Source organism: Mercenaria mercenaria, chromosome 15, assembly GCF_021730395.1.
Source record: "Mercenaria mercenaria strain notata chromosome 15, MADL_Memer_1, whole genome shotgun sequence".
Classification (NCBI taxonomy): Eukaryota; Metazoa; Mollusca; class Bivalvia; order Venerida; family Veneridae; genus Mercenaria; species Mercenaria mercenaria.
In genome coordinates this window covers 41,252,246-41,324,334 of record NC_069375.1, presented here as the reverse complement: position 1 = coordinate 41,324,334, position 72,089 = coordinate 41,252,246, and the positions used below count along the sequence as shown (strand labels likewise).

The window sequence follows — 72,089 nt, the reverse complement described above, 5'->3', positions numbered from 1 at the left end:
TATGTTATTTATTAAGTCGTAATTTCGAGTTACTAACTCGAAATTTCGAGTTACTTATCTCGAAATTTTGAGTTACGTATCTCGAAATTTCGAGTTACGTATCTTGAAATTTTGAGTTACTAACTCGAAATTTCGAGTTACTAACTACAATAGTTTACGTTGATGTATAGGTCCTAGCCAAGATTAGGTACCTGGTGTATCCATTGGGTAGCCCTACAGGGTTTGCTCATAGAAAATATCACTTTTTAAACCAGGTTATTTATTGATTGATTTTGTTGGGTTTAACGTCGCACCGACACAGTTATAGGTCATATGGCGACTTCCCAGCTTTTACGTTGGAGGAAGACCTCAGATGCCTAAACCATGTTTAAGTTTGGAAGGTTTTCGACCTAGTTTGAGCCCATATGTCAATGAAATATAGAGATACCCTAAATGAAAGTAAAGTTATGACCAAGATTGGGTACCTGGACAAATATAGATTTTGAGGAGAGGTCATAGAAGGAGACCGGGAAGTATTCAAACTTAGAATATTTCACTATTTTGACCATATCTGGAAGGTTTTCGACCTTGTTCGAGCCCCTACCACATGAACATACTATACATGCAAATGGGGGTATATATCCTGGATACAGTTTGAATTCTAGAGTAGCTCTAAAGGCTATGGTAGGTCATACATTGATGTACGGTAATATATGTTCAAGTCCCTACATGTTCGGTACAATATATGGATGTGTAGATAAATGATTCCACTTCGAAGAGTCAAAAGTCGACCATTACATTTTTGGCTTTTGACAGACGGACAGACGTTCAAATCTTGTGGATAAAAGGGCAAGATAGTAACTCGAAATTTCGAGTAACGTAAGTCGAAAATTCGAGTTACTAACTCGAAATTTCGACTTATTAACTCGAAATTTCGGGTTACTAACTCGAAAATTCGAGTTACGTAAGTCAAAATTTCGAGTTAGTAACTCGAAATTTCGAGTTAATAAAAAAACGCAAATGACACTTATGCTCTTCCGTACCCTATATACCCATTGACATTTTTTCAGCCTCGAATGGTTACCCGAGTGGAACCACCGATCTTCCGTAAGCGAGCTGGAAGGTTTCCTCGCATGGAAGAATTCTACACCTCAAACGAGATTTCGCACCCGCAAATTTGAAGGGGAAGTGATTCGGAGCGATTGACCCTAACCATTGGACCAAGGAGGCCGCTAATAAAAGTATATGTTAAATTTTATAACATAGAACGAGTTGTACACAATATTTGCATAAAGTTCTCAGGAGATATGTAGTTAGAAAGTTAGATAATTATTGTAACTTGCAAAATCTTGTAACCAAGCAACGAAACCAATTATACTAACTTTTAAAAAAAGTATGGCTACTTTTCCTCTACATTCAATGTGGGTCTCTTTTCCTGAACGTTACTACAATTAAAACAATGAAAAATTATATTTTAGAAACTATTACGACAAGAAACGAACGCAATTATCCTGCCGTAAGAGTCTTACGATAAAAAGAAAATTGCAAAGAAATATTATGGCAGGAGTTTTTTAAATACGCATTTTCAAACTGGTAAAAAAGAAAAAAATCAACTGACTATCCGCAAGATACCTGACCAATCAATACAGTTGAATGCAATTCTTTTGATGCTAATTTACGGCACATTTATGTTGACATTAAGATAACTCCTTTGTGAATGAACATTAACATGTCATTTAGTTTTTAAAAAATCTAATGGTTTTTTACAATTTATATCAAATCTTTAGTGATTAACTATCGATCTTTGAATGAACAGGGCCTTCTAAAACAATTCTATAATAATTATTTCAGTTCGACATTGTTGGATGGAATTTCCTTCTCCAATAACTAAAGACCATCAGGAAAAAGTCAAAATCATTTGGATCAAATATCTATCGCATAAAAATTCAAAACTGAATACGAGTATAACATTAAAGAACTATAATCCATGTCCCGTATCATTCTGATCAGTAAAATATTATGTTTCGACCGAGTTACTTATTAATTTTTTGTTTCAAGAGACCAGTTTGAGCTGATCTGTAGATGCTGTCAACAGGAAATCGGCAAACCGTGAGTTAGAATCATTAGTTATAATCATCACGTAACACCTGCAATTCGATACTGGTTATTAGAGTCTGAGAAAAAAGAATACTTTGGTGTCTTTATTGTAATGAGGAAGGGTCCGAGGTTTTTTCTATATCATCTAATCATCAGAAAAAAGCACCAGGAAGTTGATGAAAGTATGACTTTAAGCACTCTTTTGAGATTTAGGTTCAGATATAACGATAAATACAAATGTAGATCATTCATTGCTAAATAAATGAAAACTAATTTTAGATAATTTGTCAACAAAGCATCTAAAGTCGCACTTTTGTATAGCACTGAATTGGTGGTATTGTGTAGATATCTACATAACCTATTATCTGGAATTATGTTTCTTTAAATCATAACGATAACATGTCGGTTGTGTTAAGACATTAAAAATCTTTAAAAAGTACTTTTACTAAGTAAATGTACGACGCTGCGATAAATTTATGATTAACTTTGAATTTTAAGTTTTGGTCCAGCTATAACAAGCTGGTGATTCAAGGTATGAAGGTATTAAATGCATCCGCTACTATTTTTTATGTAAAATTAACAATTTATAACATATTTTTATCAAGATTTCTAGCCTTTCACTTCCTGCGAGACTACCCTTGTCTTGAAGGTCTGTCTTTAGGCAATCAAAATATACCCAAAAAATATGGGGTTGACCATAATGCAGTGAAACCATGGTCACGTGACTGAGACACGTGATGAAAACGTTAATATTGCGTAGGTAGACATCAGGAAATACCTACTTTCACTTTCATTTTACAAGGCAGCTTCCAATCAACTTTTGAAGCATATAACGTAGCTTAAAATCATCTGCGGACATTCCTTTTTACAATCAAGCATAAATAAAGCTTATATCTGGCATGAAAATGGCCTTTACTAGGCGGGAAAATTGCACTATATATTGATATGGACTACATTCGAGTGGACCACGGAGGCATATCCGGCTAATTGCCCCCTTCATGCCTATAAGAAATACCAAAGTTTTCAAAATCGTTCTGTTGCAGTCAATTATTGTACGTAAGTCAACTGTCAACAATTTTGCCAATTTTCAGTTTGAAAGAAAGGCAACTGTTGGAATTATGCCCCATTCAGACAGACAGTCCACACCTGCAAAAAACGTGTCAGGGGCATAGATAATGCCAATTTTGCATTAAATATAGTATCATACGGCCTTACTTGTCTTATTTCTATTATTCGTTTGCATGAAACAGCTAGAAGTACACGAAAAATAATCGATTTCTGTCATTCTTACCTAAAATGGTGTCGCTGATGCAAAACTGAGATGTGGGGAAGCACCTTAAAAATCAGAATTTTGCCTACTTTCCGAAAAAATCTCAAATTTGCCCAAAATATGCATATAATATGTCATGTTTGTCTTAAAATGGTGCTTATTGCTCAATTCTGATCAGAAAGTACCTGTTTTACATCGGTTGAAGCAATTTTCACGAAGTGCGAATTTTTCATTTTAGGTATGAAGGTATTAAATGCATCCGCTACTATTTTCTATGTAAAATTAACAACTTATAACATATTTTTATCAAGATTTCTAGCCTTTCACTTCCTGCGAGACTACCCTTGTCTTGAAGGTCTGTCTTTAGGCAATCAAAATATACCCAAAAAATATGGGGTTGACCATAATGCAGTGAAACCATGGTCACGTGACTGAGACACGTGATGAAAACGTTTAATATTAGCGTAGTAGACTATCAGGAAATACCTAGACTCTCTTGTCTTGAAGGTCTGTCTTTAGGCAATCAAATATACCCAAAAAATATGGGGTTGACCATAATGCAGTGAACCCATGGTCACGTGACTGAGACACGTGATGAAAACGTTAATATTGCGTAGGTAGACATCAGGAAATACTACTTCACTTTCATTTTCAAGCAGCTTCCAATCAACTTTTGAAGCATATAACGTAGCGTAAATCATCTGCGGAAATTCCTTTTTACAATCAAGCATAAATAAAGCTTATATCTGGCATGAAAATGGCCTTTACTAGGCGGGAAAATTGCACTATATATTGATATGGACTACATTCGAGTGGACCACGGAGGCATATCCGGCTAATTGCCCCCTTCATGCCTATAAAGCTATACTCACACTTTGGAGATGATCAAAAGTATTCTGTATTGGGTTTGTTGAATACGTTTTCGACATACAAAATTGTACACTCTGTTCTTTTTTTTATTATACATTCCAGCGTGCTTCAGTGAAGTACAGATTATTGAGTGTCTTATCATATGTTATATATTTTGGTTCAAAATAATGTTACTTTATAACCATAAGTAGAAAATACCTATACAGAGGTCGTTTCATAAGCAGAAGTATATATACTTTACACAGCATTGCTCTCGGAAGTATATAAAACACATACCAAGATGTTTACTAATTGGACGCAACAGTTCTTATTCACATTAATGATATAAGTGTTTTGGATTTCAATGAAGAACTGAAAAGTTCAAACCTGTATTTCAGATATATCACCGGCATAGATTAAGTCCCGCGAGAATTTGCAGTCATCATCAATTCTTTGTATTGATGCTCAAACAAAAAGCTTCTGTGGAATATATACCATAAACAAGTCTACTGGAAAATAAGGACTTATTGATCAAGGAACGATTTAATTACCGAAATAAAGCTTTAAGCCGTGTTATTGTTATAGCGAACGCTAGTAATTAATTGGAAAAGTCGCATTTAATAGCATGAAGAATGTAAATATTGATAATGTTTTATGTGAGATGTTATGTATATTTTTTGTTGCAATTAAACAAAACTTTCATGTCTACCGTACAATTATATGTAGATGATAACTTTATCGTCTGTTTATGTCAAAGCGTCTTTCACTGGTATAAAAAAAAATTCAAATGTAAAAATTGGTCAGGCTCCTATTTGGTGGTCAGCTGACGAACAAAGAGTCAATTTTAAGGTAGTTCTGCACGTTTCAATAAGTAAATAATTGTTCTAAAATATAGAATTTTATTTGATCGATTTTTCAAGATCATCATTGTATCCAAAGGAAATCCACCCAATGAAAAATGCAGGTTCATGTGCTGGATTTTTTTCTTCGACGAATTTGAAATTACTGGTCCTTCGGTAAAATGTTGACAATGATTTACAATGGGAAAACGCACTTTTCAACAGAAGAAGTTCTACAATGTACACTTCAATAAAACGTTTCATAGTTGTAGAATTACCTGTTTTCAATCACTTATCAAAACGAAATCCACTAGAAAACTTTATGTCTTTTCAACAAACGACATTAATTTACATACGGTACAATAAAACCAAACGCTTTGACGAGGATTTTCTACATTTGAACGATAACTTTTTCGTGAAAAGTGGACATTGGATATCTTTTAAATATTCAAATTTCTGTATTGCGCCAGACATAAATAAAAAGAAATCTTTTTAGTACACGAATTATATCAGTGGGGTCCGGTTGCATGCCAAAGGACTGGACGATGGTTAAGGTGCAAACAATTGTATTTTATATATAAAAAAGTGCTTGGTTTTTACCAGCTTTATGCTTTATACACATTTGCAATTCCTTTGTGCAGAAATAGTATTTTAGCAGTTATAAATCATAACATAAAAAGTTACACGGAATGATATGTTTTGACTGTTTGGAAAATATGTATTTACACAAGCACACGCTATAAATCTGTAAGTCATTTAAATTAACACACAACACTATTCGAGTACTCTTTGAAGCTTTTTATGTTACTTTATAACCATTGCCTGATTAAACTTACTACACAAGTTTCTCATTTGTCTCGCTAATGTTTTGGCCACCATACATTTGCTTTACTAGTTCGACTTTGATTTCCCATGAGAAAAACTTTTTGACCCACATACGCCATTCAAGTAATTCAATGATTGATTTTATTTCCTTGATTCATTTATCTTCTTTGTTATCAATCTTTGTTTGTATTTTGTAAAGCAAAATACAAGTCCAAAGATCATCTGTTCCTGTTGCATATGTAATCATATGGCAAAAATTTACCGAAAAGTTCGGATATGATGGTTTGTGTTTCAGTTACATACATTAGAGAGCCTAAATTGTAACTGCTCACTTATTGAGGCGAAAACATAAGGACTTACGCAATGTTTTGCTGACCACGCCAAACGGTATAACCTTAGCCAGAGAAATAATCTGTCTCTGCTAGCGTGACCGATTTTATTATTCGTGCATTTTTTCTAGTGTATGAAACATTATCTTGAATATACATCCTTCACAAAATTTGTAATAAGATCCGTGGGAGGAATAAAAGTATACAAAAAGGCAAAATAATGACCGAGTCTGTTCACGAGAGGTCATGGAAAAGTGCAACACCCTTCACGCTCCTAGCACCGGCTTAAGACTTTGTACTTCGGCGACGTAACGTTGTCCCAAATGTAAGACATTTGTTCCGGTATTATATTGTAAATTATCTTTTAGAAAAGAAAACAAGTTATCAAATTGTATTGAAAATCGTATCATGGACGAGCGATTTTATTTCTTAGTTGACATATGCTCATGATTTTGAAGAAAAAAGTTCTCCTTAGGGCTTTCCCGATTTTGCGTTTCAATTTACATCATTAAACTAAGCCTCAGAGATTTTATCTTAATAAAAACTTCTTAGCCTTGCCTCCTTAAAATCAACGATGTCAGCACCGTCGTTAAAACAGACCACATTATTCAATAGTGGCAATATTATGAACATAATGTTAGGTCAAAAGAGGAATTTAATAAAGATAATTGTTTTAACAGCAAGGAACAATTTAGCTGACAGATACATTTTACTCAAGTCTCGGCGGAAATTTCTGCTGATAGCGTTCCTCTAGACAGAACAACTTTTATTATACCACAGAAATGTTTCAGTGTCAAACCATAATAAAACATACGGATGTAATAGAAATTGTAAGAAGAAAAAATTCGAAATGATTTCTATTTCTGAAATTTCAAGTGCGTTGCTGCCTAAATCTAACTAAGGGCATTCTCCATATCAGAAGGAAAAACTGCAGCCATTAAACGCTAAAGGTTGCTAATATATTTCCTTAATTTTCTTTCTCCTGTCAGTTTTCACAAATGCAATTTTCTGAAATAAGAGCAGATGTCACAGACAGTAATGTGGTTCATTACTGAATTATGTTTGAAAATAATCCCGGTTAACTGAAGAATTATATAAAGAATTGAAGAAAGTGTATTTAAGGTATGACCCCTGTAATAGTGTACCTCCTTTTGAAGAGTATTCAATTCCTACAATAAACTACTTTGACATTTTGATTTTTTTCAGGAGGCATAGGTTCAAGCACCACTGGGACCATATATTTCCCCTTATATTCCTTTTTTTCTAGTAAGTTTTTACTTTTTTTAAGACTTATTATTGATTTATTGTACAAAAGTGAAAAATTTTCATTTGATAAGTGATTTCTTGCTGTTCAAAGTGAATTTACCTCAGAAACAGAAGGGACAGAGTTAGACATCTTTAAACATACTGCGTTACATGCGGTAAAAGATCTCTATTTTGCCTTTACTTAGATTACATATTGTGGCAGAAATGTAGGTAGGTTTTACTTCTGCCCAAAGGCTAATTTTTAATGAAGTGAGCAAAATTTAAAACAGTCCTACAGGACTCGACCTTAATGTAAGAATTCTGTCTCATTAAATCCTTATACTTGAGATACCCTAGAAAAATGATATTCAGTTTTATTTTGTGTTTTGTTACTGTTTACCAATAGTTTGAGGTTTCTTTTATCAAAATTAATGGTACAATATTTAGCTTACCAAAAGGTTCCTTCTAGCGCATATAAAATATTCTTTTTAAGGGATATTGTTTTAGCATAATGTTACAAATGTTTAATAATGCAATGAGAAAAATATGTGCTGTCATTATTGGTGCAAACTTAATTAAGAACTAATCTAAGTATTAACAGTTTATTATAACCCAAAATTGTTTTTTAATATAAGCAAATGCAGTACATATTCTGCTATTTGGAAGCATTTGTCTTGCAGTCTGTGTTCCGGATATTTTCATCACGCGACTACACCAGCGAGTACCTGCACACTTAACACAAAGAAATTTAATACATGCATTTACGATTCGAAAAACAAATCAGGAAGAGTAGAAAAAGTACGCAAAAGAAAGCACCTGCAAATCCGAAACGTTAGAAGCTAAAAAAAAATCACGTGACTAGGGACAATTTCATTACGTAAAGGTATGATGGTATTAAATGCCTCCGCTACTATTTTCTATATAAAATTAACAACTTATAACATATCTTTATCAAGATTTCTAGCCTTTCACTTCCTGCGAGACTATCCTTGTCTTGAAGATCTGTCTTTAGGCAATCAAAATATACCCAAAAATATGGGGTTGACCATAATGCAGTGAAACCATGGTCACGTGACTGAGACACGTGATGAAAACGCTAATATTGCGTAGGTAGGCATCAGGAAATACCTACTTTCACTTTCATTTTACAAGGCAGCTTCAAATCAATTTTTGAAGCATATAACATAGCTCAAAATCATCTGCGGACGTTCCATTTTACAATCAAGCATCAATAAAGCTTATATCTGGCATGAAAATGGCCTTTACTAGGCGGGAAAATTGCACTATATATTGATATGGACTACATTCGAGTGGACCACGGAGGCATATCCGGCTAATTGCCCCCTTCGTGCCTAAATTTTTTTTGGCGGGAGTCTATTTTTAGATGATGCATATTCATATTCATTTCATTAATCTCGATTCTTTACTATAATATATTCAATTGAGGAGTTACATGATTTAAACTTTATTATTGTGTCTTGTTGTTCTGTTATTTTAGTAGTTGTATTGCACTATAAAGACTGAAATAAAGATTGATTATGCGTAAACACATATTGAGCTAGAGGCTATTTGTAATGAATATGCATGAGTCCAAGATGGCGGCGCCCTACGGGAAATCGGATTCCTTTGATGATACCCTTACATCCATTACATGCTCAGTCAAGTGTGACATGTTCACCATAAGTGTTCCTTCTCTTGAGAAGGAACAATAATGAATTCTCTGCAAACGTTTTGGACAGTGGCCATCACTTTGAAATTTGTCTCTACTTGACTTTGAGGAAATATTATGAATTATACAAAATTTATAAAGAAAAACAAAAAAAAAAACAGCACGATAAAAGTTGTTTAAATTTTGCATACAAGTCTCTCACTGGATACAGTATATTGCTGTAACATTGTTTTGAACATTTGAAATAGTCACCATTAGGTGGGTCATACTTTATTTTCTAGTTTTCAGTTAAAATCTAATTCAAAATAGTAGATTCAGTAAGTGATTGTCGAAGCTATTGTAGTGCAGACAAAAGATGGGAGATATTTTTTCGTCGACATTTAGAAGTAATGTTTTATATTTTCTTTATTTTGTGAGAAAGGCAGCATACAATGTTTATTTGTAACTTTAGATTAATTTGTTTCGGCAAAGATCAAAACGGTTATTACTTGTAAAACAATAATTTCAACAAAAATAAGTATTTCAGACCAATGCGAATCTTTTTTTATAAAATTTCAATAATGAATAAGCTGCATTATGGTTGTAATTAAGCACATACAAACAGAAAAAAAAGTTAGAAATTCTATGCACCTTTTTAATTTCAGCCAACGTGAATAAACGAACGAATGGCAACTGTTTAACATTGACTTCGAAAATTCGCGCTTAGTCTATTCTTAATTATTTTCATAATTAACCGTCTTAAAATGTTCGTCTATCCTTGTATTCAGAACGACACCGAAAGATGCTGACAATGAGATATTTTAAATGACTTGACATTATATAGACGCAGACATATTTTTCATGACGCTGTTTTAACAAACTGCCAACTTTGACTGATCATTGCGCTTTCTGATGTTTTCATGATAAGTGAGGTAATCTTAAATTTTTAAGTTCCTTGTTCCGGTAAGAGTTATTACTTTCTTATTGCGTTGTTTATTTTCACACTGGCTACAAGCGGTCCCCAATTGCTGGTAGCTGTTAAGTAAATTTTCTTGTTAATATCATATGTATTTCTAAATGATTCGCTCTGTTAAAGCTTCCATTTGTTTTCCTTAAGTCTAGACCATGGAATTGGTCGGTTATCTAATTTCGCCTGAGATGCCATATTAGTATTTCTTCACCACCACATGTTAACATAGATTCTCGTTTTCCATTCCCCTTGTCTAGTTGGGTTTTTTCTTTGTTGCAGTCTAAAAAAAAGACAATAAGTTGTCCGTCATGTTGTCAAAGTAAAACCGTATAATCTAATTGGAAGAAGTTTGTCTCTTTGTCTCTGAATTAAAGTCGTCCGTGTAATGTCATTCCAGGGAAGTTTAGCACGTTAGATTCATTTCTGTAATATCACGAGCTGTCAATGGCCTTGAGATATAGTTAATGCTACTCCTCTAGCTTCTTTAAACATCAGCTATACATTTGGATCAATTCTGATGCAAGTATAATCCCATAGAAAAATTGATTAATTATCATGATATAACTTCTTCTTTAGTGTTTTTGTCCTACCGAACAGCTGACTTAAACAACATTGAAGTGTTATCTTTCTGTTCTGTTTTATATATGACTGACCTTCGATTTAAACAACTACTTCTTTGGAAAGCCTTGTTTATTATTGTGAAATTGAACAGTCTTGTATTTGTTTTCACATGAATATTTGTTTGTTTGTTTGTTTGTTTTGGGTTTAACGCCGTTTTTCAACAGTATTTCAGTCATGTAACGGCGGGCAGTTAACCTAACCAGTGTTCCTGGATTCTGTACCAGTACAAACCTGTTCTCCGCAAGTAACTGCCAACTTCCCCACATGAATCAGAGGAGAAATTCTAATCATGTTTCGACTGTCGAACTGCTGAATCCTAATTAAATTTCATCAAGAAAGAAGCAGACTCTACCGACATGGCCGATGTTGTTCCATGTGCACAACTTTGCTGGAAAATGAAACATTGCGTGAAGGATATAACCTTAATAGTTCGTGCTTCTTTGTTTCTGAAAAGATGGCTCACCGTTTCCCTAAATGAAAAAATATGTTTTTGATATGTATATTGTAGAATGATCCGTCCGCTTAGCTCAATAAGGAGAACACTGACCTACGGGCCGTAGGGTCGTGAGTGCGATCCCCGGGCGAGGCGTATGTTCTCCATGACGATTTGATAAAAGTCATTGTGTCTGAAACCATTTCACCTCTGATTTCTATGGAGAAGCTGACATTTACTTGAAGAACAGGTTAATAATGGTACAGAACCCTGGAACATTGGCTACGTTAACTGCTCGCTGTTACAAAACTGAAATACTGCTGAAAAAAACGGCGCTAAACCAAAAGCAAAATAAAACAACAGTTGAAAATGTTTCTTAGTTTACATATACCTTTCATTTTGAAAAGTATCTCCTGACACAAGTCCTGATTTTATATTTCATTCTACCTGTTACACAACTAACCCTGATATATTTATTTTAATCTAAACTTCTGTATCGATGCCGGTACTGTCGTAACAAATATATAGCCAGTTTATGAACGTAGCTTCGACTACAAAAGCGGTTTAATCAAGATAATTGTTTTAACAGCAAGAAACAATTCAGTCGATAGGATGATATTACAGATGCAATGTATTGTGAGCAAGGATCAATTCAGCCGACAAGCTGTTATTACGGTTGCAACATACCGGAGCGATTGAAGAATAGAATTGATTACGAAAACATTGCTAAAAGCTAGTACTTACTGTATATGACCTTTTGCGTAATTCACAATAGAGTTCAAGTTAAACAAGTTTCACTCGATGACAGATGAATGACATCAGAAACATAAGTTACTGAGGTTAACAAAATAGTTTTGAAGTTGGCGTCTGATTTTTTTATATTGTGAAGATTAAGTAAATATACTACACAGTACTAGTTTTGCAAAAGTATTTTATAAATTTGCTTGAATTTCATCCAAATGTAAAATCCGTTTCTACGCATCACCCTTATTTTGCTTAAATATATAAAAAAATATATGATGTACGTACATACACAAATATAACTCATCCCGGCCGCATAGCTCAATAGGGAGAGCATAGATCTGCGAATCTCGGGGTCATGAGTTTGACTACAGGACGCCTGCATAAGAAGTTAAGCTTGACACTGAATTTGTTATACCGTTTCCGTAGAGATGCACACATTTTTATCTTATCTGTGATTTGCAATATTTTCTATTATTAACATCATAAATAATTACTCGTCAGTTCTTTTTTAAATTTTGAATACCTTACTGCTACTGACATTTTACCTGCATATAAATGACATTTCAAAATATAAAACAGAAGTTGTGGAAATTTTGAGTTTTAAATCTTTCCTAAAACTTTCATAAGCCAATTAATTGAATTTATAATAAAATTTGGACGATTCTTCTCTACTTAGTGATTTTCATATGATGTTTTATGTGTAATGGCGTAAATTATCTTTTTTATAAGTCAGTTATAAATTACTGAGTATGCTGGAAACAGTTTTAGTTAAAATGAATGAAATATACATAGAAAACATCCGATCCTTCAAGTTGGTAATACCAAAACTAACTCTGTAGTAGAGGATATTTGTTTGTTTCAGTGTAAGATTAAAATATCTTTGTCGAGTGGACACCAGATGCAATATTTTCACAAGAGGCATAGTCACGAGTGAAAATGTAAGATATGGTCTCAATAATTAGTGTAAGATATTTTGATCTTAAATGTAAAACAAACAAATTCTTTTTCGATAATTTACTGAAAAACATGTTATAATTAAGATATACTATGCAAATCGTTTGCTGTTAGGTTTTAATTTTGAAGCTATAAATCCTAATCAAATACACTTCTACACTTGGCTAAATATGAAGATACTGTATGTGTAGAGATGAATTCATAATAACATGTCAGGAAGTAACTGTCATTTCCTAAACACACTGCCAGTGGCTCAGTGGTGGTACACTTTTATCCTGTGACCTAACACACAATAATTGGTTCCCTATTAATGAAGTGTGTAGAGTTATTGTCATTTTTTCAAATATGAAACTCGTGCGTAATTCAGTTTTAGTTATAACATCTATTAGCCATTAAAAAACAAAACGTCTCGAAGTATCGGTACTCCATCATTTCTTTCGGATGTTAAGAACCGTTGGTCATGTATGCATTGATTAGAGTGAATACGGCTTTCAATAAAGAATGAAAATGTTTTAGGTCAAGCACAGTTAGTATTATTTTCATTCAGTATCACAGAATTTTTTCCGCCGATTAATATAGCATGTAATTATTCCCTATATTTTCTTATTTGATCAGTTCTTTGTCTACATGCTCTAACATTACGAAACGTTTCTATGGAATATAAACCACAAATAAGTCTACTTGAAAATTAGAAATTATTGATCTTGTCATGATTTAGACACTGGAAGAACATGTAAGTTTTCTAATCTGGAAAGAGAGATGTAGCCATGTGTTAACCGAAATGGCACAGTCTTCTGACTTTAATTAATGGAATAAATACATATGAGTAATCTCTGATGAACAGTAGTCATCTTTCATTTCGTTCGTTTGAGTGTACGTACATTATTTTTAGCGTCAGCTTCCGGTGTCCAGTTCATACATCCTTATTTAAGCCAACACGTTCTTTGGTTAAGGTCTTTTCATTCATTTTTTATGAACTATGATTGATCAGCTATTTTTGAAATCTGTCAGTTTATTTTTGTAGGAAAGCCCTCAAGACATAAAATTTTTAGCTCGACTATACAAAGTATAGAGAGCTGTCCTTCTCGAGCCGGCGTCGGCGTCCTTCCGCGCCCCCCACTTTGGTTAAAGTTTTGATGCACTTTCTCTTTATCTCTGTAATTACTTGATGGATTTGTTATAAACTTAAAATAGTTATTCCTCATCATCACCCACATCAAATGGCACAAGGGCTATAACTGTTGCACCAATATTTCATGAATTATCCCCCATTTGAATTAGAATTTTAGGTTAAAGTTTTGGTGCACTGCCACTCTATTTTAGTTATTACTAAATGGATTTGATTCAAATTTAAAACAGCTGTTTCACATCATCACCCACATCATATGACACAAGGTCCATAACTCTTGCACCAACATTACACGATTTATACCCCTTTTTACTTAGAATTTCATTTTAAAGTTTTGGTGCAGTTTCTTTCTATCTCAATTATTACTGAATGGATTTGATTCAAACTTAAAATAGTTGTTCCACCCTATCACCCACATCATTTGACACAAGGTCCATAACTCTGGCACCAATTTTTCATGAATAATGTCTCTTTTTACTTATAATTTAAGGTTAATTTTGATGCATTTTCACTAGATCTCTGTTATTACAGAGAGGATTTTATTCAAACTTTGTTATTACAGAGACGATTTGATTCAAACTTTAAATAGTTGGCCGGCATCATAATTCACATCATATAACACTAGGTCCATAACTCTAGCACCGGTATTTTATGAATAATCTCCCCCTATTACTTAGAATTTCAGGTTAAAGTTTTGGTGCACTTTCACTCTATCTCGGTTATTACTAAATGGATTTGATTCAAACTTGAAGTAGTTGTTACACATCATCACCCAAATCATATAACACAAGGTGCATCACTCTTGCACCAATATTTCATGAATTATGACCCCTTTTGCTAAGAATTATACTTACTTGATGTTTTGATAACTTTATCTTTATATCTCTCATTACTTAATTGTTTGACACAAACATAAGCTATTGTCCAATACCTTCATTCACATTGGAGTAATTAAACACTCCAGTGACTGCTCTAGCTTCCTCAGATGTGCCCATTTTCACTATCCAGCATCGAAATAGTGAGCTCGCTGTCTCCTTTGAAAGCTCTTTTTTCTACATGTAACTAACCTTTCTTTGCTCATTAAATGCTTGATCTTGCTTTTATTTGTTTTTATTTTGTTTTATTTATCTTCTGCTTACGTGCGGTTTTGTTTTGTATGACACACTGTTTTTCTACACCACATGGAGATCTACATAAAGAATACAAAGAACTCAATTCAATATCATGTTATCTTGAAACAACCCCCAGATTTATTACCTTCTGTCAGTCCCATATATATTTTGATAATATCATCTCTGGGTCCATTTTATCTTGTTTGTTTCTCATCAGTGCTAATTGATGCCTTTCCTGTTATCATTAATTTTTTTTTGGAATTCTGAAGATAACAAGAAAAGTATTTCAATCTTGTTAATAAACACAGATATAACGGAACACCAGCGACAGCATAGCCGATGAGCACATATAAAAAAGGGAAAAAAAAAGATAATAATGCTGTTCAATCCCAAATTGTCAGATAAACTGTACTTTCATCCAATCATAAGCAGAAATACTACAAATTGCGTAGCGTCAGACAGAAAAAATGCTTACATAACAGTAATGCAACATTGGTACACAGTTATGTAATAAACGTACATAAAAAACTTAAAAATGACTGCATTGATATTAGGGAGCTTTGCATATATCAATAGAATAAAAATAAATGACAACCCGCAGCCAAACGAAAACTGCTCGTTATAATTCCTGAGTATTATTCTTTCCCAAAAACCGTTTTATTTCCTTTTCAAAAAAGCAATTATCTGAAATTAAAGCTGGTTTTGAAGACAATAATGCGTTCCGTTTTATTTAATTTCGTTTGAAAAAGCTCATTTAACCGAAAATGATATAACAAATTGAAGGGATGGTGTTTAAAACAGACTGTGGGAAATATCTTGAAGTATATTACAATCAAATTTCAAGCAACATTGAAATTGTCTTAGAAAAATAGATCTGTGGAGTCAGAACAGATTTTTTTGTTCAAATTGAAGTGGCACTCCATATTTTTTATGTATTTTAGTTCTACGCTTTTCTTCAAATACAACATCAACTCTAAAACTATTTGGTGCAAGCAGATGGAATCTGGCATGGGTGTTCCTTCGATGGTCCTTTTCCAAAGTGTTTGAAATTTGTTATTTTGGATATTTAATAAATATGACTTTGTCATTAGAGCTTAATAGAAAACTTTTCACAAAAAATCACAAACATTTATTTGAGAGACCCGCTACAGAATTGTTAAACCATACGGCGCCATATAAATGACCAACATAGGTCGTGATCACTTTTCTATACATATAGATATAATTTTAAAAATCCTCCTGTCAGATATCCCTTGACTTTTTTTATATTTCTTTGACAGCGAATTATGGTGAAAATTGTTACCTGTTTGATACCAAACTGTTTGACTGTGGTGATTTTGATATCCCTTGAGACGTCATTTTCGTAAATTCTTAACCCACACAAACCTTTAAATGATATATTTATGAATTCTCTTTCTTGCTTCCTTTTTTTTCTCCATTGTATTTTTGTAAGCAGTCTAATATTACAGACAAGTTGTCCGTCGTGGTATCCATAAGAACTGGCTCTCGTTCCTATGTTTCTCATATACATATTTAGTTTTTTTTTTTTTTTTTTCATTAAGAAGGAAAGTAACTCAAGCAGGTTGTTTCTACATTGACATTTTATTTCCCCTGTCTCCGAACATAGGAACAGTATGGTGTAGCCATCAGATAAAAATGTGCCATTTTAGAGGCTTAAAATTTTCTTATAAAATGTTTGCAGTATTTATACATGTATAAAAAAGCCACGCAGCCAGAGACCAGGCTAAAAGAAATGCAATAATAATTATTATTCATTGGTCAAGTACCTGGCAGCTGGTCAGTAGTATGTTTCGTCAGCGGGAAGTAAGAAACCAACGCATGACTTTATAAGTCCTGGGAATGTTTGTTTAAATTATTCAACAATTTTGATCGTGTTCATTTCGTGTTCATTATAAATATTCTATTGATGTATTGCATATTTATTGGCATTTATTGTTTATCATAAACTTAGATTTTCCTTTGTAATTTATGACCAACTTCTGAAATGAAATCAGAAGGCGTAATTCTACGAAATAATTAGGTTATAAATTGGTTCCATTGCAGCAATTTTCATGAAAAGATACTCACATTGAATATATTTTGTTCTTTTAATTTAAAAAGATTAAATTAATCTCTAACGTGCAGCCGTTTTTGTTTAACTTCGATGCCTGATTACAAACATTTAGATGTTTAAATTGCAAATGCTAAATTCATTTTCAAATATTCTCACATTTTGTTTCAGATATACATTATTTCATTTGTTTGTTGTGATTAAAGTGACACAAATTTAATTCAGAAGGAGAATTGTCCAGCTTTTGATGATGGAGGAAAACTCCAGGTTCTCTTTTGGACATATTGTGGGCAGCTTTGTAGAATCCCATGCCTTTCGTATACCGCATACGAGCTGGATTCATAGGAACGTTAACGTTACAATTCATATAAACTGCAGTGTTAGCCTTATGATAGCAGCTCTTTAAGAATTTGGGTCATTATAAAAGTCAATCCGTGCTGAGGTTCAACATGTGCTTACAATGTCAATTTTCAATTTTCATGCCTATGCTTTGTTTCAAATGAAATTGGTTCATAAATAGTGAACCTGTATTTAAAATAGGAACCTATTTCAAGTTAAGTAGATAATTTTTATAAAGTCAAAAAGTATTACTGAAGAAGGGCTTTTTATGCTAACATCACTACATGTATCTTACCTAAAGAATGAACAAGTGCTTCTATATTCCAGTATATAAATGTATTGTCCCATGCCAACAACATAAACAGCATTTCAATATCGGTAGATAGACCGGGAAAAATATTAATTTAAAGAAATTATATTAGACAATGCACGGAAATTAGGAGAAGTAAATGCTCTTTATAGTTCAAATATGAAGAAGAATGTTTAATTGTATCAAAACCCTCACAAAAGGCCATTTACAAAGCATCAATATAACATATTAGTGAACATCTTTGCGACGCATGGCCAAATAGTGGGAAAGCATGTGTATGAATGTGACGCTGTAGAACGATTTATGCTTATATGTTAACTAGTTTCTGATATTATCTTAGATAGTCACCGAAAGCAGACATGATTCAAAAAGATTCATAAATAATTTGATCAATCCTTCACATGATACACAAAATGTGTCTGGCTTGGGAGAGGCAGTGTGGTGCAAAATAGTAAAATAAAATATTTTAAATTACTCTGTATCATAGTGATGATTTAACGCTGGCGGTATCTACTAAATCAAAAGCCCTGAAGGGACTGACAGCCAGTGCTTATTGAGTGATTTTTCACGGTTAGGGTTAGGGTTATGGTTAACTTCGACTTTCCTACAATATGGCTCCACTTTATGCTGTTAACCAATCAAAACACCGTCTCTCCATGCTGTTAACCAATCAAAGCGCATGGAAATTTATTTATGCGTATTGCATTACGAATAGAATTTTAGGTATGGTGAGATTGGGTTCTTGTAGAAAAACTGATACAAAAGACAGAGTGAGCGGAGTGATTCCGAATATTTCGAATGTGAATATAAAGTTCATAATTATTCTAGAATCTTGCTGCTTGTTTTTGCTGTTTAAAACAGTAGTTCTTCTCAGTTGCTCACACACTCGCACAATACCAAAATTATAAAAATAATTATGGGACTGTTATGTAAACTGACAAATATTTTGAAAATCATTGTTTTGCTTGGATTTTCAAATGCATCGCTGCTTAAATTTTCCAAAAGTGCCCGTGTATCAAAAGACTGAACTACAGAAAAAATCCTAGTCGAAAGCTGCTCGTATATTTCTTTTCTTTTATTTTATCTGTCAAAGCGCCTTCTGTACTTGTCAGAAGATTACAAATTTCTTAAATTAATGCAGAGCTTGGAGTCTTTAATGCTTTTCGTTATTGAATTATCTTTGAAAATCTCATTTAATCGAAAAAATATCAAATCAATTCAAGAAGAATATTGAAAGACTGTAAGAAATGTTTTCATGTTCATGTCAATCAGATTTCAAGTGAAAGTGGGCAATTTCTATGTTCCATGGTTCCATGTCCTTTATGTCAAAGCTCCATTCAGTTTCATATTTTATTCAAATATCCAGACAAAAGAAATTTAAGGTTTCAGAGCACGTTTACATTATAATTTTACTTCCGTGATATCCATAGCAACGTCAAAAACATTGTCCTTTTGATATCTAGGAATTCAAAAAAAATGCCATCATATTAGTTTTGGAACTTTCTGTGACAATTTATGGAAAAGATCCATTTGACTAGAATTTGTTTGACAAGAATAAATGTGAAAACATCTGGGTTTTGCATTCTTAATTTCATTAATTTACATATTGTAAATACTGTAAAAGACCTAGGATGGTGCTGACCAATCAATGCATTGTTTGACTGTATCAACTATAAAATGCACACACGGAGTAATAAAAGAGCTATTGCTTTATTCCTTCACTGGCCTATTGAGATTCTGACAGGTTAGTATGTGATACTGCACTGGATGTAGGGTTGTTGTTTAGAAATTTACTACTAATAGGCCATTACAACACATGAAAGTGCTACTAAACGATATTTTAAAGGTGATATGCGTAGTGAAATTAACAGAAACGTATAGATAGTTAAAATGATTCAGCTGTGTATTACACAGGGAAGAGAAATTAAAGTTAAGACTGCTGCACCCTAACACAATTGTACAAATGACACAAACAAAAATATTCTTCTATTTGATTTGAACCCAACAGACTTTGATTGTAGCAAGCGTATCAGTTTTTAGATTTTCGATTCGCTGTTGTGAATATTGATAAAATAACTTGTCCTCTGGAAGTTCTTCGTTGCTTTTGTGATTTTAAAAGAAATTAACCCAACGTTCCTCTGGAAGTTCTTCGTTGCTTTTGTGATTTTAAAAGAAATTAGCCCAACGTTTTAGGATTTCAGTCGTTATGTCAACACATTTTATAAAAAAATATGGAAATCTTTTACTATCAACTTTTAACTTCCCTTTTTCTGCCATATATTCAAACAACGATAAGCAATTTTATTGGCAATAAGCAAATCCTTTAATTGATTTCTATAAGCTGATAAGCCTGTTTCATTTCTACAGCAACTTTGTATATGTACATGTACATGTATCAGGGCTGTCTTGCTTGAATTATCTTCATTGCCGCATATCGCTGGTAATTTATTTACCAACGACGGGGTAGTTTCTTTTTCCAGGGTTTCACTGTTCTGATTATTTACTAGGACAGCTTGTTTATCATCTTGGTGAAGCACTGAAGGTTTATTTAACGGCACGTAACGCATGCCCTCTGGATCCGTAATACTGTAGTGGTACCGAACTCTTACATCACAATATTACATTCTAAGATTTGTGTGTGATATATATATTATTTGTGTTTGTTACGTTTTACAAATACATGTACACATTATTTTATACATGTGAGTGCACATTTAACCATATTGATGAATAAATTGACATTTCTACAAAAACCCAGAGCAGCAGACACATTTAATCTGCTTGGATTTTCTTGGTTTATGACGTGCTAGAGTTCTAACTTTTATTTCATTATGTTTGCATATTAAAAGGCTAACGTTTAATATACATTGAAGTTATTATATATTATGATAGAGCCATTAAGTGGTGTTAAATTGTTTTTGGATGGCAGTACCAACACACTTCAACTTCCCCACAAAAGACTTTAGTTGACAATGTGTTAAGTCATTTCGCCACAGATTTGAGAAATGATTTAATTTCACATATTTCTTTTTCCGAATCCTTGGGTTTGATATATCTTTTTATAAATGAGAAAAATATACCCCCATAGGCCAATTTTCTACAGGACGTCTCGAAGTCTCGATACATGAAACCCTGTGGCAAATATAAACAAGAGGACCATGATGGTCCTGAATCGCTCACCTGTCCCCACTGACCCAGTTTTGAACTGAGTATGACGTCGTTTTTTTATCATTTGACATAGTGACCTAGTTTTTGAGCTCATGTGATCCAGTTTTCAACTTGACTTAGATATCAAGATAACAATTTTGACCAATTTTCATGAAGATACATTGAAAAATATAGCCTCTAGGGAGGTCACAAAGTTTTTCCATTATTTGACCTAATGACCTAGTTTTTGAAGGCACGTAACCCAGTTTTGAATCTGACGTAGATGTCATCAAGATGAACATTCTCACCAATTTTCATGAAGATCTCATGAAAAATATGGCCTCCAGAGAGGTCTCAAGGTTTTTCTATTTTTCGACCTACTGACCTAGTTTTTAACCGCACGTGACCCCGTTTCTAACTTGACCTAGATATCATCAAGATGAACATTCAGACCAATTTTCATGAAGATCCATTAAATTTTTTCTTGAGAGGGCAAAATGTTTTTCTATTTTTATACCTACTGACCTAGTTTTTGACTGCAGTTGACCCAGTTTCGAATTTGACATAGATATCATCAAGATGAACATTCAGACCAACTTTCAGTTATATCCCGTGAAAAAAGTGGCCTCTAGAGAGGTCAAAAGGTTTTTCTATTTTTATACCTACTGACCTAGTTTTTGACTGCAGTTGACCCAGTTTCGAATTTGACCTAGATATCATCAAGATGAACATTCAGACCAACTTTCATTTATATCCCGTGAAAAATATGGCCTCTAGAGAGGTCACAAGTTGTTCTTTTATTATTTAGTCTTCTGACCTAGTTATAGATGGCACGTAACCCAGTTTCGAACTTGACCTAGATGTCATCAAGATGAATATTCTGACCAATTTTCATGAAGATCCATTCAAAAGTATGACCTTTAGAGAGGTCACAAGGTTTTTCTATTTTTAGACTTACTGACCTAGTTTTTAACTGCAGTTGACCTAGTTTCAAACTTGACCTAGATATCATTAGGATGAAAATTCAGACCAACATTCATACAGATCCTATGAAAAATATGGCCTCTAGAGAGGTCACAAGGTATTTTTATTATTTGACCTACTGACCTAGTTTTTGAGGCACGTAACCCAGTTTCAAACTTGACCTAGATATTATCAAGCTAAACATTCTGCCTAACTTTCATGAAGGTCCACGAAAAGTTTACGGACGGACGGACGGACGTTCTAACGAAACGGTATTTATGTGACACCCCATTGTTCTCTCTATTGTTCTATCAGTCACATAAAAAGGAAAAGGTCACATAAACAGAACGGAATGAATGACATCAAAGAGAAAGTACCGTTATGCAGTCACTTAACCATCATTTCGCGGGCACGGACGGACGCACGCACAGTCAGTTTGTGACATGTGAGCTAAAACAAACTTGTGTCTTACAACGATTCATATTGAATTGAATCGTTTGCTCATATCTTGATTGATAAAGGTGAACAAGGCTCCTAATAAATACCCAAAAAGTGATATATCAAAGTATAAATGAATTAATGATTATATCATCGGCATATATTTGATCCCAAAGGAAATATTTTCTCTCGTCGAATTATAATCATTATATGTGTACTCTTATTTGATCAATTCTTTGCCCAAAGATTCTAGAGGAAATTTGCTGTGAAGCATAAGTCACATATAATTCTACTAGAAAATTAGAATTAATTGATAACGTAACAGTCTAAATACTAGAAGAAGATTTAAGAGTTTGTAATCGTTAAAGGAAGGTACATATAGTAAAAAATAATAAACGAGTTATTTATATGATCTAAAAGCAACCGGTTCACCAGAAGAGCGTTTTGTTTTGTATGCGAGATGCTGGATACTGACATAATTATGATTATGTGAGCAAGGCGTGTAATTTGTCGGGAAGTAAACTATCATAGGTATTATAGAGGGAAATTTTTCATGAAAACGTCAATGCATTTTTTTTTCTTTTCATGTACATATTTGGTAAGTCTACATCGAAGCTTAGGGTACAGTAGAGACCGACTCTATAATCGATAACCCACTTGAACGGTATAAGTAAATACATCAGTCGTACTCAGCCCTGTTGAAGAGCTGAACTCTGCAAACTCCACGGCGAGGTTGGGTTTACTGGTTCCTTGCTTTTCATCACAGCGCTCAATGTGCAGGGAAAAAGTTTTACATATGTTAAGGGCCCAATTATTGATTGGTCGGTTACTTTACTGGTGAGAGTAAGTATCATTTACACAACAGCCTACCCTTCCCTAGAGCTTCGATGTAAACCTACCCCTTGGGATTGATGACGACAAAATTTCCTTTAAAACCATACACATATTTTGCAGTTACCTTTTGGGCACACTACACTTTTTTTTTGTATTTCATGTGACCAGGAAATTAATATAATACTTTTCAGACAGTTACTGTAGCAGTATTTGCTTAAGATTTTGAAATAAGCATTTGTTACTTCAGATCCTAATAAACGTCTCTTTTCCAGTTTTCCAGTTATTATTTCATTGTTTATTTACATCATGCTCACTTTCAGTAGCGAGTCGTTGACATCTTTGAGATGATGACCCTTAAAACTCGTAAAACCTTTCCATATGTATAAATTGGATTTTTATGTTGGATTCTTGTCCTTTTATCAATCTGTAATGTTATAAAATCTCTTTCAGCCCGATTAATCACAAAAAAAGTGATTGCGTTAGTAGCCTTCAGTACACTGTTGTTTATAATTTTCCGCCAGTTGTGGCCGGTGATGACCAAGTATCACAAGAAAATTGCTCAATCAAAAAACCCTTACCTATTGCTTGTAGGAATTATACGAGTCAGGCGGTTTCCTTGTCACTTAGTCTAACTCAAACAGTTCAACAAGAACAAAACAATTAGACGCAGTACAGTCAAAATAGCTTTTGACATGGATACCAACTGTAATTAGAGAATGAATGTGTTCATAAAGCGAAACGTCTGGGAGAAAATGACCATAGTTGATGAATTAATTTGCACGAAAAAGACAACACTTCCTCCATGGAGATTTGCAAAATATTTATTCCTAGAAGAGTGTATGGTCTCTTACAAGATTCAGTAAGTCTAAATAACCAAGTAATCCTGCTCCTTGAAGATATCCAATGGCCATCCTTCACTTAAATACTTTGTATTTAGATATTTACTTCAAACGTATAAAATCTTCATCAAGGGTACTTGACTTTACTTAATTTATAAATTAAGTTTGCATATAGAGTTACATAATTAGATTTCTGTTAATACACATACACTTGTTAATTTTATGTAAACATAAGCTATACGAAATAACGTTTCATGCTTTGAAATATGAAATTTGGATCTAATGTACCTGCAACGATTATTTTGTGCAGACAAAAATCTGACATCTTAACCTTAACAGCAAATCTATTGTTTGTTGTTGTTTTTTGTCTTCCGATAGGTTGGATAGGTTCAAAAGGACTGACACTTTATTTTATTCAGAGAACTGGATTTAAAGGAAGATTAAACAGTATTGAATAGTTTATGTTCCAATTGGATCAAGTCCCACAATACATTTGTATCTTGTATAACAGTGTTCTTTTGTCATGTTAAGGTATCAATCATTGTTATGCTTTGGTATATCTTGAAGAACATTTTGTTGGAGCAAAATAGCATTATCCCGAAAGCTTCTATTTGAAACAAAGTTACTGTAGAGGATTTTGTTGACTTTTTTCTTTGTTTTCTTTTATTATATACTCATTAGCAATGTATGAATACTAACATATTTCATAATTACTCAAATCATAAAGCGCTGGAATCAATTTGCATGTGTGCCCCTTTAAAATTCATTCTATTTCTTGTACAATTTAGATATATCAAAAGTGTTGTAACAGTTACCGGGGTATCTGAGCGGTGAGCCAATGTTCCGCATAAATGCAGTTATACAAAATAATTAACCCTTATTTGCCTGTAGTGAAAACCTGTGAATACTATCAATAAGAATCAAAATAGTTTCATAGTTATGATTTTATCTGACAAATTATTTTCAAATGGGCATTCAAACACTTTGAAATCCGTTGTTACTGTTTGACCTTAAATTGTTTTAATAGTATCTACCCAGACGTTTCATTAAAACACTGAAATGCATGCAATCGGTAAATAAACTTACCTGGAAAAATAATTTCGATCAGATCGTTTTATCTGAAACTACATTGCAAGTGTGCTTAAATAAATAAACATTCAACCCATTTCCTGTCGCTTTAGTTATCGACGTTTCCCAAGATAATTTGGACATATAATATAAGATCATAAGATTGAATAATCTTTTACCACTCCATCATTACATTACACACATCAAAGTCCGAATCTTTACTGCAGTTCCTGCAAGATAATTAAAAGTAATGATTCGAACACGTATTTCATTTGACAGCATTTATGCATGCAAATATTTTGTGCTTAACTTTGAATTTCGTCATAACCGCAAAAGATTTTCATATTAAAAATAATCTACTGACTGCATGGAATATTCTTATCAGAAGGATTACCCGCCAACTTTGTTTACAGAAACATCTTCAGTGCAGTATGCATATTACATTATAAATAATTGTCTCAGTATATTGCAGCGATGAACCCATTATTCCTTGCTGTCGATAAATTGCGAGCATAATATCATTCCAACTGATTTGCTCCTTGCTCTTAATACATCGCAACCATAATATCAACATTATATCATCAATTCACGTGAATTTTCCTTGCTATTTAAACAAGTACCTTTATTTAACAATTCTAATCTGCTTGGTAATACATTTACTAAAAATGAATGTTATGATATAGATCTATGGCAATGTTTGTCATGGGATAACATATTCAACAGGAACGGAAACCAACAAAGAAATATTTCCATACGGTAAGCCGTTGCTTTCATTAGGCCATCGCAGACATAAGGACCCAATGGTATTTAGAGACAATGCGGATGAAGTTACAGACATGGGCCGTATAACTTAACTTTCTTTTAATTGACTGTATGGACAGTTCTCTCATTTCGAGAAATATGTCTTCCCTGATATGATTATATAGTTTCGCTTGGATACCACGACGGACAACTTGTCTGTTATATTAGATTGTTTACAAAAAAAGACAATGGGGGGGAAAAGAAATCAAGAAAGTGAATCCATGATAATATCATTTAAAGGTTTGTGTGGGTCATGAATTTACGAAAATGATGTTTAAAGCGAAATCAACAAACTAACGTCAAATAGTTTGGTATCAAACAGGTAACAGTTTTTACAGTAATTCATCCAAGAAATATTTCTGTCAAAGAAATATCAAATCAGTGAAGGGATACCTGACTGAAAGATTTTTTTAAAGTTTATATATACACGTATAGAAAAGTGATCCTGACCTCAGTTGGCCATTTAAATGGTGCCGAATCATTCGGACAATTTTGTAGCAGACCTGTCAAGGAATTACTTTTTAATTTGACTGGTTATTTGGATGTCATGTTAATATTTTTCTATTTAGCTCTAATGACAAAGTCAGATTTCTTAAATACCCAAAATAACATATTTCAAACAATATGGGAAAGGACAATCCATTGAACACCCATGCCAGGTTCTATCAGCTTACACCAAATAGTTTTAGAGGTGATGTTGTGTTTGAAGAAAAGCGTAGAACAAAAAATAAATATTAAAAACGGAATGCCTCTTCAAGTTTAATTATACAAAATATCTGTTCTAATCCCAGAGATCTATATTTCTAAGACAGAGTTCAATGTTCTTTGTGATTGTAATATACTTTAGAAAATTTCCCACAGTCCGTTTTAAACACCATCCTTTAATTTGTTACATCTGTTTTTAGTTAAATGAGCTTTTTCGAAAGAAATGCATTACAGAAACACATTATTGTCTCCAAAACCAGCTATAATTTCAAATAATTGCTTTTTCTTTGAAAAGGAAAGACAATGTTTTCGGGAAAAGAATAATAAGGAAAAATAATAAGCAGCTTAAGTTTTCTTATGACTGCGTGTTGTCTTTTATTTTTATTCTACTGATATATGAAAAGCTGCCTAAAGTCAATGCAATCATTTTGAAGTATTTTTATATCCGTTTATTAGATAAGTGTATACCGATGTTGCATTAGTGTTATGAAAGCCTTTTTTAGTCTGGTAGTATTTCTGCTTATGATTGTTTGGAAGTACGGTATATCTGACAGGATTACCGACGAAATGGTATTGGATAACGGCATTATATCTTTCTTGGTTTTTATATGTGCCTATCAATTGTCGTTGGTGTTTCATTATATCTGTGTTTATTATTAAGATTAAAATACTTTTATTGTTATCTTCAGAATCCCAAAAAAAAAGTGATAACAAGAAATGCCTCAGATATCACTGATTAGAAACAGAAAAGACAAAATGGACACGGAGATGATACTATTCATATACATGTAATAAATCGTGAGGAGGAGGGGAGGGGTCACAAAATAAGACGATATTGAACTGAGTTCTTTATTATTTATGTAGATATCCATGTGGTGTTAAGGCAGGGCGTCATGCATAGAAAAATAAACGCAAGAGATAAATAAAACAAAATCAGATCAAATATTAGCATTAGCAAGATCATGCAATTAATGAGCCAAGAAAGCTTAGTTACATGTAGAAAAAAATTACTTTATGTCTTGAGAGCTTTCCTACAAAATTAAACTGACATACTTAAAAAGTAGCTGTTCGATTTATACATGAAAATTGAATGAACGCAATTTAACCAAAGAGCTTGTTGACTCAAAGAAGGATGTATGAACTAGAAACCAGTAGCTGACACTAAATAAAACTACTTATAATTAAACGAACAGAATGAAAGCTGTTTACTATTCATCAGAAATCATTCATATTAACAGTATTTGGTCTATTCTTTGTACTCAGAAGTATGTGGCATTTCAGTTAATAAATGGCTACTGCTCTCTCTCCAGATTAGAAAACTTACATGTCCTTCCAGTGTCTAAATCGTTACTTGATCAATAATTTCTTATTTTCCAGTAGACTTATTTGTGGTTTATATTCCACAGAAATGTTTCGTAAGAGTATGTAGACAACGAACTGATCAAAGTAGAAAACATAGAGAACAATTACATACTTTATTGTTCGGTGGGAAAGATATCAACGAGATTAAATATTTGCCGATGATTTAAAGATAATACTAATTGCACTTTGATCTACAACATTTCCGTTTTATACTAGAAGCCGTTTTCAAATTTATCACTGCATACATGATCCAAAGTTTTCAATTAATCACTCCTTTGGTTTAACATTCAAAGGAAATCTTCGTTAACCGATATACCCAGACGTTTTGTTTTCTATTCGAAGTTATACCTTAAAGTTATATCATGCCCAAGTTTCATATTTGGGACAAATAAGTGATAACTTTACATTAATAAAACAGTACGCACTCAATAAATGTAGAACTAGTTTTAGTTTCAAATTGTAAAGTCACTGGCAGTGTTTTTAACAAATGAGTGTTACTACACGACATTAAGTCATAAATTCAGATATACGTACACAGATATTTTTATATTCAGCTAAGTTTAAAAATGCATTTGATGAGGATTTGTATATTTGTAGTTAATACCTAATGGTAAATATTTTAGTTTAAAGATGCGCATAAAACATCATCAAATAATTTATAGTTTCAATGTATATTTCATTCATTTTAACCAAAACTACATGTATTTTTAACATACTCAGTAAAATGTAATTCACTGAAAGAGAAGATACATTTTACCATTAAACACAAAACATCATATGCAAAACAACCGAAATAGAAAGCAATTTTGACTTATAATAATTGTGCAAAAGATTTAAAATTGAAAGTCGTCACAACCTCTGTTTCATATTTTGAAGTTGCCATTTGCATTAAATCAGCATGTCAGTAATAGTATTATTAAAAAATACTGTAAAGAAACCAATTACCTATTGACATGATGTTAATATTCAAAACTATTGCATACCACAGGTAATATTCAACAAAACAGTACTCTTAAAACGTACATCCCTGCATTAATAAATAACTAATTCAGTGTCAAATACCAATACAGTGTCAAGCTTAAGGACACTCTAAACAGTGAAATGGCGTTTAAAGCATTTTTATCATACCTTTCTCAGTCAAATGCAAAAATAAATTTGGAAGTAAAAATATAAAATTGTTTGATGAGTTTTGACGTTAACGGTAAACCTGCTTGATTTTGATGTAATGTGATATGAGTCTATAAATAAAGTCACAGTATTGTCTATGACTATTACCTAAGCATGATTATGTGTTCATCTAATACCACAGAGCTGTGATGGGAGTTTTATTGCCTTGATATAACCTAAATTACATGCATTGGGTAGTTTTCATCAAATAAATGTAACATAATTCTGGCTCGCTCTCCTTTGGTAGGAGCAATTATTTATATATCAATATAAATAATGTTGAATGGTCTCTCAATAATTTAAACATAGATTTGTAGAATGAAGTAGTTTGGTTTGCTGGCAGAAAAATAAATGATATTCAGTCTTTTACGAAGGAGGGGCCACAGGGGTTACGATTTCGTCTTTATCTCAAAAGTGTTCAATGTGATTCAGTTCCTTTATTTTTGAAGGAAATAATATTTTTTTAAAAAGGCAGCCTGTTTCGTTCAAACGTTAATCCATGAAAGCGTATTCCAGTTTTATAATAAGTTAAACCACACCATTCTTGAATTATATAACTTTTAATTCAGTAGCAAAAAGTTATTTATGTATGTTTAACCATTTTTCCTGACAATTTCGGGAACAACTGTTACAATCTTTGGTAGTTTTTGGGACCCCAACACTGCACTTAAGTATTGATTAGAAAACTGGATCTTATCTATTTAAAGATAACAATAGAGTTTTACATATTTTATTATCTTGATAGAATCTAGAAGTAATATAAGATCTTATCAAATTCTTCCATAGTAGACATATGTAGTTTAATCTTTTCCTTTCATTTTGCCGTGCTTTTTAGCATGTTTTGTGTTCGGAAATGTGAAAAGCAAGACAGAACACCACTGCTTAGAGTGTCTTTAATGCCTTAGAAATGGTCCTATAGTCAAAGAGCCCAGGTTCCAGGAAAAGTAATGATGACTCAAATGTGAAGTAAACGTAACATCATTCAAAAGTTAGGCTAAATTCAGTAAATTTTATACCAAACTTTGTTATTTAGCTGCTCAGGTAAACTCAAATGAAATGAGGAAGTGTCCCCTCGTCAGTAGATCTTTGGCGGCTATGAAAAACATTTACCAAGAAGTGATCAAAGTAGATGATATTTATCAGGCAAACATATTTGCAGATTAGAAGCTATCAAAATAGAACATCTAATGTTAATCTGACAAAGGTGTGTTTGAATCGTTACTTTTAATTATAGTATGTAGCAAGTGTATTTGTCATGTATGCGTTCAGATTCATACAATAAAAAAGACTTTGATGTCTTTATTGAGACGAGGGATGGTCAGGGGTTATTCAGTTTGATCTAATAATCAGTAATAAGGACCGGAAATTAGGAAAATATTGCTTTAAGCCCTCTTGAGATTTGGTTTCAGGTATCGCGATATATTACAATGCATATCTTTTATTACTAACTAATTGAAAACAGAATAAAACTGATCTGTGTACAGTTAAAATGTTCTTTTTCACTGTTTTTCAGAATTACGTTTTCATTTACCTTTGTACCAATTGCGTGCATTTTATTAAACTGGTGGATAAACCTATATTTCAAAGTTTATTTGTAGTCGCCTCAATATGAGAGAATAAACTAGTGAGGTAACTTTAACAATTTCAAAGACATTACAACCATGTTTTGAAAGTAGAGGAATTCGAAATAACACAGTAACAGCTTGTAAGGTAATTGACTTCTGGCAACTAATGCCTTGGTTTTAGTTCTTATATTTGTATTTATACGTACATTTCATTATTTTTTGTATATTGGCAAAATAAGAATAATGCATTAAGAAACAATGTCACGGAAATTTACCCTTAGATAGAATTCTTGAAATTCAAGAACTTTTTTTTTTCAAAATCTAAAACATATGTAAACTAAGAAACATTTTCAACGACTGTATTTGCATTATATTTGTTTGTTTGTTGGTGTATTTTGCCTTGTGTTAAGCGCCGTTTTTTTTTTCAACAGTAAACTATCACTTATGTAACGGCGAGCAGTTAACTAAACCAGTGTTCCAGGATTCTGTACCAATACAAACCTGTTCTCTACTAGAAAATGCCAACTTCTCCATACGAATCAGAAGTGGAGGATGAATGATATAAGACACAATGTCTTGTATCAAATTGACATGCAAAACATACGTCTCTCACGGGCAGCGAACTCCGATCCGTAGGTCAGCGTTCTCCCTACTGAGCTAAGTGAGCGATTCGTTCTACACTATATATACCAAAAACATATCTTATCTGTTTTGAGACATTGAGTTATCTTTTCAGAATTAAGGAAGCACAAACTATAAAGGTCATATCTTTCACACAATGTTTCATTTACCATCCAAGTTGTGCACGTGAAACAACATCGGACATGTCGGTAGAGCTTGTTCTTTCCTTAATGAAATTATAGATTCAGCAGTCCGAATGTCGAAACATGATTAAAAAAGATATCATTTGAGCAAACCATGTAATGCCTAACGAAATTTGCAGAAAATGTAATTAAGAAATTACCTTAATAGTTTCAAGTGAAAATAAATACAAAATTGTTTGATTTCACAATAATTAGTTAAGGTTTTTCAAAGAAATAGTTGTTTAAATCGAAGTTCAATCAGATATGAAAGAAAGATAACACTTCAATGTTGTTTAAGTCAACTGCTCGGTAAGACGAAAATACTAAAGAAGAAGTTCTATCACGATAATTTATCAATATTTCTATAGGATAACATTTGCATCAGAAACCAAATTCTAAAATGGAAATGATTGAAATGTAAATGTAAAGCTGATGTTTAATGAATCTAGCGGAGTCAGAAAGATCATAGAATTAACTACATCTAAAGGCCACTGACAGCTCTCGTGATAATAAAGAAATGAATCTTATAAGCTAATCTTCTCCGGAATGACTCTGCACTGACAACTTTAATTCAGAGACACAGATTCTTTCCTGATTAGATTATACAGTTTCGCTTGGATAACGTAACGGACAACTTGGTGTCTTTAACTTAGACTGTAATAAAAAAAATATAACCAGGAAATTGAATGTATACGAGAAACTATGGTAAAATATGTTTGTCAAGAAATTTCAAAAATGGTATTTCAGGGACTTTCAAAGTCAAATAAGCAATGGTCAAGACTTTAGGAAGACAAACAGGAAAGTTCAATAAAGTGAATCAATCAGAAATATATATGCTATAACAGGAAATTATACTCTACAGTTACCAGCAATGTAAGTGTGGACAGCTAGTGGCCACTGTGAAACTATACAACGCAAAGAAATAATTCATCATTATTATTAACCCTTACCGGAACAAGGAACTTAAAAAAGTAAAACTGACTTATATTGAAAACATCAGAATGTATAGTCAGAGTTGGCAGTTTGCTAAAACAGCGTCAGGACAAAAAATGTCTACGTCTAGATTTTAAATATATTACGTCAAGTCATTTTAAATATGTCATTGTCAGCATCTTTCGGTGATATTCTGAAAATTATAGAACATTTTGACAAGGCTTATTATGCAAATTAAAAAAAAAATAGAATTAACGCCAATTTTCAAATTCAATGGTAAACATTTGACATTTTTTGGTTTTATCAACATTGGGAGCATAGAGTATCTGCGTTTCACATTTTTCTCGGTAATAGTCAGAAATATAGATATTGTTTTATTTAAAATATTGTTATACAAATAATTACCCTTACATTATTTGCCCAAACGGTGATTTAAAGTTATTAATTGTAGCCCTGGTTATATTATGATAGAACATTGTTCTTTATAGTAGATCAAACATTAAGTTATTTTAGATACATGCAATGCAGCGCATCATCCTATATCCGTCCTGGTAAATATTGTGTTGTCTTTGTTATTGAACTGTGACGTCATATGTAATTGTCTGCCTAACTGTTGTATTTGCCTAACTGTGTTATTGTTATCAGGGGTGGAGCGCGGTATGAAAGAAAGGAATTGTGAGTGAGAGTTCACCAAATTTCACATGCCTGACCCCACACAACCTTGCTAAACCCGCGAAATATCTAATTCCCGCCATATTAAGATCTCTTAGGCATTCTTCTCCAGCTGTTCTAAGTGAACGGATTGATTTCAGAATCAGTCCGATTAAATAAAATCTTTAAAAGATATGTTTTATAACTTATTTAATTGTTATAAAGTGTCTACTTTACAGGATTCTGGTAATTATTGTTATATCTTTATTATCGTATCAATTGTATTAATGTCGATTTCGTGTAATGATAATCAATTGCATGCATTTAGAATTTTTTAAAAGTATTGTGTCTTTATTTTTGTAAGTTTTATTATTGTTAAAGGCTCTTACAGTAATCTTTCACTATCTACCACCGTGATAAAATAAAGAAATACATAGAACTCCTAAGACTGTATCGTTTATACAAGACCCCGGTCACATAAAAAACATGAAATGGTGCTTTCTCACAAAACCAAGAAATAAAATAAAATGTCAACGAAAAACAATCAAATATACCAACTTAGAAACTTTTTCTTTTGTCTGCAATACAGCTGCTTCGGCAATCACTTACTGGATCTACCATTTTTATGCATACCTAGATTTTAATTGAAAGCTGGAAAATATTACAAATTGTCTGTTTCAATACACTTTCTTCAGTAAAAGGGATTTTTTCAAACATAATTCTGTATTAAACCACATTTTTGTCTGTGAGATCTGCTTTTATTTCAGAACATTGCACTTGGAAAATTGACAGAAGAAAGAAAATTAAGGAAATATTTTAGCAACCTTTGGCGTTCAATAACTGCAGTCTTTCCTCCATACTTTAAGCTTATAATATCAACAATGCACCTTCGATAGCTTTAAGCAGCATAGCACTTACATTCCTAATATGGAAATCATTTTGAATGTTTTCCTCTTGCAGATGTTATTACATTCGTCTGTTTCATTATGGGTTGACACTAAAACATTTCTGTGGTGTAATCAAAATTGTTCTGTATAATGCAACTTCCGCCATAATTTGAGTAAAAAGTCTTTGTCAACTGAATTGTTCCTTGCTGTTAAAACAATTATCTTTATTAAGTTCCTGTTCTGGCCGAACATTACATTCATAATATTGATACTGAATGATGGGTCTGTTTTTACGGCAGTGCTGACATAGTTGATATTAAGGAAGCAATGCTGAGAAGTCTTGATTAAAATAAAATCTCAGAGGTCTAGTTTAATGATGTTGCCAGAAAATTGAAACGCAAAATCGGAAATTGGGAGATTTTTTTTTCAAAATCTTGAGCATATGTCAACTAAGAAATCAATTCGCTTGTCACTGATACGATTTTCAATACAATTTAATTACTCGTTCTCTGCTGAAGGATCTTTTACAATAAACATACCGAAACAAATGTCTTACATTTGGAAGAACGTTACGTCGCCGAAGTACAAAGTCTTAAGCCGGTGCTAGGAGAATGAAGTGTGTTGCAATTTCCATAACCTCTCGTGAACAGACTCAGTAAAACCGATTCCGCTATAAGTTTGCTCTGTTGCATTCTATGCTTCATAAGGATCTTCTTACAGCTTTTGTGAAGGATGTGTATTCAAGGTAATGTTTCTTACACTAGCCAAAATTTATCGGTCAAGAAGAGACAGATTAATTCTTTCTCGGGCTAAATTAAAAATTGTACAGTCTGGCGTGGACAACAAACATTAGTTTAAGTCCTTATGTATTCACCTTAATTAGTAAGCCGTTACAACTATACTCTCTAATATATGTAACAGAAACAAAGACCATCATATCCGAACTTTTCTGAAATGTTTGGTAAACTTTCGCCATAATATAACATATGCCACAGGATCAGATAATGTTTAGACTGGTTTTTTGCTTTACAAAATACAAACAAAAAATTGACAACAAAGAAGATGAAAGAATCAAGGAAATTAAATCTATTATAATATAACTGATTTGCTTGAATGGCTTTTGTGGGTCAAGAAAGTATATCTCTCATGGGAAATAAAAATCGACCTAGAGCTGCTTTTGAGAAAAGCGAATGTCTCCCACAACTGCCTAATCATCTAAATAGCAAGGCAGTCTTTTTATCCTGTTTACTCACTACAATTCAAGGTTAAGAACATCAAAATGCCTGGCCTGATTTTGCTCATTATCGAACTTGTCTGAGGTCTTATGGTCAAACACATTTTGCTCAAGTTTGGTGAAGATCGGATGAGAAATGTTCGACTTAGAGTGCGGACAAGTGTAAGTTTTCGGTAATTCAAGGGCCTAGACCGATTTGGCTAGTTATCGAAGCTGGTCGAGGTCTCATGGTCAAACACATTTTGTTCAAGTTTGGTGAAGATCGGATGAGAAATGTTTGACTTAGAGTGCGGACAAGAGTAAAAAGCCCGATTTTTGGTAATTCAAGGGCCATAACTCTAATATGCCTGGACGATTTGATTGGTTATCGAACTTGGCCGAGGTCTTATGGTCAAACACATTTTGTTCAAGTTTGGTGAAAATCAGATGAGAAATGTTCGACTTAGAGTGCGGACAAGCTTTGTCACAGACAGACAGACAGACACATACACAGACTGGAGTAAATCAATATGTCTCCCACACCACTGTGTGGTGGGAGACATAACTATCAAAGCAAATGTATGGTGGCCAAAACATTAGCAAGACAAATGAGAAACTTGTATAGTAAGCTTAATCAAACAATGGTATGAAAAGTGCTGTGCGTTAATTCATGCAACTTAATTTGTATAGCGTTTGTTATCTTGTCCAAATATATATTTTGCTTACAGTCGAAATATATCATTCAGTGTAACGTTTTATGCTATGATTTATAACTGCTAAAATAATTCAGCTGCATATAGGAATTGTAAATTTGTATAAAGCCTGCAAGAGCCAAGCACTTTTTAAATATAAAATACAATTGTATGCACCTTAACCCTCGTCCAGACCTTTTGGATCCGTCCGGACCCCACTGATATAATTCGTGTAAACAGATTTCTTTTTATTTATGGCTGGAACAATACAGAAATTGAAATATCTAAAACAAATCCAATGTCCATTTTTCGCATTTTATCGTTCAAATGTTGAAAATCCTAATCAAATACATTAGATTTTATTGTAACATATGCAAATTTATCATGTTTGTAGATCTGCATCATAAAACACATGTCGAGCAGTAACAGTCGTTTGTTAAAAATCTTTCCAGCTTTCTTATAGATTTCGTTTGGTTAAGTGATTTTAAACAGGTAATTCTACTTTTCGGTACAAAGGTGCGTGTTGTGAAAATTTTACCGAAGGACCATTATTTTCACATTCGAAATCAAGCACATTTGGTGAATTTCCTTTTGATACGACTATCATCTTGAAAAAAATTGTTCTGATAAAATTCTACATTTTAGAACATTTTCTACTTATTACAACGTGCAAAACTTCCATAATATTAATTTTTGTTCGTCAGACCAATCTTTACATTTGAATTTTCTTTTTATATCAATGAACGACGCTTTGACATTATGACAAATGTGTAAACAGGCGCTATTTATGATCTACATGATTATAATTGAACGGTAGACATGAAAGTTGTATCTAATTGAAACAAACGATATACATTATATTTCGCATAAAACCTTATCAATATTTACATTGTTCACGCTTTTTAGAACGACTTTTCCAATTAAATACTGGCGTTCTCTATAACAATAACGCTACATTAAACCTTTTTTTCTAGTAATTAAAACATTCCTTGATCAATAAGTCTTTATTTCTAGTAGACTTGTTTATCTTATATATTCTATAGAAACTTTTTGTTTGAACATGCAGACAAACAATTGGTGAAAAAAGAAAATGTAGATGATGATCACAAGTTCGTGCGGGACGTAACATATGCCGGTGATATAATTGAAATACAAATTGCAATTTGATGTTCTTCATTGAAATCCAAGATACGTGTCATAAGTGCAAATAAGAATCATTGCGTCCAATTAGTAAACATCTGATACGTGTTTTGTATACTCAGAGTAATGTTATGTAAAGTATATCTACATTTGCTTATAAAACGACCTTTCTACACTTTTTTTTTAATTATTTTTAACCAAAATATATAATATATGACAAGATTCTCAAAAATCTGTATTTCACTGAAACACGCAGGAATGTATTCTAAAAACGAACAGAGTGGGAAATTTTATATGTAGAAAACGTGTCTTACAAATTCAATGCAGAGTACTTTGGACCATCTCTCACCATCTCTCACCATCTCTCAAGTGATATTATAATTTTGATCCAGCTTATAACAGCTGGACCAAAACTTAAGTTCAAAGTTAATCTTAACAGTTAGGCTACATCGTTTATTTAATTAGTACATGATCTTTTGAAAACATTTAATGTCTTAACTCAACCGATGTTATTTACATGTCATTTTTACTTGAAACAAATAAAATGCTGTTGCTATTCTGAAACATAATTCCAAATAATTCCAGATAATAGGTTTATGTAGATACCTATATTAATAGTATAACCAATCCAGTGTTATACAAAATGCCATCCAGTATTTAGGCACTTGTGAATCCAACTAAACAAAATGCAGTTCAAATAGAAAAAAAACTGCATGGCTAAATATAGTATATGAACTGCACTGAAAATGCTTCGGTAAGCAAACTTGACGGATAATTCTTCTAAAAAGAAAATGCTTGTCGTTAGCAGATGAATTATCCAAAAGCTTTTGTGGTTATGACGACATTTGCTAAACTGTAATCAAAGTTTAGCAAACAATATTTGCGTGCATTAATGTTGTCAAATCAAGCATGTGAGTTTGAATCATTAATTTTAGCTATCCTGCAGGAACTGCAGTTTAGATTCAGTCTTTGGTGTTTGTAGTGAAATGATTGAGAGGTCAGATGTTATTCAATCTGATATAATTTATATGTCAAATTCATGAGAAGAAACTTTGATAAACCAAGGTGACAGGAAACGAGTTGAATGTTTATTTATTTAAATGCACTTGCAATGCAGTTTCAGATTTTGTTCACCACTAACCAACAACTGAAATATGATTAAAAGTAAATTTCCTATATCTACAAAATCTGATCGAAATTACTTTTCCAGGTTAGTTTATTTACCGATTGCATGCGTTTCAATTTTTAAATGAAACTTGTGGGTAGATCCTATTAAAACAATTTTATGTCATTCTGGAACAACGGACTTTAAAGTGTTTGAATGCTAATTTGAAAATGATTTGTCAGATACAAAAAAAAACTATGAAACTATAAAACTTTAACTACAGGTAAATAAATGTTACTTATTTAGTATCGAAGTTTATACGTAGCATTGGTCCCACCGCTCAAATATTCCGATAACTGTTACAACATTTTTGATATATCTGAAAATGTACAATAAATATAATCAATTTTAAAAGGGCACACATGTACATTGGTTTCATTGCTTTTAGTTTCGAGTGATAAATTAATTAATTAAATGTGTTAGTATTTATACATTGTATATTAATAAAAGAAAACAAAGAAAAAAACAACATTTTCTACTTGTTTTCAATTAGAAATTTTCCGGATAATGTTATTTTGCTCCAACATAAATGTACTTCAACAATTAACAAAGCATAACAATGATTTATATCTTAAAAAATCTAATTCTGAAATTTATAACCAAAAAAAAAGAACACTGTTATACAAGATACAAATGTATAGTATTATATGCATAGATTCATCGAACAGCTTTGTTATGGGACTTGCTCCAGATGTCAGATGTCAGATTTTTGCCTGAACAAAACACCTTTGCAAATATATTAGATCCCAATTTCATATTTCAAGGCATAAACAGTTACTTCGTATATTTCATGTAAACATAAAATTAACAAGTCTATGTGCACACTCACTGTATAGATAAACACAGCATAAATTTGTACTACCACTAAAAACTGACTGTTTTATTAGATCAACTGTTATTGCATAAAATCTAATTTTGAATGTAACTTTAAATGAAAACTTAATTTATATGTTAAGTATTTTTAAGTACCCTTGATGAAGATTTTATACGTTTGAAGTAAATATCTAAATACAAAGTATTTAAGTGAAGGATAGCCATTGGATATCTTCAAGGAGCAGGATTACCGGGTTATCCAGACTTACTGAATCTTGTAAGAGACCAAACACCCTTCTAGGAATAAATATTTTGCAAATCTCTAAGGAGGCATTTCGTTGAAATAAATTCAGCCGCTATGGTCATTTCACTTTACGAGCACATTCATTTTCTAATTACAATTGATACGCATGTCAAAAACTATTTTTACTTTATCACTTTTGATTGGTTTATTCTTGTTGAACTGTTTGAGTAAGATTTAGTGCCTTGGAAGCCTCTTGACTCATTCCCATTTACTTATGTAATACCTACCAATAAGGGCTTTTTGATTGAGCAAGTTTTTCTTCTCATATTCAGTTATCAACAGTCACAACTTGCGGGAAATATTAAACAACAGTATGATGAAGGATTAAAATGCAATCACATTTTGTTGTGATTTATCGACCTGAAAGACATTTCGGGAAGTTGATAAAAGGACAATCATCCAACAAGAAGATCCACACTTTTACATATGGACAGGTTTTACGAGTTTTAAGAGTCATCATCGCAAAGAAGTCAACGAATCGTTACTGAAAGTGATAACTGGAAAACTAGAAAAGAGTAGTGTGTCATGTTCCGATTAAACAAATGCTTACTTCAAAATCTTAAGCAAATATTGCTACTGTCTGAAAAGTATTATCATATTTACCCCGTGACATGAAATGCTTAAACTTGCTTAGTTAAAGAGTTAATTGCGTTCGAAAGTTCCACGCAAAATATGGGTATGGTTGTTTGATAAGAAATTTTGTCGTGACCAATCCGGATTTATATATAAAACAGATTGCAATGAGGTTTTCATGAATAATTGTCCTCCATAATACCCATGGTAATTAACATAACCACAAATTACACGCCTTTCTCACTTAATCATAATTATGCTAGTATCCAGCATATAACAAATTTAAGCAAAAATAAAACGCTCTTCCAGTGAACCGGGATTGCTTGTAGGTCATATGAATAACTCGTGCATTTTTTGGGACTATGTACCTGCCCTTCCGATTACAAACTCTTAAATCTTCTTCTACTATTTAGACCCTAACGTTACTAATAAACTCTAATTTTCTAGTAGAATTATTTTGTGATTTGTATTCCACAGCATTTCCTCTTGAATCTTTGGGCAAAGAATTGATCAACTAAGAATATATACATAATGATTATTATTCGGCGAGAGAGAATATTTCCTTTGGGATCAAATACATGCCGATGATGTAATTATTAATTCATTTATACTTTGATATATCAGTTTTCCAATCTTTATTTGGAGCCTTGTTCACTTTTATTAATGCAAATATGAGCGAAAGGTTCCATTCAATGAGAAAAGTTTTAAGACGCAGGTTTTTCATATCTGCCAGAGGGTTTCATATATCGAGACTCCGAGACGTCCTGTAGACCGCTGAGGCACATAGTAAAGGATAAGAAAATTGGCCTATGGGGTATATTTTACTCGTTTATAAAAAAGAGATATCAAACTCACTGAATTCGGAAAAAGAAATAGGAGAAGTTGAAGCATTTCTCATATCTGTTGCGGAATCACTTAACGCATTGTCAACTAAAGTCGTTTTGAGAAAGGTTTGGTACTGACATTCAAGAACACATGTAATATTACATAATGGCCCTATCATATCATATAATTACTTCGCTGTACATTAAATGTTAGCCTTTGATTTTTATGCAAACAAAGTGTAATAAAAATTATAAACTCGAAAGATAGAGAGAAAATAGGAGCATAGGAAGGAAGTCTAGGGGGACTAAATGTACCAGTTTGTTTTTGTAGAAATGTCATATATATATATATTCAGCAATACAGTTTATGCACACACATATATAAAAACAATGTATACAGGTATTTGTAAATTACAATGGACACAAATAATATATATCTGACAAACAGATCTTACTAGAATGTAATTAGTATATTGTGATGTAAGAAGATCGGTACAAATCCAGTATTAAGGATCCAAAGTGCCTGCGATTCATGTCATTGAATAAACCGTAAGTGTTTCATCAAGATAATTAACCAGTATAATCCAAGTAAACAATCGTAGCAATGAAACCTGCCCTATCGTAAGTGTATGATCTATCAACTATATGCTACAATGAAGATAATTCAAGCATCAAACAACCTTCATACATATAACTGTATAGAATTACAAAGTTTCTGTAGAAATGAAATATGCTTACCAATTACCATATCATTGAAAAACATTTTAGAACATTTGAACAAAACGACATTTCAAGAACTGCTAATTGCTAGTAAAAATTGCATAACATTGTTTGAATATATGATAGGAAGATAAAAATTAAATAGATTTCTACATTTTATCTATAAAATGTGTTGAAATAATAAAGAAGTTCGACTAATATTTTAATATCACAAAAGCAACGAAGACGAAGTTACGTTAGCAATATTCACAACAGCGAATCGAAAATCTGAAGTTTGAAAAGTTTGCTACATTCAAAGTTGGATGAGTTCAAATGATTCTCAAGAAAGCAAATAAAAGGATAGTTTCCTATTGGGTGCCTTGTACAATTGTACATTGGTGTAAGGATGTAGCAGTCTTAGCTTTCATTTTATCTGTCTTAAGCACTGTCAGCCCTGTATGAAATATAGAACCATTTGAACTGTCTATGCAAAATGCTACAGACAACTTTTGAAGAAAGCCCAGGTACCTTGTACATATTTTTGTCTCAACTTCTAACTGTCGTAGCGATATCCCTAAGCAAAGAGAACGACGTAATTTGTCACTGTTTCGAATAGATACTAGCATTAGGTCATTCCCAAAACGTAGGGAATCAAATAAAACACGAATAGCCTAAAGTATGTTTATCTAAAGTTTTAATACCACTGCATTATTCAATATCGGGTTTTATTAAATGACGCTACACCATCACTTCCTGTGTTTCAAACATAAAGAACTACCTTAATGACAATTACCAGATAGAACTGGAAGTAAATGAAACTACTTATCGAGTGTATTTTTGTATAATTTTTGCAGCTTTTCTCTGATTGTTTTATGGAACGAGTTTAGGGAACAATGAAATCAGTTGATCAAGCGTTTCATAATGTGAATTTTCCAACTTCATTTTGTAGGACATGCGCAGTTTTCTTTCTTATTATAAACCTGAAAATCTGTGGAAATGAATATTTAATGCGAAATGCTAAAAGGAGATTAATATGATAACAAAAAAAACACTTTGTATCAATAAAAGATTCAAATGAAAAATCTTACTACGATATTTCCCGAATGTCACGTAAAATTTATAGATATTATATTCCAAATCTGTTTCAAACGTAAATTAGCCTGCATTGATAAAATATTTAAAGGTCATATTTCTTTGAAATTGAAAAGGAAAGGTGCAGAAGCCTTACTTTTGGTTATTCAAAATATAAATTACATAATAATGGCAAAAGAGAACTTTCCTTAAAACCAAAACAATATTTAGGATGGGTTTCAATTTTAAAGATCGCCTGTCAAACGTCACTCGCATCCTTCTTTTTAGATACATGAAGTGTTTGCTTGAACATGCACCAAGATGGATGTGAATCATAGCTTCTAAGAGTATCTAGACTTACAGAGAGTTTTTCCAGCTTCACGTCAAGGACATTTATTCAACGAAGACATGGACATTTACAACTGTCACTACTGTCACTAATCCATCATACATACATGACTTCATGATTTAAGAAAAATACCGTTCAGAACTTTGAGGGGGGCTGCGTCCTTGGAACATAGCCTTTCCTATTTACGTTGAGCATTCACTAACGACCGAAGTATATATAAGAAAATCAACGTTTTGTCAATGTCAATATAACTTAATTTGCAATTTAAAATTATCTGTTCCTGTAAATACCTTGCTTCAGTTGAATTTACACGTCTCTTGTTCTTCAAATAAACCAACGTTCAAGTTTAATGTAACCCAAATAAATTCTAAAAAAATCATGGTTTTCTTTTATTAAGTTTAACTCAAACGATTCGGACTTCTAATACAATATAATCACAACATAATCAGCTTTTGTTAAACTGAAAACGTAATCTTTATTTGATTGACCTATACCAATTTCTTCCCGAAGTGTTTGGCATAGACAAAGAGTTCCAAAGAAAGCTTACTTTTGGTAACCAGTGACAGATAACAAATCTGATGAAATTACAAAAGTGAATCTTATTAGCACAGTTTCTTGCAAACGACAGTAATTCGGCGATGCTAATTCCAAGAAATAATTCCTTTCTGATTAAATCATACAGTTTTACATGGTCACTGTTGCGGACATATCCACGTTCCTAATACAAAATTGATTGAAAATAGATAGCTTTGGTAAAAACTGGACTCAACATCGAGAAACAATAATTGAACCAGATTAAGGTTTGTTTAGGATCAGAAATTATCAAATCATTCTGTGAAGAACTCCGACAAGGAGATATATTATTCATGATATTTATAAGTACTTTTGATATAGAAGGAGTTTTCGTACGTTTTACAACAGCAGTTGTATAATTGTAAGTTCACCATACTGTTTCGCCAGATAACATCGTAACATCTTTTTAATCGATGCTTTCTTATAGTCAACTTTACAACTTATTTTTACATAATCGACACTCAAATTATTCGAAGGATCCGCTTCCGGTAAGCATGCGCAAGCGACTGTCTTGTTAGGAAGTCCATGTTCTTTTTTAGTAAATGGGCTTCTAATTTTGCAAGCAGCCATTCAACATAATAATAGTTGTAAGAAACAAGCCCAGTCATAATTAAAGTGATACTGTGAAATCATTAATATTCGTGGGGGACTAATTTTCGTGGATTTCGTGGTTGAGTCAATCCACGAAATTTAATCCCAACGAACAAGTAAAATTGCCCTTCATTTTATGTTCAAAAGTTGAAATCCACGAATTCATATCCCCTCGAAATTGCCGTTCTGACCAAAACCACGAAATTTCATGCCCACGAAATTAAATGGTTTTACAGTACCTTCTAATTTTAATAGCGAATAATGCACTTCCATGACAGATTGGGATTGTTGACATTATCAAGTAAATGAAATCAATTTAATGATTCAAATGTACATAACATCATTCTAGACAGCTTATTAGATAATAATACTTATATTTTGTAATATTTTCAACGTTTATGACGTGCCAAAATCTACTGTCGCGATGCAAATAGATTAATTTAATGTATCTTTCTCTGGGTAACTGAAGAGACTTGCCAACTTTAGTGGTGTCACCTGAAAACAGACGAGCTAAACAAAACTATGTAATATTTGCAAAGCTGAGTAAAATATTGCCACAAAAACCGCGTTTTAAAAAGTATTAATGATTAATGTAACTTGTTGTTGTTGTGGTTGCTGTATCGTCATTGGCAGATCCGGTGATATACGTGATCTCTCGTGATACGAGTCGGCAGTTAATCTGCGGTTTTAATACCAAGAATATATCACTTCTTGATGCAATACAGTTGTAAAGTATGGCTTGAGCACAGCGAATGAACCCCCAATTTATCAGTACAAAAAAACTATCAATATCGAGGGCCTATTGATAAGCTTAGATTAGGAGTTTGTTCGGAAATATATAAATAGTCCCTCAAAAGGCAGACTTCAACAAAGAAGCTTTAGCCATTTCGTTCTTTCGTTCTTATGCGAAACAATATATCACTCAGGCCTACGGCCTTCGTGATATATTCTTACGCATAAGAACTCAAACTCGGGTTATTCTACGATAAACCACGTTTGGGAACTTATTATTTCTTAATTAACGAATGCCATAACAGGTCCACTATCTAACATTATAATTGATGTGTACACCACGGCTGAAGTAATTAATTACAAATTGATGATAACAATGGAACACAAGGGTTACAAAGAAACTTTTATTAAATTAGAATAAGTCTTGTTTTAGATTAAGATGTTACCAGAAGATTTTCCCCAAGAAAAACACAAGGAGGCAGCGTCCTTAAACATTTTATTGTACTTGACAAGACAAAGGGATTGCTTGATTCGTCATTCATAATAGCTTAAGAATATAAGTACAAATGAGAATACGAATTTCATTAAGTATAAAACTTGATAAATCTTTGACGCCAATAATATACAGTACATATTATATTTAAGCTATGTCAGCAAATGGTTATTTTTAATGTAGTACGCAGTTTGAATTAAAAATACCAACTTCAAGTAGGAACTATCTATTTTAGATATATGTGTAGTTACCTGCATCAAAGTACGTACTAGACTAAAAAGATTATTAAAATATCATTTTCTGAAAAAAGGTTATTTGAGCTGATAAAAAAATGATCCCGGATAAAAATATTTTGAAAAAATTGAGACAACCCCGCTAAGACTTTATGGCAGGTTTCGGTGGCTATTGACCTAGTACCTCATGCAAACTATGCACTTTTTACCTCTAGGCAGGGAAAAGCATGCATAATTGTCACAAGGATAAGTAAACTGAATAGAAAACTGTATAAAGATAAAATAAGTTAACGCCCTGGGGAAAGTGTGACACTTTCTGTAGAGATTTTTTGAAAAAGTCAAACCCACAGAGTTTCACAAGGTGAAATATGTTGAAAAGGCTACTGCTGGAAAGAGAACAATCTCTACTTCCCAGATATATGTGTCAAAGTATGGGAAAATATCTAGAAATATGAGAAAATCAAAGAAATCAATTTCATGACTGTTAGATGCATGACTGTCTTATCATGCATAGCATTTAACAGGTTAGATATGTTACTTTTCCATGTTTCCATTGTGTAAAGAGGGCTTAGGATAAGTCTCTAAATGTAATGTTTTATAATGCATCAGTGCAAGCGATTGACAAGATAATTTTATATTATTTTAGAGGTCAATATCTGAGATCATGTATCTCTTAATTTACTTCGAAATACCATCGTTTTGTAACACTTCCAAGTGTTGTAGTAGCCTACAAGTTATAAATTTCTCATAAAACCTATATCCAGTACCGCACATACTATATCCAGTACCGCACATACTAACTTGCCAGGATTTCAAATGACCGGTATAGCCGTTTTATTGTAAACCAATGCATTATTAGGTCAATCCAAGCTTAAATGTCAAGCTTAAACATTTTACAGTAGTTACAAAGCTTTATGCAGTGTAAATTATTGAAATTGTTGAAGATTCTAACGCCGAGATGTTTACATATTGCTTTATATTCTGTTGCCATTCGAATGGTCCCATACAAATTCTGATCAAAGTGGTGTTTTCCATAAATTGTTACAGAATATTCTTAGGTATGTATGATAGCAAATTTTGATATTTTTTTTATCAGTCGAAAATTCTGTTCTGTTCTGTTAACGTTGCTATGGATATCATTGAAAAAATATGATAATGTAAACTTGTAAATCTAATGCTGTGAGTAACTTTAAGATTATTTTGTCTGGACATTTAAATGAAATGTGACACTTAATGGAGTTTTGACATAAACGACATGGAACAATGGAAAATTCTTTTATTCACATACTTTCACTTCAAATTTAATTAACATGAACATGAAAACGTTGCTTAAAGTCATCCGTTCAAGATTCTTCTTTGAATTAATTAGATATTTCTCCGATTAAATTAGATTTTTTAAACAAAATTCAATAAAGAAAAGCATTACAGTCTCCACGATCTGCTTTGAATTTAAGAATTTTGTTCCTTTCTGAGGGAAGCGTTTTGACACAAAAAAATAAAATTAAGAAAAGATACAATCATCTCTCGACTGACAAAGTCTAAGGATTTTATTCTGTATTTCAATCTTCTGATATATGGAACCCCTTTTGGAAAATTTAAACAGTGACGCATTTAAAAGCCTAACAAAGCAATTCTTTCGAAGATATTTGTCATTTTACAGAACAGTTTCACATGATTAGAATTGATATATATCCCTGTATGGTTTCTTGAAATCTATATAAGAGACCATCATCGTTAAATCATCACCATTGTACAGAGTAATATAGGATATTTTATTGTACTATTTTTCATCACACCGCCTCTCCAAAGCCAGATATCATTTGGAAGTTTGCTCAAATTCTTTATGAATCTTTTCATGTCTGTTTTCGGTGATTATCTATAGAAAGTATCAGCAACTTGTTAACCCTACTACAGCATAACTTAGAAGAATGCACATTCCTTATTACCATCTGGCCATGTCACTACTATGTTGATGATGCTTTGTCAACGGCCCTTTTTGAGGGTTTTGTAAAACTAAATGTTCTTCAGATATTTTTCCTATAGGAAGTTTTGTCCTCATGTTTTGATGACATGTGAACTTATTTGAACTTACTTCTGGAAATGTTTATTAAAGGCATTTTTTTTTCTATTTCTGTGTACTGTCTATTTTCTTTAAGTTGATGTTTCCCTCGCTCTATCTATCGATATAGAAATGTTGCTTTTATATATTATGATATCAAGATTTAACTATGATCTCAATACACAAGGATATTGACTTTAGTAAAGTGTTACAGTTTATTATGAGCTCAGTGTGCAGGACCATTATCAACCTAAAGAACTTGTCAAATCAGATATTCAAGAGTTAACCAGGTGTTCAACAATATTCAGAAATATTACCAAAAGATGAAATATATCGTGTGAAACTTCAGAAATTGATTAGGGGCTCAATACGTAAAAATATAATTTCAGTAGAAGAAAGGGTACCAGTTATTCAAACATTTAACATATGCATTATTTGTCATCAGAAATTCGTAAAAATCTGAATTTATTCTTGATATAATTCCCTCTCCCATTTACAATGCCATAAATCATGTTCCAGTAACATCATTCGTTTAGTTGGTTTAAATTAGAACATACCAGTAAACGTGTTTGTGATAATATTGTGACCATGACTGAGAAAATGGGTCCAGATGAGGAATTTTGACAATTTCAGGTTTTTGCATATTTAGAAAGAATATTCATTCAGAAATAAATCCTGAAAATTTCAGTTGAAAATCTTCAAAATTGTCAATTTTATGACAGATTTTGTAACATAGATATTAAAAATAAAAACAGTACATTTCAGTTATCCTTTCTTTCTAGTTTATTTCTCACATACTGGTAATGGTTAACAATTCTGAAATAAATTTATCTTTTGTTACAATTGCATGATATAAGTAAGATCCCATTCTTAATACACAAAATGATAATCAATTAAAATCTACAAAAATTTCTATAAAAATATTTCTAAAATTGTGTTACCATGGCAACAAATATATTAAAATCCCTTTTGTATGATAAAACTTAAAAAAAAACATGTTAGCTTGAAATAAGGATTTTAAAAAGTAAAATATTTTAAGGCATATGTATTTACAAAAATAAACTGAAAATTTCCCATGAAAATATTAAGAATGTTTGGTTTTATGACAGTTTTTGTAACATGGGTAATAACCATAAGAATAAGACAGATTTGTCATTGTTTCTTCGTAACTTGTCTTTTACATGCTGATAATAAATGACTACTTTGGAAAAAAAGAACCTTCTATTACTATGAAATTTTATTTTTATGATGCTTACTTAAAACAGAAAAATACAGCTAATTTAAATCTTTCATATTTTCTATGAAAGCATTATTCAAATTGCGTTACCATGGCAACATATGCAATAAATTGCTTTTTCTACAATAGTACTTAAAAATAAAAGCTTAATTTAAAATAATGTTTCTTGTAAGTTGAATATAATGAAGTATATGTATTTGAAAGTAAAATTTGAAAATTATATGTGAAAAGATATAAAATGTTTGGTTTTATGACAGATTTCGTAACACGGGTAATAACCACAAGAATAAACTATTTCAGTCGTTGTTTCCTCAGTTTGTGTTTTCACTTATTGGTAATCACTGACTGTTTTTAAATAAATGAATCTTCTTTTACAAAGAATATTTAGATATTCACTTAAAGTGCAAAGATCTAGCTTGCTAAAGTCCTTCACATTTTCTATAAAAACATTATTAAATTATGTTACCATGGCAACATATGCATTTGATTCTGTTTTCTACAATAGTACTTTAAAACAGAGCTAAATTTGGAAAAGTGTTTCAGATAACTTGAATATTATAAAGTGGTATGTATTCAAAAATATTATCTCAAAATTTCATGTTAAAAAGTTAAAATGTTTTGTTTTATGACAGTGTTTGTAACATGAGTAATAACTATAAGAATAAGGCATTTCTGTCATTGTTTCTTCATAACTTGCCTTTTACCTGCTGGTAATAAATAACTATTTTGAAGTAAATGAAACATATATTACTATTGATTTTTTATTGTTTATGCTTATTTTAAAGTAGAATACTATAAAGTACAGCTAATTAAATTTTTTTCCATATTTTCTAGGAAAATTGTGTTACCATGGCGACATATGTTTTAAATTTCCTTTTCCTACAATAATACTTAAAAGCAAGAGCTTATTTTAAAAAATTATTTCTAATAAGTTAAATATTTGAAAGTATAAGTATTCAGGAAAGAAATCTGAAAATTTCACATAAAAACTTTAAAACAGCCATGTTCTGTTACAAAAGTAGTTATGTAAGAATAAACATTTCAGCCATCCCTTTCCTCATAATCTGTTTTTTCACTGGCTAGTTATAACTGACAATACAAAAAAGTGAACATTCTTTTACCATTACATTATATACTGTAGATCCCTTATTGAAATACAAATCCATAATTTCAATGAAATATAATCTGAATTAAGTTACCATGGCAACATACATACTAAATTCCTTTTTCTAAAAATACTTTAATAATTAACACAACAGCTTAACTTTTGATGAAGGTTACACTGCTACAAACTCTGATGAAAAGTAGATATTTATTTCCAGCCAATACTTTAATATTGGTAACTGAAACTACAACCTTTACTTGATGTTTAACCTTAACAGCTAAACACATTATATGAACAGCAAAACAGGCTAAAGTGTTGTGTATTAAAACGTTTGAATTCAACAACAAATTCTATCTTTTACATTCACTTCCTTTTTCCAGTTCTCAGAAAAATCCTCGCCAATCACAATTTCAGTTTTCAGTTGAAGTGGTTTGGGACAAACAGAATCCTTTGACTTTTCAGACAAATACTATTCTCTTACGAGTCCATACAGGTACCATTATCAGGCTTGTGTCATTCCATGTCAATAATATTCGTTTGGCAAGGGGGAGTAGATTTTAGTAAGTTAAATGGACTGTCACTTTTAACACTAACAATCCAGGTGTTTCTGCAGACATGATAAAGTGGTAATACTGGGTTATCTTCTTCAAAAGTTTAAAATATTGTGATAAGATATTTCTTCACTGGTAGAATGTGACAGGATTTAAATCATTGTTGACCAACTGTGCAGTGTTATGGCCTTTCTTTCATGACTGACACACTGTGTCAGCAATATCATGTATTATTAAATGTCTCAGCATTCAACCTCCTCCACAGATTCTTCTAAATTCAAAAGTGCAAGTCAGATTCAAACTTTGCATGGTCTGTGATCATTGTTGAATATTCAATCGATCTGTGATATCCTGTAACAAATAAGTAAAACATATTTTAAATAATTAACCATATTATTTTAAATAATTAAACTAGGAGTCTCTTTATTTAATAAAAGCAGAGTTATCACTATTCGATAATAGATGATTCTTTAATTTCTTACAACCAGTGCTCTAAAATATTGGCAAACAGACTGACAACAGTCAGTATATAAAATGTACTTTGTTTGTAGATTTTGATTACTGCAAATAGGATGTTCTAAAAAACATTTTGTGCATTTATTGGGTTAACCCTTAACCTGCTAAATTTGTAAAATTAACTACTCCATCTTTAAATAGAGACAGTACCATTTATAGCTTATATGGGGTTCTCATAGAAAATTTGCAAAGTATCAAACACTGCAGATCATGATCAGACTGCACAGATGTGCAGGTTGATCTTGATCTGCACTGGTTGAAAAGACAGACATAGCTGCCTCATGCAGCCTAAGGGTTAAAAGTATACACTGTTTTAACAGCTATCAAAAATGGTTGTTACCTAGTAAGTCTCCACAGACTGTACCACAACAAGATGTTATTTCTATTCTAGCTAGTAACATTGTCAAAATGGAATACCAATACAGGTAGTGATGTACCATGCTCACAAGTTGTCTGCCCCTTAACCAACTGAGTTGCTTCATAAACAAGAGGAAACACTTGCATTCCTGAAAAAAAAATTAAAAGTCTTTGGTAAAAGTATCTGTTATCTTCATGTATCTCAGGAACCTTTACAGTCTTCATTCTAATCTATATTCTTGGTGCAGTAAAAAAATTCAATCACATCACAATGTCTAAGTCAAGACTGGGTTAATTAAATTTGAAAATAATCACATTACAATTAAACTAAATTACAATTAATTAATTTACTTTGAATACTTAATTAAAATTCCTATTATTTAGAACTATATTCTACAAGTTAATGAGATATCAACTTATACACATGTATGTACATGTTGTGTTCAGCATTCAAATCATCCATGTACTTATTGAGTGCCACAGACTTTTCTCAGGCTAATAGCCTATTTAATGAAGACTTTACACCAACTGATCCTCCTCAAAACCAGATTGTTGAAATTAAATTTCAATAATGCCAGTTTTGTCAGTTTAAGCCATTTAATAGTCATAGTACATGTACATACATTGTACAAATCATTAGTGTAGAAGTAGACTTATTTTGAATTGACTCCAACAAAACCTAGACAGAGGTATAAATAAATAATATATTGCATTAAAATTTTAATAAGAGCCATTAGCTGCATGTTACTTACCTGATTCCTCAAAGCACATCCAAAATATGTTACATTTTCTTGGGATCTTAAAGTAAACAGGCCAATTTCCTGGCTGTTGTATGGTATATGAACCAGCTGTATAGTGGAATGAACCATCAAAGGAACAAGGAATATCATCTGAAAGAAGATACATTACATGTACTGTAAACATCACTAAAATCAAAAACTTCATGAATACTAAATTAATAATGTGATTGTGAAAGTTTCATTTAACTTACCACAAAATACTATAAAAGTTATTATACTATGAAACTATTTTTTACAGGATCATAAATTGTTTTACACACAGCAAGGCTCAGAAATGTCAAAATTAAAAATATTTTCATTATACATGTTATATGGCATAAATTCCCACTATCCAAAAAAAAAATCATCCTGTTACAAAACATTCTGAACCAACAATAATAGAAAAAGAGAGTAGTCACCAGACAGAATTAACATGACTTATGAGACCCAAAGCAAAAACAGTTACCATTTTATAAATGGAAGTGTCTAGACATCCGGTAACCAGACACCTAGCCGGTGTTCTAGCCAACCGGTAACAGGATGCCTAGCCTATCCAAATTTCTATCCTATAGGGGTTTTCTAGGTGTCCGGTAATCAATTTTCAAATATTGTATACGCCTTGCAGGTGAATATTCAAACATATGCCAAAAAATGATATAATAAATTTATTTCCTTATAGTATTCATATATAAAAAGATCACCAAACAGCTAGAAAAACATTCTCGGAGAGGCTAGTCGTATCGTTGCCAGACAGCTAGAATGCAGGGTAGGCGTCCGGTTACCGGACATCTGCATATTTCCTTTTAAAATACCTTGGCTACTACGTGAGAGGGGACTTTTCGAAAAATGATGTGACACAGGCAGGCATCTATAAGTCTGCATCAAATTTATTAATTATCATTGCTACATCATGTACATGTATATTGTATTTTCTCATAATAATGCTTACTATGGACAATGAACTAAATTTATTTGATGAATCCTGGTCACCTCGAGTAAGAAGCTGCCTGCCTTCAATAATCTTTGTGATAACCCAACTGGCCATTTTATATTAAATACACAGGCATAGTGGAATCATCTGTGTTTAGTGGCCACAAGATTAATTCCATAAATTTCCCTCGGTATGTTTTGGATTCACTTCCGGGTAAAAAGAACGACTTATTTCAGTGTTTCAGTGAAAGTTTCAAATATATTAGAGAACTTCATTAACAACTGTTTATAAACGGTACTTACCAAATCAGTAAACAGTATTACAAGTCTCAGATCCCTTCATCGTTGAACAAAAGGTAGTTAAACAAAGGTAAACATCACATGCTTCCCTGTTTTACTGTTAAAATCCGAAACCGGAAACATAGCGAAGGGGAAACAACTGATTTTCAACGAATTATTTTGCCTCAGGCGTAATACCACTATTTTTTTACAGGTCTGATGTCTAAATATTCTTTCTATAGTAGGCTGTCATCAATCATGTAACAAGCAGTCGTACTTAAACGGTCAAACTTTTGCTAATTAAAACATGTGTAAGAAAGCTGCGCGCGTAAACTTGGCGCAACTTTAAACGTCGTTTCTCGATATTACGTCATGCCGCATCTGGACCGGTTTTCAAAGACGACGTCACATATATATTTCACAGAGAATTCACACTTGAGCTTGACAACAAAGAGTTTATCAAAAAAGAAAATATAGTTACTGATAACTAATGATTACTGTGAATAGTATTAAAATTCAAATATATTTTTTATCTTTAAAAAGTCAAAATATATATAGGACAGGTGTATTCCCCGGAAAACCCGGAAATTTTACGGCTAATTTCCGGAAATCATGTATATGGCCAGAAGTTTCTTATTTGTGGTTTAAATCTAAATATTTTGATATATGATCTTTTTTTGAGCATCTAGGATTTGGGTACAAGTAATTTTTTTAGAGATATTGCTATATTTAAAGTATAACCGACTGTCAAAATTAACCCTTTTTTTTGCCGTGAAATTGTCATATTTGGAAAACCCGGAAATCACTTACATGGCTATAAGTTTCTAATTTGTTGTTTAAATCTAAATATTTTGATATATAATCATTTTTGAGCATCTAGGGTTTGGGTACAAGTAAACATTTTTTAGAGATATTGCTATATTTAAAGTATAACCGACTGTCAAAATTAACCCTTTTTTGCCGTGAAATTGTTATATTTGGAAAACCCGGAAATCATTTACATGGCTATAAGTTTCTAATTTTTTGTTTAAATCTAAATATTTTGATATATAATCATTTCTGAGCATATAAGCATTTGGTAGAAGTAAATTATTTAGAAATATTGCTATATTTAAAGTATAACCGACAGTCAAAATTAACCCTTTTTTGCCGTGAAATTGTCATATTTGGAAAATCCCGGAAATCATTTACATGGCTATAAGTTTCTAATTTGTTGTTTAAATCTAAATATTTTGATATATAACTATTTTTGAGCATCTAGGATTTGGGTACAAGTAATTTTTTTTAGAGATATTGCTATATTTAAAGTATAACCGACTGTCAAAATTAACCTTTTTTTGCCGTGAAATTGTCATATTTGGAAAACCCGGAAATCATTTACATGGCTATAAGTTTCTAATTTGTTGTTTAAATCTTTTCTGAACATCTGTGCATGGGGTAAGTAGAAAAAAATAGAAAAATAACGCTATATAAACGTCTGTCAAGATTAACCGTTTTTGGTCGTCAAAATCGTCATATTAAAAAAAAGCGGAAATCGAGTACTTGGCTATAAGTTTCTTACTTTTTGTTTGAATCTAATTATTTTAACATCATATCATTTTCAAGTATCCAAGCTTGAAAATGGGAAGAAAATCTTGAATCATTTTTTTAAATGTATGACTTTTAAATGACCGCCAAACTTAAGCATTTTTAGCCGGCGAAATCGCCGCATTAAGAAAAGACGGAAATCGGATAGTTGGTCAAAGGTTTTCTGCTTTTTTATTTTCACTAACTATCTCCATGTCTAGGTATTAATAAAAACACATCATGAAATTATAACTATTATTATTTTCAAAAATAACAATGTACGGTTCATAAAAGTAAAAAAAAAATACAAATCGGCAATTGACTTGGAATAATATTTACAAAACTTAATAGCAAAGATTAATATTAAATTTCAAATTGATAAAATGTTAATGCAAAGTAATTTCCATCCAGTAGATTATCTCCTAAGCAATTAAATGTTTGATCCTAGTATAAGATATACATATACAAATACAATGTACAATGTAGAAAGAAAACATATGTGAAAAGAAATCTTTGCTTTGTAAGTTATTTCTATTCCGATTTTTCCAAAATGCTATATGCTTTCAAATAGAAACATGGTCAAATTATCGTATTAAATATCAATATTTCTGTTTCTTTATGCATGTATGGTATGATATAGATTATTGTTTCGATATTTAAATTTTTTTGAAAAATATTGCTTTAAATTTATTTTAATTCTAACCACTTTTATGATTTCCAGATTATCCAAAATGCTACAATTTCACATCGAAATATACGGTATTTTGACGATAAGATTACCTTATTAAATCTCAATAGTTTCTATTTCTTTTTATATATGTCGTAGCATATAGGGTCCTCTTTAGATACATGTAAAAATAAATTAATTGCTTTAGATATATTTAATTTCTGAGCAATTTTATGATTTCCGGGTTTTCCAAAATGCAACTATTTCACGTAGAAAAATACGGTATTTTGACGATAAGATTACCTTATTAAATCTCAATAGTTTCTTTTCCTTTTTATATATGTCGTAGCATATAGGGTCCTCTTTAGATACATTAAAAATAAATTAATTGCTTTATATATATTTAATTTCCAAGCAATTTTATGATTTCCGGGCTTATCAAAATGCTACTATTTCACGTAGAAAAATACGGTATTTTGACAGTCAAATTAGCCTATTAAAATTTATTTATTTCTATTTATTTTTATATATTTGTGAGTATAGAGGCTCTAGTTTAGATATTTACCAAAATTAGACGAATCCCTTTTAAAATAATTACTTTATGACCTCTTGAGTGATTTCCGGAAATTAGCCGTAATATTTCCGGGTTTTCCGGGGAATACACTTCTCCATATATATATATAAATACCAAAACCATATGCAGGTCCGTTACAAAATGTTTTAGCATGAATCTGTTTCTTAGTTTTTCGCATGCCCCTCATATCGACTACATTACTATCACATTGAAGGACATAATAATGATATCCTCGCAAAAGAAATAATATTTTATTGTATGGATTCTTTAAGATGAGTTAAAGGGATAAATCTTTAACAAAGACCATTATCTGACATGATTTATCTATTTTTAAATTGCAAGAAACGGAATATAACTCGTTTTGCTTGTGACTGATGAACAGAATATTGATCAATGAATGGGGTTGTAATAAGTAGGAAAACCTTGTTTTGATTTTCAAGAAAAAAGTCTGTGTTTTCCATAAATATTCAAATGTTGATCTGAAGGTGAAAATGTCGTGAACAACGGAAAATCAGACAAAATTATGTCCTTAAACAATTTAATGAATTTTGTAACAATTCAGCGGATATAAGCAAAGTTTTTGTTTTATACTATCAGTCATATTTTCAGGAACATGCAACACAAAATCTTGAGTACATTTTCCTCGACAATGAAAATATGTTTTATTTACTTTATATCATATGAGGTTTACTGTATTTACTGCTATGTTTGTATTTCTAATATAAGGTATATTATATAAAATATTGGCCATCTTGATATGATTAACCTCTTTAACTTCTCTTACATAATCACTCAATCATATGCATTAAAAAAAACATATATTGATACAGATAATACATAAAATTTCAGGTTATGCAAAACAATTGACAAATGATGCTGATTGCTGATATGTAACATTTAGGACTGAATATAATAAATTACTTAAGTCTTTATTTGATCAATTTTCAGCATATTATTTACGATTTTCTGAAACATCATATAGAATTTCCATGAAGCTCTTCTTGCAGATATTATCCAACCTATCCAGTCATTGATAAAATTTAATCCCCAATTATACTTGGAACTTACCTTTATGCAAAACAGTTGTCAAATACACGATTATTGTGTGATGTCAGAAAATGTTTTACCGGTAAGTCTAATAAAATAAATTTAGACCCAGCTGAAACTTTAACATAATGTTATTTGTACCACATCACACATGTCATCATTGTCATCATATATAGAAATTATTTGTCAGGAAATTGAATTACTTACGTGGTAACCTTGAAAATATGAAGTCTCTAAGTCGGCGTCATTCCTATTTTGACTCGTTACAAATCTATTCATTTGTATTGTGTAAATTCTGTGTCATTACTTATGTTTTTATCGGTTGTTTTGTCTGTGTTCTGCAGGACTACATATACGTAAAAAAGGACTAAATGTAATCCAGACAAGTCAGCCATGACAGTGTACGAAAATGTGAACAGTGCCTAATATAAATATTGATGCAAATCAAAAATCGTTCCTGACAGTTGTTTTTCAGTCTTGATTGACATTAATTTTGTGACTTGCTTGCATTGTCCTTAAATTACGAGACATTTACGATTTGTCTGGAAACTTTCTACGTTTACTTAAAGACACATCTGACAGTTTCCTATATGTATATAGGCAAAACTTTTCCTACGGACAGAATTTCTTTAAACTTTGTGTACTGACTGAGAATCAAGTTTAAATCGGAAATATATATTAAAAACCATAGGGCTTGATCTTGAATTACCTACCCTTGAAAATAGATTTTCAGTATTTTACGACTTTCAAGGGCAGACAATTTATGACCAAGGCTGGGTACCTATGATTTGCTTTATTTCATATTTCTGTTTTCGATTTGATTCTCTGTCAGTAAACACAGTTTAAACAGGAAATTCTGCCCGTAAGAAAATTCTGCCCCATGTCAATATAGACACTGTGGCAAATGTCCTTGACTAAACTTGACAAAATGATACCTCAAAGTCCTGGTCTTTCCCATGGACCGGATTTCTTTAAACGTTGCATACTGAATACAAATGCTGACTTAAACAGAAATATGAATTCAAATGCACAGTTCCCTTGCCTTAATCTTAAATTATATGCCCATGCAAATTTGATTTTTTTAGTATTTTCTGATTTTCAAAGGCAAATAATTCATAATCGAGCACCGGTACCAATAAATTTTATTACATTTTTCTGTTTTAAACTTGATTCTTAGTCAGTACATAAAGTTTAAAGAAATCCTGTCCGTAGGACAATTTTTGCCTATATACATAAGGAAACTGTCAGATCAGATGTGTCTTTAAAGAAGAAAACAAATGAAGTCATAGATCACAACATAATCTCTGGAGGTTACTTAATCGATGCGTAAATAAAATCAAAGAGAAAATCGCAAAAGCTATTCCAATTCGAGCATTTAATACACTAAACCATATATCATTTTGACGTGCTTCATTACAGAGAGCATTTAGTTATTTTTTCTGATGTCAGTTTTAAATAATTTTAAGATAGGTATATCGAACAATAAAATGAAAAACAAAAGTGTTCTTCAGAAGGACCAAGTCTTTAGAGTGTATAATACAATATTGATAAACATGTCTTCCGGCCTATTTCCGTATATGACTTATATGACAGACGTTGGATCTATCACTTTGCCTTGTGAAAAACAAATGTTTTTACAAGTGTAATATATGGACACTTTGAAAAATCTAATCAATAAATGATCTCACTCGCCTGATAACATACATTATGCGTTTGTTTTCTAACTTTTGCCGTAGAAATTGCAAAGTTGTAAATATACAATGCAATAAGAGTAGAACTCGAGTGTTGGTCTCGCAAATAATGTCTATACAGGAATAATAATGCATGAGAGACAAGGGCCGTGATATGGCCTAATTATTGGTGTGTGGGAATTTAGCCAGAGCAACTAAAGTATCCAGAAACCAACCCTAACCCTAACCCAAACCCTGGCTACTCTGGCTGCTCTGACTAAGTCCATGCAAGTTAATTGTTGTCGTCATGTAACAATACAGTGCAAGAAAAATTTATTTTATGCTGTTCTAAACTAACATTGAATGACCCAGTTTGAGTGTAATACCATTGTGCTATTCAATATCGTCATTTATTTGACAATTACTCGTTTGAATTTGGAGTAAATGCAGCAGCTAATTTGATTCAACTTCTCCTAGTTTCCATAGCTTTTCAACGAACACTGATTTTTCCAAATAGTGACTGAAAACGAGTTTAATGAATGATAAAAGCGGTTCACTAGGCGTTTTATATTATGGCTTTGGCACGTAAATTTATTAAATGACTTAAAGAACCACACTGAATTGCTAAATATTCGTTTTAAAGACAGTTCTACATGTTCGGGTCAATTTTTGTTCTATAATGTAGAATTTGATTAAACACTGACTTTTTAAAATTCCTAAGTTGTTTGGGTATTTGGAAATTCTGATTTTATAAACTTGGACCTAACACAAGGTTTATAATAGAAGCATATAGTTCTATAACAATTTTGATGACATATTCGCGAATAAACTATTTCTACAATGTAGATTTAAATAAAAAATTTCAAAAATGTAAATAATCATGTTGTCTACTTTAATATAATGTACAGGTCCATGTGCTTATATTTAGATGAATTTTAAGCACGTTTGACGGCAGTATTTGTAATCATTTTACATATTGACATTTTTGTAAAACACTAGAAAGATATTTATGTTGCTATTTTTCAAATATACAACGGGATGACATTTATATACACAATGATTTTTCCTTTCCGTACTCTAAGTTAAACGCTTCAATTCTATATTATCCGGAAGAAAGGTATTCCGGCTTGACTTCCGGTTTATCAAATCAGATGTGAAGAACTTCAAATTTCGTTTTTTGTAGATCACAACTCTCCAATGTTTCCGAAATATTAAGTCTGGATACAGCCACAAGGACTTCTATATATATTTATATTTACAAGTGTAAACAGATCTTTACACTAGAAACTTACGCTTAATATGACTGACCATTGCCCACTTTATCTCGAAAGAATGGCATAGACTAAGGAACGCAGTTATAATTGCTTTTGATGATCAGTGACAGATCTCAGATCTGATAAAATTACAGAAATGAATCGGATTAGCTAAGCTTCTTGTGAACGACAGTAACTCGGCGACACTAGTTCTAAGGAAGAATTCCTCTCATAATTAAATCCTGGAGTTTGGCATGAACACCACTGCGGGATTTCTTGTTGTCTTTTATTATACAAAACTGATAAAAACACACAGTCTTGGAACAAATATAAGGCTCAGCATCGAGAAACAATTATTAGTTATTTGAAATATTAAATATTACTTCTGTGGAAGAAATGCGAGCCATTGTTTAACTCGTTTTTTCTAGGCCTTGGCCTGTATGTCACTTTAGGTTATTGTACGAAAAATACAAAACATAATATTTCTAGCTCTCTTCTAATATCAAATATCTGTTAACTGTGATATTTCATTCAAAGTTTTTAGTTTTGATCAAATAATTTGCTCCACGTCACATAATGGCATCATTAGACAACAAATTGTCTCTTTCTTTATCTCTTAGCCTGCTAAATTTCTAAAATGGATCATTCAATTTGGGTAATGCTATTATTATTAAAAGGGGTGTTCACTGAATATTTACTGACCGAATAGAACAGATGTGCAGGTTGATCTTGGTCTGCACTGGTCGGAAAGGCAGAATCACATGCCGCCAGCAGGTTAAGGGGTAAATACAGCTGTAGAAATGTGTAACTATTACTTAAATGGAGTAGAATTAATAATATCTTAGCAAGGTACAAAATACTTCTTAAGGAAACACAAGATGAAAAAAGGTAATTAAACTGTTTTTGCAAGAACTGGCAACATGTGAAAGTAAAATTTAATACATTCCTAAATGTTGTATAAGATCGTGCACAACTCTTTTGACAAAAACTAAAATACAGCTTCAAGTTCGTTGAATTTAACAATAAAAGTGAACTGGTCAAATGCCTAATCTAATTGCAGGAGAATATTAACTTAGGGGTGTTGCATCTTACATTACCGCAGTGAACTTGCCATCATTTCCAGATGTTGTACTGCCTGGGGAAAGTTCAAGAAACTCCTGCCAATTCTGACTTCCAAGCATGTATCCCTCAAGACTCGTGGAAACGTGTTCAATGCCTGTGTCCGTTCTGCCCTACTGCATGGTAGTGAAACGTGGGCGCCTTCTGCTCCAGATTTACAGCGGCTCCGTCGAAACGACAGGTCAATGATCCGATGGATCTGTGGCATCAAACCCAATGACGAAGTACCCATAGCAGCACTGTACGCAAAGCTGGGGTTACAGGAGGTGACAGAGGCTATTCGCACCAGACGCCTGAGGTGGTATGGCCATGTCATTCGTGCATCCTCATGCATCAACTCAATCTTAAGTATGTCCATACCAAACTCCAAAGGACGTGGGAGACCTAGAAAGACCTGGTTGGAATGCGTCAAGGGGGACTTGAAAGCTTGCAACCTTGACAGCTTTGACCCACATGACAGAGAAGCATGGAGACTGGGTGTTAAACAATCTAGCCACCTGCTGCCTACCCTAGTTACTGGGACACCCGCAGCAGTTGACAAATAAACACAGGATATGATGATGATGATGATGAAGAGACTCAATCAAACCGAGTCTGCTATTATTTTGCTTGGTGGCAATCTATGCTTGCAAAGGATGTCTTTACAGAGTTTATTAACTAACGTAACAGTAATCTTTAAATGCCGTGTGGCGGCTGTAAAAAAATGTGTCCCCGTACTTGGATTCAGTGCTTTTAAATTTTCTGGTCCTTTGGGATCAAGGAGTGCATTCATTTTTATTGTATTAAAATCCCGCTTAAGCCGGTGCTTTGGTGGGGGTGGGTGGGCGTGAGGGGTGTTGCACCTTACATTACCTCTCATGAACAGCCTCAATCAAACCGAGTCTGCTATTATTTTGCTTGGTTGCATTCTAAGCTACCAAAGGATCTCTTTACAGATTTTATTAACATACAGAAAGTACGATGTATAATATTTTTCATCTATAATATTCGAAGAGACCGAACACCATTTTATCGATGGGAATTTGAATGCCCAACACTACCGAGATGAGATTTTTGCGAGGCACGTCATCCCACTGTATCAAAATAATGCCAATATAACTCTTTTTCAACAGGATAATGCCACAAGCCTCACAGCTAGAGATACTGCGAATTTCCTCAGGACGAATAACATTGCATTTATTAATGACTGGCCCGCCAAAAGTCCAGATCTGAATCCCATCGTACATCTGTGGGATAATTTGGACCAGGGTGTTAGACGTCGCCCTATCCCACCGTTGAATGTCAAATGGTCAAATGATTAACTTACACAAGCTAATTTCAGGGGTGGAACAACATTCCACATCAAGAAATCAACACATTTGTCGGTTCTATGCGCCAAGGATGCCAGGCAGTCCTCGATACTCAAGGTGGCCATACCCGGTATTAATGTGTGATATTAGTGTATGACCCCTACCACATTAAATCAATCATTTCATCAGTTTTCCGTTAACGTAGAGTGATAAAATTTTACACACAAATTCACTTTGAAATACTCCTGCAATACATTTAAAAAAAATAACTTTGCTACAAGAAGTCAGGTTTCCATCAATTTACTTAAGTTGAATAACAATTGTTTAACATGCAGAGTGTACCAATAAAAACAGTCTGGTGGATTTAGTATAACAAAAGCTATTTGTAAAACACATATGCCTCCGTTATAAGTGGTGTAAAGCTATAGAAATTCTATGTACAGTTACTAGAAAAAAAGCTATATTTCTGCTATAGTTTCAATATATGAACTGTGAAATTTAATATATGTAATGATTTTAATGACACAAAGTTCCGTATCAACAAATTCTTCATGTAACAGACACACGTTAAAGCAATAAACATTTTCATTCGATAAATGTATAATTTAAACATTCTTGTGGTCTGTTTTTAGTGTTAATTCAGATAGATACACAGGACAGGTTTAGCAATTTGATGCTGTACAATGAGTAATTGATAATTTCACACCCAACATCCATATAATCAAACGCATGATGAGCCGATTTTACCGTTCATTAATCTTATTTTATTAAAACGATCAGTGTTTGTTGAAGAATTGCATAACATATGAGAAGTTAAAGTAAAGGAACTGGAGCATTTACTCCAAATTCTAACTCTAATAATTTTCAAATGAACGATGCTATAAAAGTGCACAATGATATAAAATCTTTAGATCAACAACAATTGAGTCAGCACTGCTAACTGAATTTGAGCAAGAGTGTCATGATAACCCTGGATCGCTCACCTGATTAATATGAGCTACATGTTTCAAATGTCAAAATGATGATAAAATATTAAGAAAGTCAGTAGGTCACATTCATGGCCAATGAAATTCAGTTTTACGATTTGTGTGCAAAACTGTGTATGTCATCAAAATTTCAAGGCTGTATCTTAAAAAACAAGAAAGTAGGTCAGTAGATCAAGGTCACAGTCAGTTGACATCATATTACTTGGGGTCATCAGGTAATTATAATTAAACAGTCTTGGAAATAGGATCAGTTGATTTTTTAAGTATTTTTCCTATATAACTCATATAATAACTAAGTGACCCCAGGGCGGGGCCTCTTTTAACCCCAGGGGCATAATTTGAATAATTTTTGTAGAGGACTACTAGACAATGCATCATACCAAATATCAAAAGCCTAGGTCGTACGGTTTCGGACAAGAAGATTTTAAAGCTTTTTTCTATATAAGTCTATATAAAACTTGGGACCCCAGGACAGGGCCTCTTTTTACCCAAGGGGTACAATTTGAACAATTTTGGTTGAGGACTATAAGACAATGCTACAAACCAAATATCAAAGGTCTAAGTGTTGTGGTTTCAGAAAAGAAGATTTTTAAACTTTTTTTCCCTATATAAGTCTATGTAAAACTTGGGACCCCCGGGGCGAAGCCATATTTGATCCTAGGAGGATAATTTGAACAATCTTGGTAGAGGACTACTAGATGATGCTACATACCAAATATCAAAGCCCTAGGCCATGTGGTTTTGTACAAGAAGATTTTCAAATTTTTCCCTATATAAGTCTATATAAACCACGTGACCCCGATGCGGGGCCATTTTTGACTCTAGGAGGATAATTTGAATAATTATGGTAGAGGACCACTAGATGATGCTACACACCAGATATCAAAGCCCTAGGCCCTGTGGTTTTGGACAAGAAGATTTTTAAAGTTTTTCCTTTCAGTTGCCATGGCAACCAGAGTTCTGCATGGAATTCAATTCTTTGAATAATTTTGAAAGGGGGCTACCCAAGGATCATTCCTGTGAAGTTTGGTGTAATTCTGCCCTGTGGTTTTCAAGAAGAAGATTTTTTTAGAAATTGTTGATGGACGACGGACGACGCACGACGGACATCAAGTGGTCACAATAGCTAACCTTGTCACTTCGTGACAGGTGAGCTAAAAATACCTTTGAAGTACACATTTAAACTAGACTTCACACACGATTTAACTTTTCCCCATTTATAGTATTTGTCATCATTTACATGAAAGACTTGTGCTGGAGGGAGTCCCCAGAAGCCCCTCCTTGTATTGTTTTTGCACGGACGGGCTCCTAGGTGGGAAACAACGACTTTGGACTTCCGTAAGCCAGCTGGATGACTTCCTCGCATGAAAGAATTCTACACTCCAAAAAAGCTGTTGACTCAACAGACGTAAAAGACAAGTTATTCGAAGCTAGTGACCATGACCACTATAACAGGGTGACGCTACTAAACTGAGTTGGAAGCAGTTTAGGTTAGTTGAAATGTGCATACGTATAGCTCTAGCATTGCTCCTTGATACATTTGCGCCCTGAATCCCTATGTCTGGACTGAAACCTGACCTTTCCCAATTCATTGCATACATTTTCAGATGTTTCTTTACTTTCATCTGAAATAGTGACTGCATATAAAGATGTTTACATGAATAGATGTATCTGACAATGTACCTGCTGGCAATATCTACCGATGCTTTCATTCCATTCATGCAGAGAATAGAGTTAGGTTTCCCTAAACGCGCACAGACAAAACCCCGACTCTGATGTTACTGCAGGAATGATCCTATAGCTTCTTCGTTACAGAAAGTTCGGACACAAACTGCCTTTTATAGATCTTCCAAGAGACTGGCTTGGTAATGTATGACATAAACATGTTACAAGAATCTGTCTAAGTAGTAACTGATCCGATTTCCTAAAGTTACTATTAGAGATGGTGCTTTTGTCGTTCGACGCAAAGATAATAATTGTGCCTTTCTCTCCTATTTTTTATTGTTAAAAAGTTAAGGTTTCCACGAATTCTGTCAAGGATTTGATAGGCTTTCGATGTCTATTGATAGTTAATAATATAAGGGTTATAATCATTTGACATCATAGAAAAGCCGAGAAAAATCTAAGGTTACAACACACTAAATAGCTGTCCTTTATTCTAAATAAAATTGATATATTTCCAATGGCTGCAGCTTACATCAGACAGCGTTTTATATATGAAGTGGAAAAACACAAACACTATGGGGGATCCGAAACGGAACAACGTTTTGTATATGCAGATGTTTTGGAACCTCGTAAAATCGTTCTAAATGCTCTTTTTGATGCTGTCTAATAGTGTCAGTTTATGCCTCATGTGTCAGATGTTCCTGTATGCCAGAGCTTTCTACCTAGACATTTCAGCTATATTTTGTTAAACCTATGGATGCGTGAAAGGGCTATCAGTCTCTTATATGTTTCCTTGTTGGTTTTTACGTCAAAGAACCGGAAATGATATCACGCTCACGGATATATGCTGTTAGTTAGTCTTGATACCGATAAAATAATGATAGTTTAAAACAGTTTATTTTTCCTCAAATTTCTACCTTTTTTTCTTTTGGTTTCATTTTTACCATCTCCACAAATTCCCTCTAAGATCTGATTATCTATGGCTTCAGAAGACAAGGGATATAATCATACAACATTTAAGAAGGGTCAGGAGATATGTCACATAAACAGAACGTACGTTCTCTATACAGACTAGCAATAAGTATATACTGACACCTGGTTCTATACCAATGTTGTTCAGTAAAAAAGAGTTTAACCTTTACCCTTTCTATAATGAACGTGTCCAGCTTTCAATTTGGATAGTACCATTAACTGTTAAAAGGGGTACTTACCAAAATGATACTGACTGAATGGCGAATAGTGCAGATCATAATCTACACTGGTTGCAAAGGCAGAATCATTCGTTCGTGTCCAGCATGTCACAAACACTGCAGAAGGATAACGTTTGTTCTAAATCACATCTTATTTAGTAAATCAAATCGTATTTCCCTTTGACAATGGATGGAAAAGTGCACAGAAAAAACTCGCATGTTTCTGTACGTTGCAGTCACTCGTCCTACAGTTCCTTCGTTACAGGTACGTTTCGGCAAGAATTGCCTTTTTTCTAAGAAACTGAATTCATGATGTATGGAATAAACACGGGAATCTTTCGGCGATATTTTGACTACTGGTCCGATTTCCAAAAGTTACGATCAGACACGGTGTTTTTGTCGTTCGACTTCAGAAATTTTCTTGACTATTTTTTTTTCAGAACTTAATTTATTTGATATGTTTAATACTATAATTCAATAACAAGCCAGGTTTCTCAGTCAAACTTCACATATTTTTAATTATTTGAAACCTCATTCTCTCAGTGGTCTATATAATGTCTAGAAGCCTCGATACATGACAAATACATGTACCTTCAAGTATGAAGTGTTCCATTACTTGAAATGGAAGTAATAAAATGGGGAAATGGTATAACAAGGTACAAAGGAACTAATGATTAAATAATCTGCACAGGAAACTTCTCCAATCGGATGATTATCATTATCTCTATTTTCTACTTCGATCAATTCTGTGTTGAAGAAGAAAATTTCTGTGAAATATAAATCAGAAATAAATCTACTGGAAAATTAAAGTTTACTGATCACGCGATGGTCTAATTACAGGAAGAAGATTTAAGATTTCGTGATTGGGTCTCTAAATAAACTGGAAATGTCACAGATTTCTGAGTACGTAGGATAAATAGTGTAATATGTGCAAGTTATTTATGTGATCTACACAATAATAAAAAAAGCTGTTTTTGACACATACACAATTCAGATTGATAAGAAGTACTCGACACTGAGACAGTCATGTTTGTATATGATGGAAAGCATAATTAATGAAAATTATTAAGGAATTTCCGTGCAAAAGTAATTATATTGTGTGTCTTCTTTTTTATGATGCTAACTAATTAGAACTTTAATGCTACGTATTAGCTAACTTTTAAAAAAAAATCAATATTTATCGAAAACCTATCAAATCCTGGTCAGACAAAAGTGAATAGTCATTGACCAGTAATGTGTTTTACAAATATACCGCATCCCACAAACAATCAAGTGGCATTTTCACTTACATGTGCCGTGACTTATTGCCTAGACAGGCATATTGCCTACTTGGTTGAAAACAAATGTACACAACTAAACGTGATATTTATTTAACCACAGATATATACCATAGTGTCTTACATGCTAACGACAAGACAGCCTTTTGGATAGTTTTGAAAAATTCAAATTTCGAATTTTCCTTATTTTTCTTTTTTCTCTTTTAATATTTCCGCAAATTCCCTTTTAAGCCTGATTGTCTATGGTTTGAAAAGAAAATTGGCATAATTATACAAAAATTTATATTGACTCAAAGGAGATTTTTCTCATATTAATTCAGATGTTAATCCATTTTATCCACATTATATCCACTAGCATTAGCAATTTATTAAGTCATTTCTAGAAAATCAGTAAGTAGAGTGGTGTAGTGTTCCTTAGGCTATTCAGGTTGATAAGTGATAGACTTAGTCTACAAGCTTACTATATAATCCTTTGAGAGCGTTGCTTTCTTGGAACATAGTTTTTTCAATTAAATTTGTATCTTTTTCAGTCCCCCACTGTAAAATTTATTTGCCGCTCTTGGAAGACGGATCAACTGAAATATAATATTTCTAGTATCCTTTTCTTGTTTGTGTAATTACATTAGAACATGTAAATCTTACTTTTTTCTTTTTCACTCAGTCAAAGTCAGACAGTTCACGATAATAATCGAAGTTTAGAATCATTATGGGCAGTGTAGATCACCCGTAATTGGAAAATATATGTATAGCTCTGTCAGACATCTAGAGGAAATATACCAGGGTTGATTGATATATTTCTAACATGTTCTGTAGTGGCTTTAAATGAATTTGATATGATCATTAAAATGGATTTTTGGCTTAAACTTAGTCTCTCATTGCTGGAATATAAAAATAAATACAACATACACACAAATACTACATTATATTCATTTTAGTGTGTTAATTCTAGTTTATAGGTATGATGAATCTACTGTCTAATTTAACTATAATCAATCTTCATGACTCTACCCGCAAGTTTCATTTAAATCAAGGAGAAGTCGGTACATAAGCAAATATGGTGGAGAAGCAATTGTCATACAAATCACGAAGGAAGATGGTGTATATGTGAAACATTTGTGAATAATTAATTTGATTGTTTCGTCTTAGCCTAAATTTCAGGAGCGCTTGAAGCATATACCTCATTCCTGTCGCTTTGATTTGCCGATGTGTTGTTGTTTTTTTCTGATGAGTTTGACGTGTCTATAACATCACATATAATAACCTCTCCATCATTTGAAACACACATATGACAAGAGCAGTTTTTTTCACATGATTATCAAAATTAAAAATTCAAACGCATGTTGCCAAAACATCCAAAAATGCTCTGCCTTGTAAATTTCATCAAACTTTGATCAGTGATCGAAAAATGTCATAGCCCCCACAGTGTTTAGATAAATCATGTAATAACGACGGGGCACGAGAGTTATTTCCCTTTAACCTTAATACCGGATAATCATATTGTTATCGTAACATTATATCTATGTCCAAATACATGCCCTTAGATATATAGAGGATATTACATAAGAGTCTTTTCATATTGAATCTATCAAACTCAAACGAGTTGAATGAAATAATAAAATGCGAGGCTCTGCAGTTTAATCAATTCAGTGTGGAAAGATACAAATGCAATGCTCTTTTTATTACATGTAAGCTTTCCCTGTTGAAACATCAAAGTTTCTTCTTCCTTTAGGCGTAAAAAAATGTTTGTTTCCGGTATCCCGACCTACCATAAAGTTTTGGCCCGACCCTAAATATTTTCATGGCCTTGGAGATTTTTTTTTTCAACTTCATAACAAAAAGTTGCAAAACTGCACTTTTTATGCTTGAAACATGATCAACTTATTGATGCTTTAAAGGCATAACCCCTTCATTTGTATTCGTTTTTTGACACAAAAATAATTTCCGAAAAGTCTCACTTAATAAAAAAAAAATTTGAGCATGTTACCGGAAACAAAGAATTTTTAGGCCTTACCTATTATAGACCAAGTAAATTCTCCCAGCGACTCCTATAAATAAACGACGTCAACGTCAAAGTGTATTATTGAATTTATGTAATGGCTTTATTTCACTCCCGCGACATCAAACATGTGATAAAGCTATATATTAATATTTTTAGCTCAAGGTTATCAGCTATATTTGTTTGAATATGTGACTCCGTCATATGAAAAACTTACATTTTCACCGACGATGCCCAAGAAAAGCTTAATTTTTGTCGTTTCAGATATCTGTTTCTTTAAAAGAATCCAACATAGCATAAACTACATCAGTGAGAATGAAAAAAGAAACATAATTAACAGTTGTTACTGAGTTACCATCTTAATAAAAGAAACATGTACTATCAGCTGTCCTAATAAGAACATGTGGAGGCTGAGCTTATAAGCTATATCCAGACCAGGCCCCAATTTCACGAAAAAACTTAAGTAATTGCTTAGCTAAGTCTGTTATTTCAAATGCTTGTTTTTGCCCTTTATGCGTCTTCAGTGTTGACTTTTTCATCTATATCAGACCCGTACATGACTATTTTATAGATCAAAGCACAACAGTTCTGAATTTTACAGAAAATGAAGTATAAAAATAAGAAATATATTTAAGCAAATACTTATGTTCGTTATATCGGGCTTAAGTAGAAATATCATATTTGGGTAACTTAAATAAGGACTGCAGATAAATACTTCTAACCATAGTTTAATTTAGCTATAAATACATTTTTATAGAAAAAACTCAACATTAAATAACAATAGCTTAAGCAATAGCACGATTTTAAAATAACAGACTTAACTAAGTATTTACTTAAGTTTTTTCGTGAAATTGGAGCCAGGCTTGTAGTAATGCTAATGCTAATGCATTAGTAATGCATTATTTGCCTTGCTGGTTAAAAATGACTTTTAATTAATAAAATTTTCATTGTTCAATAATCTGAGTTTTCAATTTCTGTGTCAGACGGTGATGAGGAAAAATTGCGCGATCATTTTGAGTCTGCTTGTCGATATCTTTTTTATTTATATGAATCTCAAAAATCCAAAATGTTTGAATGAAACGTAAAATCAGATAAAATTTAATCTGATATTGGACATACATGATTTTTGTTTGACCATTGTACATTAGGTCATTATAATTTCGGGGATGTTGAAGGCTTTTGCAATATTTCCATGATTTTTTAATATGTAAAATATTTTGAAACGTCCCTGTATGTGGAAATACTGATCTTTATATTTTGTTAACGCCATCTGTTTGTTAAATGTTGATATCGTCATGTACACCATAAGACAATTACGCGTTTTTGTTGCTGTTCTCGATAGTTTTGCGTTTAACTTAGCATAAAACCACATTAAATTGGAATTTTATTTATCAGAGACAGTTTAATATTTCAATTCTTTCAAACAGTATTTGCTTTTATTCACTTCACGTATTATTACATATTATTTTAAGGACAAGATATATGGTGTCTTTTAATCAAATAAAAATATTCTTTTACCAAAACAAAAAGAAAGAACATTTACATAATTATGACAGCTCTTTTTAAAGCATTAGTTCCAAATATAACTACCTGGACTTAAAAAAGTAGGAAGAGTGTTGTGTATATAAATTGCGTATTATAATCTGCATAGCCTATTTTTTAGGTGAGAAAGCTTCTTCAAATACCCATTTTTTTTAAATGTACTTCATGCTTTGATTAAAGTGTGTTTCTCTCATACAGAATTCAATGATGAAACATGTAACTGTCTCCAAAATCGGCTTTGATTTCGAATCATTGAAGTTTCCTGGAAACACGGAAAGCATTTTCACACACAAAATTAAATTAAAGAGATATACGAGCAGGTTTTCACCCTTTATTAGCTGTGATTATGCCATATTTCAATTTTTTACACAGGCTAGTCCCATGTGTATGCTGTACTTAAAATCCAGGCCATGAAATAATTTCGGAGATTTTTTCAGTTTATTACATTACACTTTGACATTGATATTTCTCTGTTGTCAAGAATGTCTGAATAATGTTAAACAATAATTAGAGTTTTCCATGGATAATTGGATGAAAAGTTCATTCATAGGGCCCACAGGGCTCTGACATAATCTGTAATAAAAGAGGAATATCCATTTCAGTGTTTGTTTCTTTTCGTTAGATCTGTATCTATGGTTATCCGTTTGTACATTATTTTCAAATTCTGTATCTAAGACATTTGAATAGTATCTCCTTTTCATGCCATCTTTTAATCAATCCAAAACGTGACAATCAGCATGTATACGGAATAGCTTTCCAACAGGAAAAAATAATTGACTCTTTGTAGAAATATCAAATCGATATATGATTGTAAAACATAACATTAAGTATTTTATCTAAAATTCTGGGACTTCATTTTATGTATTAAATATGTGAGTAATTTTATATTCCAATTGTCTTTTTTACATTCCAAACTATGATTGATGTGGCTGCGATGTCCCTGCTAAGATTTTTTTGAAAGAATTCGTGCTTATCCGAATATAGCGCTGCAAACATCAAAGAAAACAAATACGGCTATGGGACAAAAGGGTACCTCACTGCTT

At 32.4% G+C, this 72,089-nt stretch overlaps 1 long non-coding RNA gene across 1 annotated transcript; it reads right to left on the bottom strand.

The window, feature by feature from the left end:
* Positions 1-48,216: 48,216 nt before the first annotated feature.
* Positions 48,217-53,607, bottom strand: LOC123565874 (uncharacterized). The gene is made up of 4 exons (XR_006689264.2): positions 53,230-53,607; positions 51,970-52,107; positions 51,201-51,366; positions 48,217-50,695 (listed from the first exon to the last, which is right to left on the bottom strand). It is a non-coding gene; the product is annotated as an uncharacterized LOC123565874 (long non-coding RNA).
* Between the last annotated feature and the right edge of the window lie 18,482 nt (positions 53,608-72,089).